The 72,089-nt window shown below is 33.0% G+C and overlaps 2 protein-coding genes across 2 annotated transcripts; one reads left to right on the top strand and one right to left on the bottom strand.

Moving 5' to 3' along the window:
* Positions 1-15,487: 15,487 nt before the first annotated feature.
* Positions 15,488-40,149, top strand: LOC148277976 (myrosinase 1-like; the record flags this gene model as incomplete). Its single annotated transcript, XM_088232083.1, has 6 exons — positions 15,488-15,603; positions 19,973-20,548; positions 21,775-21,869; positions 24,691-24,996; positions 31,602-31,843; positions 39,838-40,149. Coding segments are annotated over 6 exons (1,573 nt in total), but the record flags the coding sequence as incomplete, so codon positions are not given.
* Positions 38,846-43,366, bottom strand: LOC148277975 (facilitated trehalose transporter Tret1-like). The gene is made up of 2 exons (XM_088232082.1): positions 41,325-43,366; positions 38,846-41,223 (listed from the first exon to the last, which is right to left on the bottom strand). The coding sequence occupies exons 1-2, from the start codon at positions 41,709-41,711 to the stop codon at positions 40,237-40,239; spliced, it is 1,374 nt and encodes a 457-aa protein (XP_088088208.1). The 5' UTR covers positions 41,712-43,366; the 3' UTR covers positions 38,846-40,236.
* Positions 43,367-72,089: the final 28,723 nt, after the last annotated feature.

The raw sequence follows: 72,089 nt of genomic DNA, 5'->3' as shown, positions 1-72,089 counted from the left end.
CAGGCGTTGCCTAGTAGGTGATTTGGTTCAGCCGGACGAATCTCACCCACGCGATAAAGGTTTCAGGTCTCTTACTTCACAAAAGTCAACAGATTGAAGAGTTGAAGAAATGTGGATGTTCAAACATGGGCAGAATGGTGAATGTTACACAGTGTGTAAAGTGGCCACTTAAACCAGCCAATGACAGGTCATCAGCCCTGTAAATGCCTAGCCTTCCATATTCCGTTCTCAAAAATGTTTGCTCTCTCTGTTGAAATAAATTTAAATAATAGTTTGTCTAGTCTCCCACCAGTCTGACGATGTCGGTCACGACGAAACCCGGTCACTGGTAAAATTTTTATAAAATAATTATAAATAAAAGTGGAATAAAACTATAAAGTAGTTTTATTATTATAAATTTAAATAGGTTTATTAACATTTTGTCAATTATTGTTTCTTTGAAATTCTTAAATTAACTTATTATGGTCTTATTCTTAAAGTTAACATTACGGGCAATAATTTGAGTTATATTTTGGACGTAAGGGATAAAATTCGAATAAAAAAGTGGCTATCGTTCGTTGTCGTTTGAAATTTGCTAGTAAAGTAATGTCCAAAATGTATGATAAAATTAAACTGAATCGATGTTCCGAAATAAATAGTTATAAAAATTAAATTAAGTGAGATTGTACTAAAAGCGTAATCTGCGAGGCGAAACATGTAGGCAAAGGTGTATTTTATATATATATTTCCATTCGATAGGTCATACGAGTATTAAACAATATCCTCTCTGGGTTTACTCGTGGCGAGTATATTTTAAATTCAGTGACGTCCTGCCGCTTAAATAATTTTGTGACTACAGTATATCACTTTGTTGATCTGGAATATGAAAAAAGGTGTTTCTCACACTCACAACATTAGATTATTGTGAGATTCCTGTTTAAAAAAAAATGTGTCCCACCGACTAGATGACTAAAATGAATATGTAATTACAAATATATTATTTTAAATATTAGTAAATCGTCATCATTTTTCCCTATCCGCATCTAATGGTGCATAGGGCACTGCATTGATACACCAATCGCAGCGTATCTTGATATTTTTTTTTGTTACATGAAGGTAAGATGATCAGTCTGAAGCTTCAGGTACCAGTCCAGGGGCTATGAAATATTTTAGTGTGAAAATACCCTATTAAATAAATATTTCATATTAACCCTGTCGGGAATCGAACCCGAGATCTCTTGCAAATGCGCTGACCATTACACCACGAGGCCGACATATTAGTTAATAATTGTATAATATAATCACTGAATTTCCTGTCTCAGTAGAAACCGGTGTTTCGAGACGTATCCGTTTCTTCATCAGGTCAGTCATAAAACCAACATCCAATTACTATAAACATTCATATAACTTTAGTTTGTAGTGGGTTTTGCATGTTGGTGTAATAAGTGTCTTGACGAAGAGACGGGTACGTCTCGAAACCGGTAGACGTAGAAAAGTCAGTAAGTGGTTATTTACAATTATTTACTAACATTTAATAAAATGTTTGACCACAAAGTCAATGCTTTAAACATTAATAATATATTTCTTTTCCATATCTGCTCCTACGTAAGTAGAGCATGTGGACATCACCCTATCGCATGCCATCACTCTCGTCTCCTTCCACGTCAATCCAGCGTCCCTTAGTTCGGCCGAAAAAATCGAAAGATCGTCATCGACAGACTTCCAAGACGGCGTGAGACCGCAGGTGTAAAGAACAGGCAACTTGGGTTAAGGTTCACCCGAGGCATGCGCAGCACGCGTCCAAGCCAGGGCAACAGCCGCACCTTCAAACGCTTGCTTTAGGCGGCTGCTGTGTCCGTTTTCTTTAACTTTTAATGTCCATTATAAAATCGAACCACCTTATGCCTAATATTCTTCTCAAGCACTTACTCTCAAAAGTTTGATGTTCTGACCTTTGGTAAGGTGCCAAGAGTCGCACCCATATAGGAGTATTGGCATTATACAAGAGTTGAATAATCGGCATTTTGTTTTGACTTAGTATAGACTAGAGTTCCAGACAACATTCATCATGTTAAACGTTGCTCCAGCAATTCCTAGGCGGGTTGCGAGCTCTTTATGCATGTTCTCATCCTCAGTTATGTGAACTCCCAAGTATTTGAAGCTGTCATATTTCTTGATCCTCTGCCCATTATTATAGAGAGGCTGATCAGGGTCAGGACAGGATTTGTTGCAGGTAATCTGAGTTTTTTTTTGGTATTAATGTTAAGACCCAGAAAAGTAGAGTTTTCCTGCACTTTGTCAACAATCTCCGGAATGTCATATTATATTTAATAATAGCTGTCAGAACAGCTCCAGAGAGCACTGAAAATGTTGAAGGTTTAATCATGTCTAGGCCAAAGTATTTCAAATTTGTTGGTGGTTGGTTATAAGTAGTCATAACTAAGTGATTATCTAAGGTACAAAGCGGAAAAACACAATCCTTGTATCAGTTACCTGATGGAGATTTCTTAGACATCCATGGTCGTTGTCAATAGCTGTGTTTAGATTCAGTATCAATGTTTGGATTCTTTTTTATGTGCATTAATTATGAGATCAGGTAATAAATGTATTTATATCTCAACTTAATCTAATTATATACATTATCGCATAAGTGAGAGTAAATTCTTGATTGTTGTACCGCAAGGTAAACTGGATAAAATTATCACCAGTCCTAGTAATTTGTAAATATTATAATCGTCGGCCTCGTAGTGTAATAGTCAGCGTATTTGTCTACAATGCAAGAGGTCTCGGCTTCGATTCCCTACATGGTTGATATGAAATATTGAATAAAAAGGGTGTTTTTACCTAGAATATTAAATCTTACTTTTATGTACCAAAAATGACCCAGCTACGCTGCAATTGGTTTACGAATACAGTGCTCTATGCACCATTAGTCGCGGAAAGGGAATAATTTATTAAAGAGTTAGACCAAATACGAGCCAAACTTAAATTCATAAAGATGAATCGATAAAAGAAGATGAATTATATTAATAATTTAAAGGATTAAATTTGTGATAGAACATTTTACTGAATGGTATTAAATATTTATATGTTACCACTTACTGACTTTTCTATGTCTACCAGTTTCGAGACGCACCCTTCTCTTCGTCAGGACACCAATTAAAGCAGCGTGCAAAATCTACTGTACATCTTCACCATAGTTGTTGCACAAAAATATAAAACCAACACGACATGCATTTTAATAAGCAACCCTTACATCCACTAATTAGGTTATGAAAATATTTTATTTAGTGGAATAAATTGTTGAAAAAACAGGGAGGGGCGTGAGTTTAATAGGTATAGGGTGACCATTTTAATTTATTTTTAATTTAATTTAATTTTTATTTTTATCACAATATAACAAATTTTTATTGAGATACAAATCCCAACTCCATAGAACCAAAGTCCTGTGTTGAGTTGGGGCCTGAAACTGGTAAAAACCTGAATTATTAAATAAACTATTTTGATCATTGTTATTTAGCAATAAATGACCAATTTCATTGTTTGTATAAAAAGCAGGTTTTTCATTATTTGATAAACATTTGAATTAATTTGTGAATTTACGTAAAAAAAATATCTCCATTTATTATAATTATTAGTATTATTATAATTTTTGTTGACAGGATATAAACATTTTTTGATTGATTTTTTCTTTTGTTTTCTTTTTAAAAGTCCTGAAAAAGAGACGAGATCGTCTTGAAACCGCAGTCATAGAAAAGTCGGTAAGTGGTTATATGGAAATATTTGATGACATTAAAAAGATTAATTAGATGGATAGAAAAAATTGAGTCATTCATAAAATCTGTTGTACGAGAAAAAAATAAATAAATATATATATATAAACTTATAATTTCGACCGTATGATGTAAAATTAAAAATTGCCCGTAGTTTAGAAAGACATGAGTAAAATAAATAAAGAATAAACGAATCAAAAACAAGATAAAAAATCAGTGCATGGAAGAAAAACAATAATATGACATACGAGTGCAAGGGTATATTTTACATGTACCTACGTATCTCGATTTAAATTTTTCCGTTGACGATCATTAAGAATATCATCATAAATCAATGTTGACGGTAGGTTTTCTGTTCTGTTTACATTGCAAATTGAATGAACCTCTTGATTTAACGAATCTAAAAAACATTTGTATAATTCATGGAAAAAAACAAGATTCCCCTGTCTAATTAATAAAGTATTGACGGATAAATGATTTATTTGAATTATGCTGTACTTATCAATTTTATCGGGAGACAACACTTATGTATGGAAGTGAAATATAGAACTAGCAGAGAAAGTTTTTTTATTTATTTTAATAAGAGTTGCAGTATTATTGACTTTGCTTATAATGTACAAGGTTTATATGTATTTTTCGAAGTGGATTTTGTTTCTGGCTATTTTTATCTAAGAAGTGGCGGAAAAAGTATGGAATTTCGGCAGTGAGTCTTTATGGGAACTTTTCTGCATTTAATATATTAAAATAAAATAAAATCACTTTGTTTTTATGTACCACTTATATTTTTAAGAATTTGACAACCAACTAGTTTAGGCAATACTATGCCTTCGTCAGGGTTAATTACAAACTAAAATAACATATATACATTTTTCTCAGTGAATCTCAAATTGAAATATTATTAATAATCAAATAAATCTCAGTAATAGTCCCATTTTAAATATGTTCCCTCTCCCTAAAACCACACACAAACCCCCTCTCTCCTCTACCCCCATAGCCACGCCCACTCTACCTTCACTGTGAAAAATGTATATATATATGTTATGTTAGTTTGTAATTAACCCTGAAAAAGGCATAGTATTGCCGAAACTAGTTGGTTGTCAAATTATAAAAAATATAAGTGGTACATAAAAACAAAGTGATTTTATTTTATTTTAATACATTAAATAATAATGTTCCACAAAGTAAATGCTTCAAACTAAAAAAAATAAAAATAAAAATATTTTTTTTCTGCATTTGTTTAAATAAGATAAAACCGCGGAAAACCCATTCAAGAGATGCCGGACTATTGATCAGTAGTCCTTCCGCTTGCAGAGATCACGGCATTTTGTGTCCTGTCATTTATTTCTATTTTTGCACCGCAACAGGCCAGGAGGCCCAATAACGGTAGTGAATTACATTGCACCACAACAGGCCAGGAGGCCCAATAACAGTAGTGAATTACATGACAAAATACCCAAGCTTGAGAAAAATCACATTGAATGTTTGTGTTCTCACCGGGAATCGAACCCGGAACCCTTCGAAGTGAGTCAAGCGTCTTGACCGCTACACCACGGAGGCCGTCATTTATTGTTCTTAAACAGAATGAACGTGGTTGAAATGCGAATTCTTAGACGAATGTGTGGGAAATTAATGTATGAAAGTGTTACGAATGATGAAATCAGGCAAGAGTGAACATCTGAGACAGGTATAATTGATAAAATTAAGAATAAATAAGATTCCAGTGCATGAAGATGCTGGATGTAAGATAGTTTTACCTAAAAGAAGCATTGACACACTCCTGTCGAACAGTTAAGAGAGGTCTCAGCGAATGTTCGTCCGAGGTTTTCCCAGAATATAAATTTTGTAATATTCTAAACCTGCACGACTTCTACACAGAGGTATCGTGCCTAGAGCGAATAATATTTTGGAAAAGCGTATTAAGCTCTCAATAACAAAATCTGTTTTCAAGAGAGGGTTTAAGGACTGAGTTTGGGAGGAGGAATTTGAGTTGGCAATTCCTTGATGATTTTATAAACCAAATTTTTGTCTGTTTGATATTTTTAAATATAAAAAACACACATAGAGCATCAATAGATGCGCTATGTGTTTTTTTATGATGATCTTGTTTTGTATAATATTATTGTTGTACTTAGTCCAAACTCAACTCGAGACTTAAGTTCCACGGAGTCGGGACTTGTGTCTCAAGAAATGTAAATAAAATTATTTGTGAATGAATAAATTAAACAAATAAAATTATTATGTTTATTTTTATTACAGTTTTTTTTATTGATTTAAAGTTTTTTTTAGTCTTTACAGATTATGTGTTATGCTTCCAATGTTGGTACCTATTTTGAAACAATTTTATTTTTTTAAATATCGTATTTTTTCATTTTTTAAGTTGCTCGTCAAAATAATCCATCAACCAAACAAAATAACCATGTTTGTATTTTTGCGAAAATTTTAAGTATCTTCGTCGGTAATTTATAATTAAACATGATTAATAAAAATGTGTGCATATTATACTTTTCATACAGAAACCGAAATTATACTTTATAGATAAAATTTAAGATAAACGTTAACTTTCCATTGTAATACGGGTTCTGATGTTTATTTTTACGTAAGAAAAATTAAAAAGAAGATTCTCAAGATGTCATATCTCAATTATTTAATTATGGATTTAACAAAATATTGACTCTATTTTAAATGTACAATATAGTATTATGTATGCTAGCAAAAATAAACCCACCTAAGAATAGTTGCTTAACCCTCTCAGACCTGGGCTGCGATTATAAACGCTATCTTAATCGGTGCATATCGAGACGGTATGCAATAAAATCGATATTTATGTACAAAAAATTTGTTTATTTGTACCAAAATTTGAGATATCTTCATCGGTAACCTATAACTAAACATGTTTTAAAAAAAATTATGCGTATACCATTTTTCACACACAAAACATAATTTTACTTTGTAGATAAAATTGAAGATACATGTTTACTTCACATTGGAATACGGGCCCTAAAAATATTCCTGTGAACTTACAAAATATTTTAAATTATACATGTTAGTATGCATTGTTTGAAAATATTTTTTTATTTTTTTTATTTTTTGTTATTTAATTTATTAGGGAAAACAACGCCATTACAATATATATATTTTACAACATTATTTTTTAAAACCATAAAATAAAGCCAACAAAGTGTTCCCACAGAAATACAGTTTAAGAAATCCATCGAAGTTAGGTTAAAAAAACATAATACCAAAATTAATTAGTCGTCACAATTAAGTAAGGATGTGTGCGTGTGGGAGTGGGGTTTGGTTTTGGTGAGTGAGGGTCGGTGTATGAGTGTATGAATGTGAGGCTGAGTTTGAAAGTTGATATGAGTGATTAGATGAGATTAAATTTTTTGCAACAGAGAAGGAAAACGTTTTTGAGAAGGGGATATGGAAGTCTAGGCATTTACAGGGCTTATGACCTTTAATTGGCTGTTTTGAATGCAATTTTATACACTGTGTAACATTCAATTCAATTCCGCCCATGTTTAAGCATCCATATTTATTCAACTCTTCCATCTGTTGACTTTTGTGAAGTAAAAGAGCTGAAACCTTCATGTGGGTGAGATTCATCCAGCTGAAGCTGATAAGAAATTATTATGTTAAAACAAATTAAAGAGAAACATACTTATTGCAAATGATTGTTTGGGAACTGGGAATTCTCATTTTGAATGTAGCTTTACTACAGTTAATTTTTTAAAATTTTATTGTATTAAGAAACAAAAAAAAATCTATAATTTATTGATTGTTCATTTTAAATAAACACTGGCTCTCAAACTGATGATAAATCGACAGCGTTCATGAAGTACCCGGTTTTTTTAATCAAATTAGTTTAAATTTATTGACATATCTCTCTAAGGCTAAATATAAACAAAACAAAATATATGAATGTAGGAAACAAAATAATAGAAGTAACGCCGCCAATTGATAATGAAATACTGAATGAAGTTAGTGAAATTAAATATTTGGGTGTAATGATGGATTCCAAACCTGCATTTTATCAAAATACTAAGATGGTAACGAAAAAGATTGCAAAAAGAAAATTCAATTTTGGGAAGAAATAGAAGATTCGTTGATAAGGATTCATGCAAAATTATTTATAATACAATTAATGAACTACACAATAACTACTGTAGCAGCATATTATTTTTATCAAATCAAGAAAATTTATACAAACTAACCATATTACAAAACAAAGTTTAAAGAATCATTTTGAAGAAAAAAAAACAGATACACAAGTGTAAATTTGATGTAAAATTAATTAAAAGTACTAATATACAAGCAAAGGATATTTTACAATACATTGATGTTTGTTTATATTATTATATATTTTTTTTAAAAACACAGAATTTCGGAAAAAAATTGACCAAAATAAACAAAGTCACAATACAAGAGAAAATGAAAAAAATCAGATTCCCATTTAGAAAAAAGACAAAGTCACAAAATTCAATTTAATATAAGGCTGTTCAAAAATATTATGAAATGGGAAAAACATTTAAGAAGAAAAAAAAAACGAAATTCAAGCAAAAGGTTAACAATTATGTGTTAAATAACTTGTAAATGAAATATATGTACATTGTTATTATTAGAGCACATATAAGAATACGTTTATGAGTGTCCTATTTTAAGATTTAAAAAAATAATATTAAAAGCTTGCCTTATATATTTTAATTGCATGAGGCACTGTATGGCAAGCCCAACATTGCACAATTCATCAAAATAAGAAGATTACAATGGTTGGGCCATGTGCACAGAATGAATGATAACCGTACCCCAAAAATATATATTCTTTATACCACTCCAGAAGACAGACGAAGCAGAGGCAGACCAAAATTTAGATGGCTGGATAATGTGGAAAGTGACATTAAAGCGATTGGCCTGACGAACTGGAGAAGAGTCGCGGGGTGCAGGGACGAATGGAGACAAATTCTGGAGGAGTTTATATACAAACCAACCAGAATCCAGCTGTAACTACTAAACGAACTTTAATGTCAACTACCAGCATAAGCAGAAAATATATCGACGTTCTGAGTATTAATCTTAATATTAGATCGGGTTGTGGTCCTGTGGCTAGTGTCTTGGACTCACGGACCAAAGGTCTGTGGTTCGAATCCCACTCTACCCCAACTCGATTCCCATTTTCTCGAGTTATTTACAACTCGTAGAAAATGGCCCTCAAAATTAAATATTTGGGTAAATCATAAGAACGCGAATATTTCCCTTTTCAAAAAAAATAAAAAAATCTCCCAAAAATTTCTGTGACTTAGAGTATGCCGATGAAGTGGTTATGATTGACGATTCAGGAGGGGGTCTTCAGTTCAAGCTAAATAAGTACTCCGTATTCATGGGTTTAAAAATACTGAGTTTTAAGAAAAGGTGTCTAAGAAGAATTTTGGGTGTGCGGTAGTTTGTCTTTGTAAGAAATGAAGCAAACACCGGTGACAACCGTCATCAAGAGGAGGCGATACGGTTGGCTGGGCCATATAATGCAAATGCCTCCCGAGAGCCTTAAACCACGCTTGCCAACTTTACAAGGCATCCGATTCTCAACATCCTGGACGTCCGCTGCTGACTGTTCGTCGGTAGTTTATGTCGGAACTACAGGCACAAACCTTAATTTGGAGGAGCACAGAAGCTAGCAGCCGATAGAGACGCATGGAGGCTCTTTGTGGACACCATGTGCTCCGACAAGGAATGATGATAATCATGATAGGGATATCAGTAATTGAAAAATAATCATCATAATCATTCCCTTTGCGCACATAATAACGCATAGGGCACTGCATTGGTACACAAATAGCAGTATATCTTGATATTTTTTTTGTTGCATGAAGGTAAGATGATCAGTCTTACGCTTCAGATACCAGTTCAGGGACTATGACATATTCTAGTTAATAAATATTTCATATCAACCACGTCGGGAATCGAACTCGAGACCTATTGCATGGTAGGCAAACGCGCTGACCAATATACCACAAAGCCGACGAAATATAAAATTTACTCAAAGAATTATAAAAACATCTAGCCGCTTTTTAATTTCTGAGGGTACGCGTGTAAATCTTAAATTTCGTGTTTATTTAAACGTACACTGGGATGAAAGGGTTAAGTATCTTGTCTTAAGTGTACTATCATAGAATGTTCCCACAAGGCGTCAATATGTACATTATTTTATTTGGTAGTTACTAGGTATTTGATGGGCAGTAAAAAATATTATGGCAGACATTATGTGTGTAAACATAGTAATCCAAAGCGCCTTCCTTTGTGTACCTTTAGCAGTGCATAATCATGTTCATGTAATATAATATGTTGGCTATTAATTTGTAGGTTTGAATAGCTCAATTGAAATAATCTAATTTTCAAAGTGGCTGTCAAATGAGCGGTAGGCCCATTTCAGACGGATCATACAAATCCACACGGCACGGTAAAATACTTAGGGTTGATTGATTTTCATTGCTTTATTTTTTTATTTATCTAGTGGCAGGCAAACTAGCACACCATGAGGCTGACTAATCTGAACTTATTTTTTTTATACGATTTTTACCTAAGAATTTTTTACTAAAAAAAATAAAATAATTTGACCGTGCCGTGTGGATTTGTACGACCCGTGTAATATAAGCCTCAGAATTTTCTAGGGCTCCTATCACAATACGAAGTTGACAGAATTTTAGTAGTCGTATGTAGCGAAAACGAGAGCGAAAAACGATTTTGATAGCATAGAGTGAAAAAGTTATATGGAATATGATCGAACCCACGAAACGAAGGCATTACATGCTAAGGGGTTTGATTCGGGACAGAGTTTCTAGGGCGCAAAGGAAAGTCAACAGAGTTGTCTTTAATTTTATGTCTATAAGAAATCGATTAATTTAATACTTGAAATGAAAATTTTATCGTGTTACCGATGTCATTACAAATATACCTACACTTTACTGAACAGAAAATTAAATTTTACTTTGTACATAATAAAAAAAAAACTCTGTTACTCTGTACCTCTGTTTGTAGTCGGAGCACAGGTTTCTGGTTCTACACATAGAACTGTATTTTTAATTGTTCTTGACACGGAACAAATAAAAAATATTAATTAGATAATGTGACCTGAATCATCATCATCATCATTATCATTTTCAGCCGTTCAATCGCCATTACGGGACTCTTTTAATCCATCTAGCTAGAGTATCTAGTTCTGGCTATATGACTAATGACTAGTCCAGCTCTATTTCTGATTGGCAACCCTGTGGACCAAATTGATGACCTTTGATCTCGCTCTTACCCATGTGTTGGTTCTTCTGTCGTTGGTTTAGATAATAGTTACACCTTATGATGGATAGTCAGAATACTTGAAACTATTATTAATCCAACGTTAGATTGACTTGTGACCGCGCGTGTCTCCGTCTCGTCCCCCTCTACTAATTTAACACATTTAATCCCAATTAATCAATTGAATTAAATAAATTCAATAATTTTATTTCTATTTTAATTTTAATTGTCTACTTACAATAAAAAAAGATAGCAATTTATAAATTTAATGATGCTGATAAAAAGAATAGTTATAGGTATTAGAATATAAATATTATATGTGGCATCAGATTTATTAAATCGGTTAAGGAATTAATTCATAATTTAAAATATCATCATTGCCGTGAAAAAAAAAACTAATCTTCCTCAATTGAACCACTTAAAACATCGAAAGCCAATGAATCATCATTAATGTCCTCGAGTTCATCAACAATATGATCGACATTCCAAAATATGTCTAACGAAATTAGTCCAATGGTTTGGTATAACTGTTTAAATACCCTTTTGCATAAGTGTTCTCACATCACTTATATTGAAAGTGGTTTTGTTACTTTTGCGCGGTGTTTTACCATTGACCACACCAATTCAATTGGGTTTTATTTGCAATGAAAGGGATCCATTATTCATAACAATGCAGCACTTTTCATCCAGTGATGGCAAAATATTTTTAAACGGTTCTAAAAATGCTTCTCCGTTCATTTCGTCGTGATAGTCTTCAGACCTTTTTTTAATTCAAAAACTATAAACCATTCGGAACAAACCATGCGGTTTTCCAATATGTAAAAGTATTGACAGTTTCCCTCACCCGTTGGATTAGGAAGTCCCACAGAAAGGCCGCGTGTGAAAGCTTCTCGTCTCGATTTAACGGTATTATCAACCCACTTTTTTAATACATTTCCTGCATTTATTAAAGTCTCATTGACGTAGTGTATCGTTTGACCTTCCCTACAGTATTTATCGATAGCTCTTAAATAATCTCTACGTCAAAGAATTAGGTCTTCCCGCTCAGTCATCAATCATCGCTATTGACAGTCTGCAAAACTTCGCTTATTGTAGGATATTTTTTTTCCAAATAAAATTTTTTAACTTTCAATCTTATTGCATTTTTATCGAAATCGTCGATTGTCGAAAATATGCTCAATCGCGGTGTCTTTTAATTTGGCGATTTAACTTCACCGGTTCTTGAATATCGCAACAGAGTATATTTTACGGAATGCACCCCAATACCAGTCTGTTCCGAAATTGTGTAAATGGCACAAGTTTGCGAGATATCCGGGTTCTCATATATATTTTTTTTATAAACATTATATTAATAACCATAGTGCTTTGAAGTTTGTGTACTACCTATAAAAATTGATAACATTCAACAATGTTTTGAGTATGTCCAAATGTTTGCCGACTGGCTGGATTTCCTTTACAAAAGTCAACAGATGGAAGAGTTGAGTAAATGTGTATGTTAAAACATAGGCAGAATGGTGACGGTTAAACATGGCAAATGCCTGTAAATTACTTTACTTATTGTTGTATCTTTTAGTTTTTCTAATATTATCTTTAATTTTAACTAAATTTACATACTTATGTTTCACTGCTACAATTGAATGTAATTTCTAATATATGTAAAAGCCCGCAGGGCTTGTAAATTAATAAATAAATAAATAAATGCTTAGACTTCCATATTCCTATTTCAAAAATGTTTTTCCTCTCTGTTGCAAGAAATTTAGATCAATAAAATTAACCAACATTTTGTTTTTTATATAGTGCAGTATCTACATCATTAATTTGTAAAAATGCATCTTTTTTACGATTCGAATGTTTTCCTGTCCTCTTTTGTTCTTTACAATTGGTGATAGTGAATTTGAACATATCGGTTGAACATCCATTTTATCTCAGGATCTGAATGGGTTAATATCTTAGTAAAGCAAGCGCTACGCGAGACAGTCGACGAGTTACTGAAGTATTATAGACGCCGTAGCCATAGCACCGCGGTTAAAACTAACGTAGCGGGGAGAAAGGTATACACAGTAAGAACCTAATTTCGTACTGTGATCTTATTTTGGAACGAGAATCATCATCCTTCCCTTTCCGCACCTAATGGTGCATAGGGCACCGCATCGGTACATCAATCGCAGTGTATCTTGATCATTTTTTGTTACATAAAGGTTAGATGATCAGTCTTATGCTTCAGGTACCAGTCCAGGGACTATGAAATATTCTAGTGTAAACACACCTTTTTCAATAAATATTTTATGTCTACCATGTCGGAAATCGAACCCAAAACCTCTTGCATGGTAGGCAAACGCGCTGACCACTGCACCACGAGGCCAACGGGTCGAGAAGAGTAGTGTGATAATATTAACTATACTATATTCTGTACTTTGATTTAGTTAAAAGTGATGATCTGACGATGGGTATTTAGAATACCTGAAACTAGTTATATATGTTATAATATTAAACTCGTGTGTGGTCTATATATACGAAGGGCATTACTCATAAACTTGGTATAAAGTTACGCTTAGGCATAGTGGTAGAATACGGTTGGGAATACCATCCTTATTATAGTGGTAAAATGTCAGAAATTCAATGCTGATATTATATGTATTTAAAATAAAAACATATTTAATGTCTTAAAACGGGGAACCAATCTCTAGTAAGGCAGTTTAGTTCTTTAAAAAAAGGTTTTATTTTAAATATATTAAATTAAAAATAGCATTTATCGATTGTTTTATTAAGATGTATTCAATCATGTTTACGATTTAGTTAAAAAAATATTGTTTGTAGTTTTGTACTTTGTTTAATGGGTGTAAATTAATGAATGAAAAAACGATTAATGTTAAAAAATATAATTGAATAATACTATTTTATTAAGAAATTTCACATCAGTTGGTAACATAGATAAAAGATATACGTATGTACCTATATTATTTATAATGATCTTAATATACATTTCACAACATTTGATAATATCAATAATATTTTGAGTATTACCTATCTAAATGTTTATATCTCTAGAGATTTAATCAGAATTATTATTTTCAGGGATTGTCGTACGTAAAATAATTCAATTAAATTTCAATCACACATTTAATCACCCCTCACCTTTATTAATAATGTACCCTTTGCAGTGTGATACTGGACCTCCCTCACTCCACTTGCCACCCCCGTAGACATGGACCCGCGTCTATTACCACACTCTTAGCCAAGTGGATGTCTTTCCACACACCAAATCTTAGTTTAATTATTGTATCATCTACCTTTGAGCTAGATTTAAAGAAATAAATTTCACTTAAAATTCTTCCCCTCATTGATGATGTTTCCGTATCTGTATTTGAGACAACTATCCATAATGCCAACACCTGAGGTAAGTGGAATAACCACCCTTCTTCAGGTATCATCACTGATTAATTTATTTGTTTATGTATAGATTCTATAATGACACCGTGAACATTATTCTGTAGGTAATATATTAATTTAAATCACCCATCGATGAGAGGAGTGCTTTTCCTAAACTGTAGTAGTGTTCTTGTAAAATAATAAAATTGTGTAACACTAATAACAAACATATCACAACAGAGATGAATAACATTTAAGAGAAGGTAATATAGAAGTCTAGGCATCTACAGGGCTTATGACCTGTCAATGGCTGGTTTAAATGGCCACTTTACACACTGCGTACCATTCACCATTCTGCCCATATTTTAACATCTATATTCCTTCAAATCTTCCATCTGTTGATGTTTGTTAAGTTAAAGAGCTGCTACCTTTATTTATGCGGGTGAGATTCATCTCATTGAATTATTTCACCTACATACTAAGCAACGCCTGAAAATATTTTTTTTCAATTTCTATACTTTTTCATGGACCAGGTCGATTTATCAACAATATTTTGAGTTTGTCCAAATTTTTCTTTTTTTTTTTCAATAATTTAATTAATAATCTCCATTGATTTGAGTTTAAATTTACTTCGATTTGAGTATAGAGATACTTCTACTTTAAATCCTTAAAAAATCTCCATCTTAGATCAGGACGAGCCATGTTAGATGAAGACTATCCTAACCAGAGGACGCTCTGCATTAATGTTCTAATTTACTAGTTTTATATAGATTCCCTGGTTTTAAATGTGTCTTCTTATGTATACAATAAATAAATAAAATAAAGTAAGTAAAAAAATTGGTTGATTCGGAAGAACAAGTGACGTCATGCAAAATAGTTAGTTTTTTTTCAAATCTTCTTTTATTTATATATTTTCAAGAAACTTCGCCACTTAACTTAATGCTCTAATTATTACAGTGCTTAAGAATACATTTTTCATATCCGATTCCTCGTAGGACTGATCTTCCTCATTGATGAAAAATATGTAGCAATTTTTTATGGGAATATTTCTGGTAATAAAAGTTATGTTCTCTTTTCAGCGTCCATTCCGGTGACGGTCAAGCAACAAACCACACGCAATATGCACTTCCTGAAGGGTTCATGTTTGGAGCAGCTACTGCGGCGTATCAGATAGAGGGCGCTTGGAATATTTCAGGTTAATATAAATCTGCATGTTATGGTTCGCGTCTTTGCTAAGACAAGTTCTCAACTTAGAAAAACGGTCAAAATACAGCGCCCCCTGCGCATACAAAGTAGAAACATAAACATCTGATTTAGTTCCAAAATAAAAACATAGATGTCATTTGTCACACTTTTAAAGCTTTTGTCTTTAAAAAATGTAAATAACTGTTTATTTTGTAAATTTTTGATCGCTCAGAGAAGTCTCGAAGTAATTTTTAAAACCACACAATTATGTATCATATAATGTTCTTATAATCGAAAAAAGCGTATTAAAAAAAAAAATTACAAGATTCCATAACATATTATTTATTATGATTAACAATTAACACTCCTTGCTAACCATAATTTTAAGTATTTAAGGAATGCTTGATACATTCTGTTTTTTCACCGTTTACATTTTGTGCCATTGTATCCATTTTGTACCACTGTACTTACCTACACTTGCTAAAAATACTACTTTGCCAAACTTACTACGTTGCTCAAAGTATCTTTTTTGTATACTTTTAAAAATAATTTTTAGTTTCTAGAGCTTTATTCGTCGATCCGCTTTGTAGCTGTAAGACGTTTTGTAATACTAGCTTCCATGCTATGTAAATGAAATTTACTAAAAAAAAATCTGACTCAAACTTCAACTGTCTAGATTTTTAACCGCCCATATGCGTTCTGTATCTGCAGGACATGTTGTAATCTAGATTTAATCTGTAAATGATTATTATGTAACAATATATTACAACAGAGATGAAGAACATTTCAGAGAAGGAAATATAAAAGTCTAGACGTCTATAGGGCTTACGACCTGTCATTGGTTGGTTTCGATGGTCACTTTACATTTTGAGTAACATTCACCTTTCTGCCTATATTTGAACATCTTCATTCCTTTATTGAAGTTGCTGAAGTCAAAGAGCTGAAAGTTTTAGTTAGTTTGAAGGAATACAGATGTTCAAATATATGCAGAAAGGCGAATGTTACACAGTGGGAAGAGTGGCCACTTAGACCAGGCAATGACAGGCCATAATCAGCATAGATGCCCAGACTTCTATACTACCTTCTCTAAAACGTTCTTTATCTCTGTTGTAATATGTTAATAATAATAACTCATTAAAAAAAACTTCTAAAATGTATTCCTTAAAAAAAACTTCTAAAATGTATCCCGAAAGGAATTTCCCAGTGTAACCAAAACTAGCACCTACACAGCATAATCAAATTATATACAAATGTTAATGACCATAAAATAAATGATAAATAATTAAAGGATCGTTGAAAATAGCCCTCAAAATGAAATATTTTGGAAAATCATAAGAACGCAAATATTTATTTTTATTAAAAGAAAAGTTTTTACCCAATACATTTTTTTTCATTCCACTTTTTTTATTCGGTATGAAAAATAAGTATTCTATTTTACTTCTCACCTCTCCGGCTATCCCAAGCAATGCAAAAATATATAAACGTTATCTCCGTTGAGACGTGAAGGGAACACAAGCAAACAAACTAACACACGTTCGCATTTATAATATTAGTATGGAGTATAAATGTGGATTGGGTTGGATAATATAATTATTATGCCTGTGTTCAATTATTTCTTGATTGAAACTAATATTTGAAGTGCAAACTTTGTTACTTTCCATTTTAAATAAATACGTAGTAAAAGAAAAAAAAATCTTTTTATTGTACACGTGAAAAAAAAACAATATATATATTTTTTTAAAATTATTTGTCAAATTTGATTCCCCCAAATGCAATTATCTTAAATCTTAGATTTTAATTGATGACAACATAAATGCCTATTACATGTCGCAGGATAAAAATAATAAACAGATATCGAGATTGGATTGTCAGTACTATGGACAATGTCTAAAGGATGTTTTAACAGTGTGATTACAATTTTACAATCAATTTTTAATTTAACTTTTAAATTTTAGTTAAACGGAGAGAAAACAAAATCAAACAACTATAATTGTTCAAATTATGGGTTTTAAAAGTCTTGCCTTAGTACTAGTGTAAGTGGTAATTTATTGGTAAGCACCTTAGAATAATGTAATTTTTTATACATATGTAGATTTGATCCTTTGCTTCAAAATAAAGGCATATCCGTTTTTCTTTCCAAATTGTGTTCGCTTTTATGTTAAATATTGTGTCATGCGCACTCAACCAGGAGTACAGCAAGAAATGATTTGGTGATTCCAATAATACATACAGCAGTATTCCAAAAAACAAAAATCTAAATAACGGACCAAAAACAGTATCGAAAAAAAGAATTACGATTTGGTTGATAGACATTGGAAGTAAGGAATCAGAAAATTTGTTAAGGACAGTGATCTAAATATGCAATTCCATTGAATCATTTATAAATCTTTAAAAAAATCTAAAGTAAACTGTATTTTTTTTCTCTTTTGTGCTATGGCTGTTTTCCTATTTATTTAATATTATTTTTATTTGTGGGAAGCATATTCGATTAATATATTTGCCGAAACCGACCGGTTTCATAGAATAGGCATTTGTTTATTTAGGAACCGATTGCAACATTAGGCATACTAATATTTTTGGCTTTCCGAACCATTCATATATTGAGCCTACTACTAGGAGAAGCAAAATTTGTCAAACAAATTTTATTATTTGATTACATGCCTTCAAATTAATGTCTTGTTTGTTGTAAAAAAATTTAGGAGAATTATTGGGGTCCGTATCAAATGAGAACGCCTTTTTCAAAAACCCGCCATGAAAGATTCATTGTACGGTTGTATAAGTTGTGTCCATTTTATTACAAATGAAGAGAAAAAGACGATAAATTACAAAAAATTAGTCAATAATGTATTTTCCTTCTTTGTTTTCTCCTTTATTCCCTTGATTAAACGCCAGAAGGAAGTGTCGAAAATGCTTACTTTGGTCAACTTACCATTCATTTTGGAGGGCCGTAATCAAATAAAATTTTATGACTAACGTAAAAGCAAACACAATGTTTAGTAGATCAGATTTTTTTATTCGAATTAGGTATAATCTTTACCATTTCGTTTTTCATTTGGTGCTCATTTTTAAATCTGACAAAAAACGGACAAAACTTATGTTAACACCCAATATGATTCATGATGGGGCCTTGCTTATAAACCTGGTATAAAGTTATGCGAAGGCATAGTGGTAAAATGAGGATGGGAACACCATACGTATTCTACCACTTATAATAAGGATGATATTTCCATTCGTAGTCTACCACTATACCTAGGCGTAACTTTATGAGTAAGGCCCGAGTCATAATATAACTTCACGATTCATTCCTGTGCCATACATATTAATTATCAAGGGTATTAAAGCAACGCTCTATAAGTGATCATCGAAATTTCATTTGTGTTGCGAAAAAATGTTTATTCGGGTGGTAGAATTGAAATGAAAGTAGTAAATTTTTGTGTATCTTACAATAAAAATACTTAAATTAAACTCAATGCATTGCCAATTGCACCTTAGTTATACGATCGCAGATGCAAAATGGTGTTTCTTTTATATTATTAACATATTACAACAGAGATGAAGAACATTTTAAAGAAGGTAATATAGAAGTCAAGGCATCTAGAGGGCTTATGACCTGTCATTGGCTGGTTTAAGTGGCCACTTTACACACTGTGTAACATTCACCATTCTGCCCATATTTGAACATCTATATTACTTCAATTCTTTCATCTGTTGATGTTTGTGAAGTTAAAGAGCTGAAGCTGAAGCCCTGTAGATGCCTTGACTTCTATATTACCTTCTTTAAAATATTCTTCATCTCTGTTGTAATATGTTAATGTTAACAGCTCCCCAGGGAGTTGAATCCAGTCCTTGTCTACAAAAATTTGGACAAACTCAAAATATTGTTTCTTTTATTAATTTGTGGATACGTAATAGGGTTTTCAGACGTTTTTTTTCAATTTTTAAATAAGTAAAAACTTTCGATATTAACGGTATTATTATTTTTTCCGTACGACGTCGGATAAATTTTCTACATAACGAGACGTTTCGCGCCCTATGAGACGAACGGCACGTATTACGTTACAGCGCCATACTTGAACGCAATGTTTGTTAGAGCGCACTCGGTGAGCATGACAAGTAACGTCAAAATAACGTGACAACAACTGCGAGCCGTTTTGTATGCGCTCGTTTTTCAACCCGAAAAATTATACATAAATGAAAACCGGTTTCTTATTTTCACATTGATGGCTGTATTCGAATTTTAAAAATCCGCTCTAAATAATTACTATTTAAAGTTTATTTATATTTAGAACGTTATTCCCAATTTGTAAAATACAATAGTATCTTATTTACGCTACGTACTTCTTGGAATTTTATAAAAAGATTTTCCACATTTTTTTTAGGAAAAGGAGAAAGTGTATGGGACAGGTGGACTCACGAGCACCCAGAAGTTATAAAAGACTGTAGCAATGCGGACATGGCTGCTGGTTCCTACTACAGCTACCGCCAAGATGCGCAGATGCTTCGGGATTTAGGAGTCGACTTCTACCGCTTCTCTTTATCCTGGCCGCGGTTACTTCCGACCGGGTTCATCAACCAAGTCAATAAGGACGGCATCGCCTATTACAACAATCTGATCAACGAGCTGATCAAATACAACATCACTCCAATGGCGACCCTCTACCACTGGGATCTTCCTCAGAGGCTGCAAGACCTGGGCGGGTGGTCCAACCCTCACATCGTGGAGTACTTCGCGGACTACGCGAGGGTCGCCTACAAGCTGTTCGCTGACCGAGTGCCCATATGGACCACCTTCAACGAGCCCATGCAGACTTGCCTCGAGGGGTACGGGCTGGCCAACAGAGCCCCGGCTCTGAACCACCACGGAGTGGGGGAGTACCTCTGTACGCATTATCTGCTCAAGTCTCATGCCAAGGCGTATCATATTTATGATAAGGAGTTTAGGCCTAAATATAAAGGTGAGTATCATAAATGATCATACTTTCAAAAAAGTTGTACCACAAAAGTTTGTCAATATTGGCCGCGTACATTAATTGATACATGCAGACATATTTATGAAGCACGACTATATGTTTAGTTTTGGAGTACAGATCTTTCCATCTACAATATTGTAGTTATAAACACCGATGGAAAGATTCGTGATTTCTGAAACTATGCACGCGTATGTAGCAGTGCTCCAAAATAAATTCAGATGGTGTCTCTCAACTCAACTCTTTGTCTTTAGCTTTCACTTTAAAAGTCCTGTAAATGCGTAGATTTCTGAATTCCTCCTTGAAAATATACTCAATTTCTGTTGAAGTACTCGTATATATTTTCAAGTTGTTCAAAACATTCCTACTAAGTTCTGCGGAGCGCATTGAGTTATAAATTTATCTGCCAGCAGATAATGTTGAGGAGTCGACGAGGTGTGAAGAATACCTCGTCCTAGGAGGAGAAAAATTTAGTAAGTGGACTGTATTGTTGGGAAGGAAGGTTGCGCAACTCCACTAACCTGCTGATGATGAGGCATGACGTGTGCTGGAATCTGACTGACGCTGGTACAGCTCTTTTTCAACAAGGTTTTGATGAAAGAAAAAGTATTATACTCGAAGAATGTTATTTGTGTAGTAATAATATGATGTTTTTTCCGGCACTCACATGTAGAATTATTGTTACACGGAGTGCGCTAGGAAATGGGAAGGATGTGTAGGTAGACATAGATTTGGTTAAGAATCGGTCCAAACAGATAATGTCAATTTTTGTTTTATTTGCTCTTTATTTTTCGTAGAATTTTGTCTGCATGGTCCGGGAAACAACAATGTTAATGCCCTAAGTAATGGAATGAAAAATAAAATTTTAAAAAAATGTTTCATTTGAAGTTTCTAAATGTGCATATTGAGTAGCGATTGCCTTATGTAATCACAAAGGGGCGACATATCAAACATTTTTATTTACTTTGGCGTGCCTATGTATGCTTTTTATCTTCACCTTTGATAAAAAAATCAATATGTGATATTGAACATCGGTATTAATAAAAGCGCTTGTCTTACTAATCAAATGCTACAATGACTAATAAAAGATCACTTGGCTAGGTATATAAATAGTCCAAATCATAATGAAACAAATTGAGGAGAATAATTATTTCCATTACAGCGATCAATCTTAATTTAGACACTTTATCTAACATTTTTTTCTTTTATTTCAGGACAAGTCGGTATAACGTTAGATTCTAATTGGGCTGAGCCAAATACCGACACTCAAATGGATAAGGAGGCAGCGGAACTTTATTTGCAATCACACGTTAGTAAAGTCTTATCATTTTATAGCAAATATAATTGATGTCGATAATTTCTAATTAGCACTTGCTTGCGTCAAAATATTTATTAAGTGGGTAGTTGATGATAATATGCGGTAGATGTTGGTAGTTGAGCGACATATTATGGTACTCGCGTATTGTATAGATGTTAACAATTATAAATTATGTTTATATTTAATTTGTAAGTTAAAACAATTAAGTACACATATGTGTAGTATTAAAATATTCGGCATTTTGTAATATAACGAAATGCCGAATATTTTACTCTCGTGTAATCCCAGTAATCCGTTATAGGTGCGAATCCTGGCACCTTACTAAAACTCAAAACACAAAATTTTGAGAGTAGAGAATAGAGTTTTGAGAGTAAGTGCCTAAGGAGAATATTAGGCATAAGGTGGTTCAATTTTAAAACTAACATTGAAGTCCGAAAAAGGTTGCAGTAGCCCCCTATAACGAACGTTTTGAGGGCGCGGTGGTGGACTTGGCTCGGACTCGTGCTGCGGATGCCTCAGCAGAGCCTCAACCCGAGTTGGATCTGGATCTTTTTGCCGAGACCGTCGATGACGATCTTCCTCCTTTATTCGGCAGAACTAAGGGACACGGGATTGACGTAAGAGGAGGCGATAGTGCTGGCTAGCGATAGGGTTTCTTGGACGCGTCTGGTGATGTCCACATGTTCCACTTAGGATGTGAAAAAATAAAAACATAAAAAGGGTTTGAAGGATATAGATCACACTTTAAATTTAGTAGTTGTCTTTGTTTTTACGAGACATTCCCGCATTTCCCCGAGTCTAACAAGTTGCGTTTGCTGCGCGATGTGATTGTGGACCGAAATGGGAATTCAGCCGTACAAGGAAATGATGTACAGCAAAAGCAGTTAGAGAGATAATTTTAATATTTGACAAATCAACCAAAGGTTATGTCTAAAGTTAGAAAGAGGCTGGATGAAAATGCCGCAAAACTGGTATTCAACCAGCACCCTGAAGAAGACATTCTGATTTGAATTGGGTTTGGGAGGCATACATTAGGTTTTATTCACATAACTGTTTTTTAAAATAGGTAACATGTATATTAATATAACAATAACTTCTTTACTGTGGTACTGTGTAAAAAATAAATAAATCTGTATGAGTATCTTGTAAAAAAAGCACATATTTGTTTTTAGTCCGTGGGTGGAGCGTTGAAATCGCATCATTTTGAACATTATCAGGAGAAAAGTTCAACAAACTCACTTGTTCAAAAAAAGAACAAATTTTCGCGTGGGAGTCAGCTTGTACATACTTTCGGGTACACGGGTAGTTGTCAGTTTTGAGAATGTTGCTCAGTGTTGAAATGTTAACGTTTTTAGCGATTCATTTATAAAGTCGTTCCAAACAACAAAAGTACGGAAAATTAAAACGTTTTCAAAATATTTACTATTAAAATGCATAATAAACATCTTCACAAACATACGTATATTATTTTTTCGACTTCAAAGAAAATTCTTTCAATTTATTTAACATAAGTTGTGTCCTTTTTTTTCAAATAAAGAGAACAAGGCGACACGACAAAAAAATAATACCACAAATTAGTCAATAATGTATTCTCCTCATTCTCCATAATTGTTTTCTTCTTTATTCCCTCGATTGCTCGCGAACAGAAGGTGGCGTCGAAAATGCTCACTTTTGCCTACTTGACATTGCATTTTGAAGGCTTATAATCAAATAAAATAACATGTGTAACTTTCCAATGTTTTTTATTTTTTAAACGCAATTTCTTGAAGAGAGAAAATTTTCTTCCGAATGACGACCTTTACCATTTTGTTTGATAACTTTTAAATTTGGAAAAAAACTGTCACAACTTGTATTAACACCTAATTGATTGTGATAATTTGTGCATTTTTATAGTATTGTTAAAAACGAATTGTGCGTTTTTATATCAGCCTTCTAAAAGTTTCCGTAATAAGTGCATAATTTTGCGAAAAATTGATTTGACGATTTTTTTAAAATTATCATGAAAAAATCGGAAAGAATACCTTTTTGTTTATTGAGTTTTGCTACACAAGCAATAATCAATAAATACATTGAAATTTGTAAGCGATTGCATAATTCCTGTTATTGTAACGCAAAAAAGGAATGGCATATTTGTTCTTCTGCATATTTATAATGATTTATGTACGATACATAGTACAAAGTCCGTATTATTATTCCGTCGAGTAATTAAATTATGAAGAAACCAAAACGGCACCTGACTTCTATTTGCTTTATATTTGCATTGTAACAAAAAATAAGTTCAATTGTAACGTAGATAAAGTAAATGAAAATTCTGTAGGCATAAGTAAATGTTATTCGTTTTCATTTTTAGTTTGAAAAGTATTCAGTGTCGCGGTAAAGGTATTCATTGATTTATTCACATGAAGATATTTTTTGTAGATTCTGAAAAAGCGTTGGTTAAAAATATGCATCTTCTTCAGCCTTGTTCTCTTCTCTACTTGATAAAAGTCCTGTTCCAAACGTTTCCACCCCTTTTATCCCCTGCATTTTTCATCCATGTTCTACCAGCTATCGAAACAATGTCGTCGGCCATTTTATTTGTGGGTTACATGACACAATATTCATTGAGTCAAGTCTTCCACAAGATCTTATACCATTTTCTAATGTAATACGCACTTTACTTCTCTTTGCTTTATTTTATTTATTTATTTATTCATACTTTTTGATTACAAACTATAAATAATAATAAAAATAATGTGACCTCACTGAGGAACGCAAAATATTGATAACTCTTCAGAAAGGCTAAGCTAGTTGTTTTCATCTGCGATTACAGGCTGGTTGGTACGCTCATCCAATATTCTCCGAGAAGGGTGACTATTCCCCTCTGCTGATACAGAAAGTGGAGGAGAAGAGCAGGAAACAAGGCTACCCCCGCTCCCGGCTCCCGCGCTTCACGGACGAGGAGGTCCAGTACATCCGGGGGACGGCGGACTACTTCGGCCTCAACCACTACACGTCTTACCTGCTGCAGTGGGGCGACGGGCCCGTGGGGCAGGTGCCCTCGCACGAGAACGACCTCGGGATCACCAGGCACCAGGATCCGAGGTGGCCAGCGGGAGCGTCGTCCAACTGGTTGAGGGTAATTATCACTACTTTTATAGAAAACAAACTCGGAACAGAGATATAACAAGAAAGGTGCGCAATAGTCATTCAAATTTGACTGAGATCGTCAGAAGGATATTTATATATTTTAGTATGTCTAAATATTTGTAGACAGGCTGGATTACTCCTTAGAGAATTATTATGATCTAAATTAATATCAAAGAAGAGAAAAAACATTTTTGAAAAGGGAATATGGAAGTCTAGGTATTTACAGGGCTCGTGAGGCTCATAGGCTGTTTTAAGTGGCCACTTTACACACTGTGTAACATTCACCATTATCCCTATGTTTACACATCTATTTATTTAATTTTATCTCTTTCATGTAAAAAAAATGTTTTTTTCTCAAGCGAGTTGTTTTTTCTCATTAATTTTAAAAAGTTACAATTTAAGTTATTACCATTATTTTTTTGTTTTATTTTTTAGCTTTTATTTTGTACGTTTTATTATTTCATTTTCCTATTATGTTAGTTATTTCTACATTCTTCCATGAAAATACAATATGTCTTCTGTTGCCATTTTATGAGGTAGAATTGATTGTGCACTTTTAGCCATTTTACTAAAATAAATTATAATTTTTATTCCAGTTTTAATTATTTTTTTGTAGATGGCCAATCAAAATAATGCCAACTTTATCAAACCAGGGAGTGACGTTTTGTCCTCGGCAGAAAGGATATAATGCCACATGCCAGAACACTTTGTCTTTACAAACAGACATTTAAATTCGTTCATTTCATGCGCGCACGTATAATATTCGACTTTTGGTAATTATTTCACCATAAAAAATATTTTCGCCATGCCAAGTTTTTGATGAAAATGCGACATGCATTTTTGACAAAACTAAGAAAAGAGTGATGATTTTATTTAGGCATGTGGAGCGATTAGATAACGAAGGAACGGTTAAAAAGATTTACGATATGAATGGACGCAGAAATCTATGAAGGCCGAGAAAGATGTGGCATGACGCATGACCAAAACCAACAAATATTTCAGTTATGTCAAAAGTTGGAATAACCGGCAAGGGAGGTCTGTATCCGGTGTAAATTCTATCCTTTCTGCCAACCCCTACGAGGAAATGACGTTATGGTTTGATCAGTAGGTTTTGGTTTAAATTTTGAATCATCTACAAATGAATCAAATTGAAATGTTTGTACGAATTTTTGTCAATAACACATTTAAAAATGCATCAGGTTCATTAAAAAAATGCAAATCTCAAGCAGTTAACTTTTCAGGCAAGAAAAAAATTAATTAATTCTACGAATAAGTTTTGACTGTAAGATCTAATCAAGTCATTGTGTTTAGATTGCTTAAACAAACAATTAGCATCAGATACCTACGTGTAATATAATGGATAAATGTTAAACTTTGCAATATAACTGTGTATTGATTCATGAATTAGCTTGGATGTGCAAATCTCCTTCAATTTGCTCCATAATATGGTGAAATAGCAGATTCGCAACTTTTGTATATTCCTGACGATGAAAATAAGAAAATTAATTGAACTCAATATGTATACAATACCGACATTCTAGATAGTATTCAATATTATTGTATAGAGGAAACGCGCCCCTTTTCTTCATACGAACGCATTCCCGTATTTTCTTCCTGAATTATGGCACTAGAGCAATGATTTTTTTACCCACTGAAGATATTTACCACTGACGTGGTCCTATTGCTTTGTTATTTTTGTTGATAAATTGTTTATTACGCGAACAAGACCTATATAAAAAGCCTTCAAAGCACTTAGTTTTGTATGCTGTCTGGATTTACGGTATACAAAATGATAACTATTTTTGAAAAACGCAAAAATTACCGACACAGAAAAAAATATTTTGTTATTCTTTAAAAAAAAAAAAAACAAGAAAGTCGGTTCAGTTTTGAAGTGCGAAAATTATACAGCGAAACGTCGATTTTGTCGATTTTAGCTAGGCATAATCAGTCCGATCGGAGAAGCATTTGCGAGTGAGTTACAGAGAAACAATGTTCAAATTCCTATTTATCGAAATTGTCTGGCACCACAGGCATAAAAGGCGAGTAAGAGTATATTTTTGTAACAGCCTGTAGTACTAGTCCAATGCGTTTTGGTTAAAGGCAAAGGAATTTACTATTTTAGCTTGTTTTTAAAGTGCTCTTTTCCCTTCTCGTTGTTTTGTCTCCACTGATTACAAAATATTCTAGTTCAAATTTATATTACTTAAAAAATTACTGTCTCGCGGTTTATGGTTAATTTCATAATTTTTCGTCAACTTTAAAAAAGTAATAAAATCATTACTAATATAAGTTTAATATTTTCCTTGCTTGTAGTAAAATATTTTTAATGTTGCTAAGCTGGAAATATTTTTTATTGTTTTCCTCTCAATATAACTTTGAATAGACTGCGAGTTTCTTGATATATAAATATATTGTTGGACTAAGTCCAGAGTCGCTCTATTAATACTGCGATTCTCTTCTTCGTGTTATCGTAGACACAGTAAATTAATCATGTTACATAGTAACTTGAAATAATGGTATCGCCAGATAAAAAACTTTGTTAAAAAAATTGCAGCGTATGTAAATGTTTCGGAAATTTGAAAAATATCTAAAGGTATATGTAGGAATATGCAGAAAGTTGCTTACACAATAACGTATTAAAATTTGAGTATTTTTATTTGATAGAAAATCAATGTCAAAAAGTTAAATCTTGTCAGGGATTTATGTTTGCTGTGGCGTTATCAATAATATACGAACTCAATATCAATTTTAAATACCCTTTTTGCTATAATTAAGATACAAAATTGTATGAATAATTTTTTATAATGAGTTAAATTTTACTATCCAGATTTATTATGATGCACACAAATGCTATGTCTTAATTATATACCATACTATAATGCTATACAAATCGTATTGCGCTCTTTGTACTCTTGTACTAACTACTCATCTTAATAGCATAATTGCTAGAAAAAATTGAGTGAATCATTAATAGATGTCTTCTTCAAATGACGGATAATTATTTAAGAGAGAAAAACGTTAATGTATTTATGTGATTCGATTAATTTACTATAATGTTAGTGAGCGACATTTTTTTACTCAAAAGATTTATCGAGTCTTTTTCTGAGATAAAATAATGAAATAGCTTGTGAAAACGTAATTAAAAGATTAGGTAAGAAATTTTCTTTAAGGATTAGGTAATTAAATTAAGTGAACTTTTAAGTAGATTGCCAAGTTTTAAAGATTTTCAAAAACGGACAATTTAATGGGTCAATAGAAATTTACGTTGGACGAAGCGAGATAATGAATTAATTAAAGTTTTAAATTACAAACAGCTCGTAATATTCTTTTGTGACATTATAAAAATAGGATTTTATTATGTAGGAAATACGTAGGTACATATTCGCTAATTCTAAAATGTCAGCTGCTGTTCATTAATCTGATGTTAAAACAAATGAAAATGTGTTCAGCGGATGTGCATATTGAGCATTTTGCTTACAACGGAGTTTTGTTCCGTAGTACTTGTCGCTTAAACAATACAATTAAATAATGCTCGCTATTGTCATTTCAAGCAAAACATTCATTACGACTCAGCATAAATGATGAGTTATAATTGATTATTTGAAAACATCCATTCTCAGTTTACAGTGTATGAGTGTACATATTCAATTCAATAAAATTCATTTATTTAAAATAACAAATACATTAAAAACGAAAATTCAAGACGTACATATTATGAAAAGACAAAATTACATGAATGGACTATTGTCAAAATAGTAGGTGAATCCTGCTCCGAAAAACCCCTTCGGATACATGAAACAGATCAACATCTAGAGCGACGTTGTTCAGCATAGCGGTAGCTCTCCCAACAGGCATAACCATTGGCAGGCTGGTCCTGTATATCGGAATATGAAACAATGTATGCTGACGCAGTCTTAGGTAATTGTTATCGACCGTACCGCGAAACAATCGATAAAAATGTGTGGTCGAATAAACATTCCTTCTAGTCTCTAAACTGTTGTGGCCAAGCAAACCCTGGAAAAACTCGGTCGGGAGCCAAGTCGGGAGCCAAGCCAAGCGAGCCAAGGATAATACCCGCACTTGCTCATGTAAAGATATCTCAGAAGCTTATTTTGGATTTTCTATATCATAAGAGAGTGCTTTAGATCATGTGGACCCTAAATCATCAAGTCACTCTCGAGTCGACTTCGCATCAAGGAGTTTTAAAGAGTTGTCAGTTCGCGGGTATTTTTGAAATCCCTGGCAGTACGCAGAACGAATTCTAACATTTTCAATGTTTTATCACTGATTATCTCTTTGTGATCATAAAATGTCAGGGTGCTCACAAATTTAATGCCCATATCCTTAACATTTGATGTTCGTAGCAGATTCAGGTCATTCATTTTGTAGCGAAAAAATAGAGTTTTTTGGGCCCTAGTGAAGACCTGACTGAACACTTGGAAACATTAAACCTAAGTTTGTTTCGCATTGCCCATTTAGATATATTAGATATATCCGCTTGGAGAAGACGAAAATCGTCAGAAGTTGTCGCCTTTAAGAAAAACAACAGAAGACGCGAGTTTAAAATTATATTTTTAATATTATTAATAAAAATCGAGAACAACAATGAACCCAGGTTAGAGCCTTGCGGGACACCCGAGAAAGTAAAGAAGTACCGTAGGAGACGTATTGATTTCTATTTCGGAGATAGCTCGCCATTAATTTTATCATACCATCCGAGAAACCGATTTCATAGATTTTTTATATAAGACATCATGGTCGGCAGAATCAAAGGCCTTGGCGAAGTCATTATATGAAAAGTTTACCTGATGTCCTGCATTCAGAGCTTCCTTGACGTAGTTCGTGAAAACCATTAGGTTTGTCTCAACCGAGCGACGTTTCCTGAACCCATGTTGTTCATCAATAATAAATGTCTGTAATCGAGAAGCGACGATTCTACATATTATGATTTCAAATACCTTCGCTGCGCACTGGTGCAAAAAGAATAGCAACAGGTCTGTAATTTTCTACGGGTGACTAAGATCCACTCTATGTATAAGAGTTACTTTTGACATCTTCCATGTTTCCGGAAAGACTTCCATATAAATAGAAAGATTATTCAAGAAAAAAAGTGGTTTTTTATCAGTCCCACACAACATTTTAGGAAGAATGTCGGAATAAAATCTGGACAGAGAGAATTATTATTACTTAGTTTTTTAAAAGCGTCGGTCACATCTTTCTCATTGATATTTTAAACATCAATAAACTTACTATGCACTGGTCTGTAAACATTGCTTAGCAATATTAATATCTAGAAGTTGAGGTTCATTGCTATAAACTGTTTTAAAATGAGCTTCAAACGCTTCAGCTATGCTTGCACCCCAAACAATTTTTTCATCCCTTTGTTACGGGGTCAACTTTCCCGCCATAAGCCTTTTGTAATCTTATGTAGCCCCAAAAAGTACTCGGATCTTGGAGAATATTGTTTTCCACACTGGAAATGAATTCCCGGTACCCCAATCGAATGCTAAGTCTTACGACATAATATTTATCGCCATAATACACGAGTATAAAACAATGTAGCGCAGTTATTTACAAATTGGAGAAAAAACAAAACGTAACTGATTAGGGAAAAATATTAGAAAATGTGTAATTTATCAATATTTTACGCAACTTATTACAGTTAAATAAGTTCCTAGAACCATCACATTTGGCCCGTTGTGGGCCATGGCCTTTTATCGCCATATCTCTCTATCCTGGCATGCACTCCTCCAGTCCTTGATGCTAATACCATCCACATCTCACTGCACTCCATCCAGCCATCACAGTTTGGGTCTACCGACCTTACCTACTTCTACCTTAGGGCGCCGTGTAAAGTATCCCTTTGGGAACTCTCCGTTCATTTATTATTTCTACGTGCCCTGCCCATTGCAGCTTCCCTATTTCAATCAATTTCACTACGTTGGGTTCGCTGTAGATGTCATGGACTTCTTCGTTGAACCGTATTCTCAAAACTTTGTTTTCCTGCGTAGCTCCGAATATCTTTCTTAGTATTTTCCTCTCAAATATGAGGAGAGATGCCTCATATTTTAAAAGCAATTTCTTATATTTACTTAAATACCTAGAATACTATAGATAGTCTACTAAAGGTAAAACTAATTATTTTAAAAAATGAACCAAATTTGAACATACTCGTATCTTAAAATAAACGGTGAAAATATAACCGTCATAATGTTGAAAACCTTAAATAATAAAAAACGGTAATCTGCTTTGGACACAATTGAATAAAACAAGTTTAAATAAAGCCTACATAGAGTACTTGGTAAAGTAAAAAAAAAAACAAGAAGAAAATGATTAATTATTTTTACGTACATATCAAAATGAATTTTAGCTGGAAAAATAAACATAAAATCGTTAATAATACGTATTAGCTACCCCTATAGCTAAAACGCTTGCCTCCCTCACGGAGGTTTCGGATTTGGTTTTGGGCGAGATGATGATTAAAAAAAGTTTTCTTCAGCCTGGGAGTTATGTGCTTACTGTAATTCATTTTACTAATTGGGACTTCAAAAATAAAAACAATTTATCTTATATTGTTGGCTTTTCATTTTCTAGGTTGCTCCGTGGGGTTTCCGCAAACTCCTTAACTGGATCAAAGACCGATTCAACAATCCCAAGGTTATGGTAACGGAAAATGGCTTCTCCGATTTTGGAACTTTGGAGGACCACAGGAGGGCTGCTTACCACCAGCACTATATCCACGCCATGCTGCAGGCCATCAACCTGGACGGCTGCAACGTCATGGCATACTCCCCTTGGAGTCTCATGGACAACTTTGAGTGGGAGAGAGGATACTCGTAAGTAAAAAACCTTAATTATATAACTATATTTTTGGTAAGTATAAAGAGAAGTATCCCATTTTCCCTTCATTATAAGTGATAGTTTTAAGGTGCCGTTGACGATCTGAAAAGAGACCCGTACTTGCAAAGCCGGGTGTTGGGATCTTCGTTAAAGTTGAATGATTTTTAGGTTTTCGTCAAAATGGGAAAAATGGGTTGCATCAAAAAAGTAAGCTAAAGTATCCCGTTTTGCACCCTTTGACGAACACGTAGGTAAAAATGAATAAAGTTTAACGTGTTTTGAATGCGAATAGATTTAACACCTTAAAAAAACAAATTTAAAAAAGCGTAAAGTAGGATAATAATTGTTGTGTTTCCATCAAAAGGTAAACAATAGGCTGCATTGAAAAATGTAAGCCGAAGTATTATGTTTTGCACCTTTTGACGAAAACGTAATTACTTGTTTATTATGTTTACACATTATTTAACTTTATCTCGTTTTCAATGCAAATGGCTTTTTGAGCCAGTTGGATCATAAAAAAATAAATAGAAAAATGTTTAAAGTTGGAAAATTGTTGCGTTTTCGCGAAAATGTTCGAAATGGGTTGAGTGGTTATGCTATTCTTTTTGTCCGTTTTGACAAAAAACTAAATAATTACTTTATTTTTTTATGCAACTGGCTCAATAAAAAATTGAGAAACTAATCATTTCTGATAAATGTCATTATATTGATAATTTAAAGTAAACATTTCCGAAATAAGTAATCTGAAATTTTAACGCAATTGAGTTAATTCGTTTTAATTTGTACTTATTATGATCTGGGTGGCAATTACTACCAAAAGATACGGAATCCATACCCTCACTATGACTATGAAGATGAATTTTTCCGAGTGATTATGAAGAAACACTATCGACCCTGTATCTTTGAGTTTTGGGTAGGTACTCGATATGTACCAAGAGGACGCGTAACCCACGGTACTCATAACTACGCACTGAAATGACATACCTTGACTATGACGGTTTGAGTGAAGATAAATTCTCCCGAGTGATCTCGAAGATACACTACCGACTATAGATCTTCAAGTTTTGAGGTAAGTATACAGATATGTACCGAGATCTCAAGTGCCTTATGGTACACATATCCGCACATTAAAAATGACATGAAATATTTTTCACCAAGCATTTTTTGCTATAATTCTGATTTATATAAATTTTAAATCGTTTTGAGGAGGTGACTTTTTATCTAATACATAAGCCTATTTAAAATACGAAAGATAAATAAGTCGATTGAAATATGTCGTTTAAGGTGGATTAAATTTTGACAGTTAATTCAGCAAGTAAATTCAGGGTAATTATAGCCAATCAGCAATCACGCGACCTTTGAGATTTGGAAGAAAGAAAAAATAAATATAATTATTATGTTTTTCTCTATCTTTCTGAAAACACGTATTTACATATCTATATGTAATACAGAATTAGATAGAGGTAGACGAAAAGTTAAGCGTACCGTCTTGGGGATTGTCAAATGTCATATGAAAATCATGTTCAAGCGAGCACTTTTTACTTTGATTGCGATTTGTAAGAACATTTAATCGTTTTGAAGTGGCTGCTTTTTATCACCGAAGCTTATATAAAATACGAAAAAGGAATATTTTTTACTTCAATTTAGCATTGAAAGCGTAGTAAAGTTTCGGCGCCACTTATCCGTTGAATTTGAATACTCGAGGTAGTATAGGCACATATGTCCGATCATATGATGCGTGAGATGACACGTTTTGACACGCCGGTAGATCGAAATTTGTCATACCGAGATAGATAGAGAGAAGAGAAAAGTTAAGTATACAGTCCTAATATGTACCGATGAAGATAGCGTTTGTAATCGGAGCCCAGGAATGGTTATATTACGAGATGGAAGAATAATTACCATTTAAGTGATCTACAAAGCTAATCTACGAAATATTTTTTTAATTCTGTGATTTCAGAAAAAATGTAACATCAGTCGTCGTTATAACATACTTATAATCTTAAGTGCCATTTAACTTGATTACGGAAATTCATTTAACAGTTAAAGATAAGCAATTAAACATAAACAATGATAAAAGATACATATACTTAATGATTTGTATCATTAATGGTAGTGCTTTCACAAAAAAATATTTTAACTTTCAACAATGCATTAAAAAAAATGGTAATGAGTGTTATCATAACCATAATTATTGATTTATTTCGAGAAAATTTTGAAAGTAAAACAGATGAAATTTTAAATGCTGTGTTATTTTGCATTATTTTTTCAAAATAGAGAAAACAAAGTAATATGTAAATACTAATATTAGTTTTAAAATATTTGTATTGCAAAATTTGGTAAAAATATATTGACTAATACAAGAAAAACTTTTATAAAACTTTTTCTTTCTCTTGATTTGTACAGTGCGTTCGAATGCTTGATCCTCCCTTTCAGGTGAAGCGTAGCTTAGCACACATTGCATATAATAACTTTATATACCTACCTATACACATAATGAATACAGTGTTAAAATCAGTATTCGGTATTCCTACGTTATACATTTACATATCGGCTTAAACATTTAAAAAAAAAAAATTAATAGTTATTGGTCACAGAAAAAGCATTTAATCAGAAATCGGAGATAAATCACCAATACATTTTAGAGTTTACCGATGTGTCGCATGTCACGGCCCGGCGTATGAAGTAAAAGAGTACCAAATAATATTCAATTGTCTCAAAAACTCTTTACGTCTTACTCTCGATATTACAGGTATATTCGGGAGTGAGAGAGATAGTTTCAAGCGTCACATGCGCGAATTTCAAAGCTACTAGTACTTTAGTGCAGTACGCCAGTACAGTGTTGTGATCTTGATATATTTTCCGCCATATCTAGCGGGTTGGAGTGCCCTCAAGGTGGGATAATTTTATATTTAACGCTATTTTCAAGATGACCACAGGCGGCGGAGGCGGCGAAAAGTGAAGACGAAGAGGATTCAGTCTTACTTTAATAATTTTACTGCAGTTTAATTTCTTCGTAGTGTAGTGGTCAGCGCATTTGCCTGCCGTGCAAGAGGTCTCAAGTTTGATTCCCGACATGCTTGACAGGAAATAATGATTTAAAAAGGTGTTTTTACAATAGAATATTTCATGGTCTCTGGACTGGCACCTGAAACGCAAGACTGATCATCTTACATTCATGTAACAAAAAGGAGCAAGATAGGTACGTTGCGATTTGCATACGAATGCAGTGCTCTATGCACCATTAGGTGCGGAAATGGAATTATGATGATGATGTAAATTTAATTTTAAGAGTGAACATGAAAATTTAACTAAACATTTAAGTGTCGTGTAGTCGTTTAGGTTCATAAAAAATGTGATCCAATTCAGCGGAACATCTCGCGGAAATCCAAGTTAGTTTTGACGGGAATTTGACGGATTTTTGGAAATTTTAGCGGAAATGTAAATGACAGGTGGCAACACTACGCCAGTAGCTCCACAGTAGCACTTCGAGTTTCGTTAGGGGTGAGCCTCTCGCTCGCGCTACGAGCGTGAGTTAATGTTTTTTAAAAAACGTTTTGAGCAATTTGATTGAAAATATTATCACTTTTGACTTCATCTATAAAGTATAAATAATTGAAGCAATTGCCTATGGATATTTAATTTTTTATTTTATAAAACTCTCATTTTTGTATGTGTATTGACTACACAGCACCGTAATGCGAGGATGTTTTTTGGCTCAGAAGGGGGTTAATAAGCCTAGGTAACGTGTTAGTGCCTACCGGTGAACCAAACAAACGTACAATTTTTTATTGTGTAAGCACGCACATTTGAATGAATTATATTAAAACTTATTTTTACGCACAAATAAACCAAAGCTAATGAAATAAACCAAAGGTTATTAATGATTTAAATGGAGTACGCCTAACATAATGATTTTCTGCTTACGATATGTATTACAAATGATTTTTCAAACGTTTCGGTTGAGCACGGGTTGTGCGTTGAGCCTCATGAGCTGGAATGTACATAATTCATAAAATGCAATTAAAAACACGAAAACATGAACACGTTATTTAAAATTTTTATTTGCGATCAAAAATTAAACCGCAGTTATTGTAAATAGGTACTTAAAATTTCGAGATTTTCCATTTTGTTTTTGAAATAATTTTTCGTTAAATAATTGATTCATTATCTATTATCCCCTTTCGCACCTAATGGTGTATAAGGGCTCTGCGTTGGTACACCAACCGTAGCATATCTTGGATCATTTTTGTAACATGAAGATGACATTTTTTGGTATTAAAACATTTGGCAGACTGTCGATGACGATCTTTCGGCTTTCTTCGTTCTAACTATGGAACGCGGGATTGACGTGGGAGGAGGTGAAGGGTGATAGGGTCTCCTGGAGGCGTCTGGTGATGTCCACATACTCCACTTAGGAGCGTACGTGGAAAAGAAGAAAACGCATTTTCAAATAAATAAATCATGTCGACCCTGTCTGGAATCAAACCAGAGACCTCTTGCATGAGGTAAACGTGCCAACGATTTGTTCACGAGGCGGACAAATAACTTATTTATTAATGAATTATTGGTTAAATAACTGTTAACAATAATATAAACTTGTGGCGTCCTGTTTTCAGTAATATTGATTTAATCTATTTTTTAAATGATTATTATTTAAAAAAATAGTCGTTAAAAACAAAGTTTTTATATTTTTTTTATCATAATATTGATTTGTTTATTCATTTCAAATTAGATTTGTTACCACACTTACTAACTTATAATGGCTTTTAAGGCTGCGCCCGTAAACTGTTATAATTAACAAGGAAAAAAACATAGTAACGTAAAATATATATTTATTACATTTGATGCAATAGCAATATTAAGAAAAAATTGAACGTAGTTCAGTTCATACAAAAAGCAGCCAGCCATAGAAAAGTGAAACTGAGAAATAGCCATTTTGTGAAAAGAGTGAATTATAAAATCTACACAATAGTTTAAATATTTTTGACTTTAACAAACGATAAACAATGAATACATAAGTTTTTTTATATATTACAAACAAGAATCCTATTGTGTATTTGACCAGTTTAAAAGATTTTTAAAGTACCATAAGATTTTTCTAGTTTTGTAAGTGTTTTCTGCAAATTAAGAAATGTCGTTTTTGTGATCGACACCCTTTTCCGGAGGTGATTAATATAGTTTTTTTATATGAAAGCGGTCTGGCTGTTTTTAGCAGAACATAGAATCGATCTTACTGCACCCGATAACATCAATATATCATTTTTCCGAAATTGTGGACTGGCTGCTTTCTGCATAACTACGTTCAATTATTAACTAACTTTAAGTCAATTAACTGAATGCCTTTCCTCGTTAGGCTCTAGCAAACATTTATTATTGTCTGAAAGAAATTACAGTAATTATTTCTGAATATATCACTACCTATTTTAAGCATCACGAAAATAAGTATGTTCTTATAATTATTTCGCTATTATACAATATGATCTCATTTTCTCGAAAAATTACCATCTACGTGTCAAGTCTAGTACAAAAATATTGAAATGTTGTCACAGATGTTTTAGGATTCAGTCGAGTGATACGTTGTAGGCTTTGTATACACAATCATGTTTGTTTAATATAAATATACGGCGTTTAAATAATCACTCTGCTTTCTTACAACGTTCAGATTCTTCAGCAGCGTGCCGACGCGAATAATAATGTCGGCAGAGGAATAGGTCATTCGCTTCGGTATTTCACCACGGATTGGGATTTGTATCTTTGCTCCATGATTTAGCCCATCCCTTTATTCTATCATCTATGATCGCTTCTATTTTATAAATTTGAACGAATCGCACGTAGACCATACTATGATTAATGATCAAAATATTTTTAACAAGAAATGAACTCAAATCAATTGTGGTATGAATAGATTATTATTAATAACGAAAGCAGGATTGTTAAGCTTAAAAGTTCTAAAAAAAGTGCTTTAACGAAAAATAAGAAGTTACATGTTTGCCTCCAACTCCGCCTGTCCTCAGCAGCCATTTTCCAATTTGCAACATGTAGAAGCTGTGCTGCATCTTTTCCAGTCAGATTACTTAGCTAAAATCAATTTAATTGTTATGTTTAGAGCTCTATGTCGGTGCAGCTCTTTTTTTTTTTTTTCATCGTTCCTCAGATCTGAGGGTCATGATCATTGGTACTTTTCTCAACCATTCCATTTTCTCTATGTCTTCATCCTTTACGGGTCTGCGCCCTCTCCACAGCTCCATGCAGTGTTCACCTGTGACGTTGTTTTCACCTGGTCGATCCAGCGAGCTGCAGTTCTGCATCTGATTCTTCGTCCTAGCATACTGCTCGTGATAATTTTTTTCTCCAGATTTGGTCACGTCTGGCTTTGTGTCCGAAGATCTGTAGAATAAGTTGGCTGCACACGGTCGTTGGACATGGGCGATAGGCAAACTTTCATGATAAGTTTCTTCAGTATGGAGACGATAACGTTCGTTCTTCTAGCTGTCCATGAGATCCTCAACATTCTACGCAAGCACCACATCTCGAGGGCAACTATTTTGTTCAGCTCAAGTGCTTTAATTGTTCACGTTTTCGAGCAATATGAAAATATTGGAAACACAGGCAAACATTTTTGTCTCCTTTGAGGTGCTCCGATTTTGTCAAATTTTGGTCAGTCATATCACTTTCCAATTTTTTTCCTCACTGATCCACTTATTTAAACAACTACAGTATATTTAGTAATTTATATTTACAAGTGGAAATTGAAGAGTTAAAAAAAGTTGAATGGTTAGTTTAAACTGTACCCGGATAGCAAAGCGAAAAAAGAAGGTGGGTAGCATCGCTGCAATCGATTTTATTATTGTTATGAGAGACTTCGTTTTTTGAATTACTTGTTCATTTTTTATTTTTTCAATTCTCATACTAACCAAAAAAGATATGTGGGGAATTCCTTCTTAAAATATGACGTATCTTCGAAAGATTATAATGGAAAAATGAAACAAAAGTTGTGATTTATCAAAGTAGTTTCTATTAGAAACAGTTTCGAGTTTTACAGTAAACAATATATTATAGGTATGCGTATGCATATAATAAAGGCAAGTCATATATACAAGTGTTGAGTATTAATTTAGTTTTACAATATTTTTTATTTCAAATTTTAATTCGAGCAAGGTTTTATAAATAAGTTCGAGTATACAACTTAAGTACATCATTTTACACACAAGAAATGTATGGTTTTATATATAAATGTCCAGATGAAAAAAAAAAGATAATTATCCAGAAATTTCATTAATTTAAATATTGTAATTGGAAGACATTGTACTTGATAGCAAACTTTCACATCTTAGATCTAAGATCAAATATTTATGATAAATATTTGAGTCAATCAAAAATAATAAAGTACATTTTGCAAGGTTTAAAATTAGACGAACTCTCCATGATCGTTTTCATACTAGAGAATTTTTGAATAAATTAACAAAAAAATAAACCCATTTTAATATTTAAGTATATGCCTACAAATATTGTGAGCGATTTTTGCTAGTTTTAATAATACGTATTTAGTTGTAAACGACATTACAAAATATGGTTTTCCAAAACGGGCGGAATTTTTACAATAATTTGGTGATAAAAACCAAATAACATACAAAAAGTCATTATAATTTCTGTAGTTCAAAACAATAATTTTTCGCTTAAAATAGTTTCTTTGGTGCGGTAACGACTGGTTACTTTCTGGAATGTAATTTGGCGAGTGCGCAGTAATTAGTTTTGTTACTCTTATTTTGAGCTTATTTCCAGATGGACGAGTGAGCGAAAACTGAATCCATCGAGTTATTTAATTAAATAAATAAAAAATTACCAGCGACACACGCAGTTGGGATCATTAATTGAGCTAACTGTTTAATTTGAGATCACAATATTTAACATATCGGCGATGACGCAACACTTTAGCATTCACTTCCGTCGTAATCGTTTCTCACTATCACGTCACTTGTGTTTTCAGAGAGCGGTTCGGCCTGTACCACGTGGACTACACGAGCCCCAACAGGACCCGCACCCCCAAGCGCTCCGCCCGCCTGTACAGGGACATCATCAGGAGCAGGCGGCTTCCCGCGGAGTTCGACCCCGCGGACTTCCGGGTGTTCAGCGCGGCTGCCGGGGTCCTCGCGTCCGCTTCCGCCGGCCTCGTCACTCTCGCGGTTTCCCTTCTTCTCTTCCTTTCTTCTGTTATCCGCTGCTGAGATTTGTCGTCAATGGCGTATATAATTCTGTCGAGTTGTATTATAAAATTCAGTATTTATTTTAATATTAATTATTATTAATAGGAAAAGTATTTATACACGGCAGACACGCGTCTCGAGTAGTTGCGAGAGAGCTCGAGGTTTAATTCTCCGAAGTAAATTTAGACTTTCGTCGGCTCCATCGCCATGTCTTCGTTCTGCGAAACATCACTCTCGCTGTGTGCAACCGTGAGACTAGTATTGAACCGGAGGTGATGTTGAATATCGACGAACGATCTTCCTTTCGTTTCCGGAAGATTAAAATAAATATACACTAAACCTACAGAGGAGCACGCGCTGAAACTCCAAAATGCCGTATAAGTTCCAAATCCATCCGCAATGACTTGGTACAGCTTCGTTACTGCAAATGTGGAGAATCCCACGAAAAGTTGAAGGACGCTCGTCGCATACGACTTAATATTCGTAGGAAACATCTCTGAAGTAACAGCCATCGGGACTGTGGATAAACCTATCGTATACGCGACAATATACGTCACAATAGCTAATATCGGCAACAGGCCGAAGTTGCCCATATCCACATTTTGATAGTCTTTAAAGAAGAAATAGGCTCCGATAGTGGCATTCAGAATACAAACACCGAAAGATGATATGATCAGCAGCGGCCTCCTTCCGAGCCTGTCCACCAAGAAGAAGGACGAGGCGGCTACGGACAGCTGGACACAACCGAGGATAATGGAGGCGTCACTAGCGGCGATCTTTCCCTCCGCTTGACCGAATATTGTCTGGGCGTATGAAATAACAGCGGCACTTCCGCATACTTGTTGCGTAGCAAACAGAACCAAAGTGATTTTTAAAGCTTTTCGATTACCCAAGTCTAGAATTAGATCTTTCCATTTTCCAACTTCTTTCATGTCTTCTTGGACGGTAATATCTATTTTCTTCATTTCGTGACTTATGTCTGTTTTAGTTCTGAGTCTTCTCAGAGCGTCCTCGGCTTCGGAAAACCTTTTCTTCTTAACGTAGTAATACGGAGATTCCGGTAGCCATAAGAAGGTGAAGAAAAACACCACTGGAATACTGAGATTAAACGCCGCCAGGGCAGTCATGCTGACGTAGGGGCCGATACAATACTGTAGAAGTATGCCAAGCTGGAAAAAAAAACCTGTTGTAAATTCATTCAATTATCTAAATTATTGATTCTGCTTTTGAAAATTCATTTTATAAGATTGTAAATGCACAAAATAGTCACCTTGTTCATGACAGTTATAAGAATGGCCAACGACCCTCTAACCGCGTCGGAGGAGATTTCCCCGAGGTACATGGGCCCGACGGTGTAGATAATCCCGTAGCCTATCCCAGCCAGGAGCCTAGAGATGTAGAGCTGCACTACGGAGTTGGCGGTGATGACCAGGATCCAGCTTATCATGTAGGGGACGGCGGCCACCAGCATGGTGACCTTGCGCCCCCAGATCTCCGTGAGGTAGGCGGCGGGGAGGGCGCTGAGCGTGGAGAACAGGATCATGAGAGACGCCAGCCAGGAGCCCTGGTCGGCCGTGATGGGGATGGGGGAGTCCTCCGCCATGAGCGCGGGGAGGGTGGGAGACGTCCAGCCGATGGCCGTGCCAGCGGACGCCATGATCAGAGTAGCTAGAAATAAAAAAACCCCTCAGTATTTGATACTTATGTTTATGTTATACCTAAATGAAGCAGAAGTCGGAAGGGAACGGAAGTGTATTTTAAAAAAATTCATTCAAAATAAATTCAGAACAGATCTATTTGAAAAGAACATAGCTTTATTACGATCATTTATGATGCCAACATCGTACATAAACTAATATATGTACATTTTAAAATAACTGTTTCATAAATTTATAAAGTATAATTTTATTTGTGAAACAATTGAAAATTGTTCACGTCTTCATGATTTTTTATCTGTAAATCACTGATATGTTTATACCTCATTTCTGTTAATATCAATATATTTTTAAAATATGTTTCTTTTAATTAAATTAAAAATACATTTATTTCTAAATTATTTTATTTATTGGTCGAGCATCTAAGTCGTCGCAGGAAAAAGATTCCTTAAAATTATTTTTATATTAGCGTCAACATCTCCACTAAACCAATAATATTATACCTGTTGAGATGTGTTAGAGCTAGTTGAGATGTGTTAGAGCTAGTTGCGAAAAAATGTTAGGTTAAATAAAAGCTACATTTCCGTTTATCGGTTGCATGAAAAAAAGTTAGCTTCGGCAACCCTTATTAAATTTGAACCTAATTTAATTCAAATAAAACTGGTCTTGAATCAGTAAAACTGATACTACATAGAACCTGCCCGATATAAAGCTACCTTATTTTATTTATGTATCTTATTTATATTAATTTTGATGGAGATGCAGCGATAGCTGTCTACAATCAGACGATCGCCCCCCTTTCCTCTTCCGCATTTTACACTGAGACCTTTTACTTTTAACTTTGATAAAATCAAAAAATATATTTGAACACTGATTTAACAATGCGTAATAGTGATTTTTAGAGTTCTAGACATCGCATCTCTCTGTTACTTACTAGGCTGAGAGAGGTTTGCGGAAGGGAAGGGTAATGGTCAATAATCAAAATTTTTAAAGTATTTTGTTATCATGTTGTATTTTTTTAAAAGTAAACAATTTCATCTATTTAATCCCTTAATGATTTTCATTCAGGGATATTATTTTACACAGCAATGCGTGGAACGTTAAAAGTATATTCCGTGTAAAGCTATGTTTATATTTATAAATAATATATATTCAAGTGCGTAATAACGATTACAAGCTACTACTAAATCCCTGTATCATATATGATGGATAGTTAGTTTATCCACTTAGCAACACTAAAATTATAAAAAGTACTTTAATTAGCTTTATTTAGATTCAATGTAAATAATTTATGTGATACAATAACTTATAATTTGTTTAGTTGACGATAATATTATTTTATTGACTTAATAAAATGGTTACTACTAAGAAAATAATCTGAATTGTTTTTATTATTTTTTATATAATCCCAATTCAACATAAATTAATTTTAACTTACAGGCGTGAAAAATGTTTTTAAAAATAAATATTTGAAACAATACAAAATTTTGTTGGGTTCCTAAAACAATCGAAATGTTTGCGCTCTATGATTTTATAGTACCAAGATAAATATTTATAAGGATATAACACTTCATTAAAAAAATGTTTGAACCACGTTTGATTGTATCAAACTCGATGTAGCTGTGCAGCAATTGCGTGATTGGGTGCGATCTACCTAATTTAACCTAACCTAACTATTGGGTATTATTTTGGTTTAAATACCGATTGTTTAATAATAATTGCTAGTTTTTTTTTATTAGTGGTTATTGAGTCTAATCAGTATAAATATTTAGGATGCTGGCTGAATGATGAAATGGGATCACTCACAAGATATCAAAGTCTGAATAGAGATGGCACGAGACTCCTTTTTAGGATGAAAGGAGTCTCGTGACATTGACGTGGCAGAGGAAGAATGAAAGCCGAGTGAACGCTGTTGAAATGCGATATTTTCGGCGAATGTGTAGAAAATCAACGTATGAGTGGGTTACGAAAGATGAAATCAGGCAAGAGTGTAAATCTGAGTCAAATATAATTGACAAGATTAAAAAAGGGTTGATATGGTTTGGTCATGTAAAACAAATGGACGACAAATGAATGGAAAAACAAGCATGTATGGTGAAAATGAACGGTAAAGTGAGACGAATACGTGACATGATCAGATTAACCAAAATCTTAAGTCTGGTCATGTCAAAAGCAGACCGAACCGAAGGACATGTATGACAAGATGTATGAATGTGGAAGAAGCTAGTAATGTATGCCAGGATAGACGTGTGTAGCGGTCCATTCTCTCTGCTTACCCCTACGGTGAAATGGCGTGATGGTAGTAGTAGTAGTGACGTCCTTCGCTGTAGAGATTTTAATTTAAACCTTTGAATGCGTATTGTAAGATTTGAGTCTTTTTTTTTAGTACATTTATGTGTTGTCGAAACGTGGACGCTCTCCCAAGCCACTTCAAAAAAGATCAAAGTCTTTCAAATGTGGTGCTAAAGGAGGATATTAAAAATTTCCTGGGTGGATAGAGTTCGAAACGATGACGTTCTCCGACGGACGAAAAAAGATAAAGAGGTACCAAAGACCATAAAGAAAAGGAAACTTGAGAACTTTAGGCGTGTGAAGAGAGGCGAAAAGTATAACATTTTACAAGTCATTTTACAGGGAAGGATCCACCGGAAGGAAGACAGCTGTAAATCGGTCCAGTAGTTATTCCGTCATTCATCGAGAACACACACATACGAAAATTAAACATATATATGTGTCCAGTGTGCAGTGTGCATTTTTTTTTTTTTTTTTTAAATATTTTTTTTATTTTTTTAATTTTTTATACTCGTTTGCGAGTGATTTTGGCTCTTAGAAACAAGAATAAGAAATTTAAAGAATATACGCTTCAGTGAACGACAAAAAAAAACCCATACCCACGAAAAAATATAATATAATGTGAGGTAGTTCAAATCAGTATGAAAGAGTTATGTGACAATAAAATATTATTACCGTCTAAATTAAACGTAAACATAAAATGAAATTTTGGGCCAAAAGTAAAGAGGGACATTCAATTAGACTTATTATTTAAATTTTGCAAATAATATTTGACAAATTCAAATATTTTTATTATTTGTCCTTAAGAATTTAGCCAGAAGTAAATAAGTATCCAAATCATTCTGGGCGAGTAAAAATTTTACGTTAAGAGGGAACGTATTATATTCTTCACAAATATTTTGAAGGAATTCGCTTCTTTCGTAGAGGGGACAGTCAAAAAACAGATGATCTAATGTCTCATCATCATTTTCACAAAGACACATTACCGAAGTAAAGACACCTATTCTTGATAAATACGAGGCAACGAGACAATGTCCTATTCTCATTCTTGATATTAAAGATATGTTCAATTTTGATTGCTTTTCAATTTCAAACCATGGTGTAATGGGGATGGAGCATTGAATACTTTTATAAAACAACCTAGTCGAGGAATTCTGCCAGAAAATTGTCCACTCAGATCTGATTTTATTAATTATAGTTGGTACACAATCATCAGTAGGACGACTAAAGGAGTGAGGGATGCTTCCATGAAGGCATGCTTCCTTTGCTAGGTGATCAACTCTTTCATTTCCAGAAATTCCGATATGCGAAGGGATCCAACATAAGGTCACCTTGAAATTTCTCTCGTACGCAAAAAATATAAGATATTTCTTTTCACAAATTAGTCCATCATTACTACCATAAATTCCAGATTTCAACTTTTTGGCAGGATTGGACGCCTGTCCATTCCGATAAGAGAGAAGTGATTCATGTTCCTTTGAATTCCATGCCTGAACATGTCTTGAATTTACAGCAGTAGACTTTATAGGAGTCGAAACCATTGTGATGGGAGTTGAAACGCGTTTAATATTTTTGGAAGTTTTTTCCGCATAGCTAATGACAGATGTGGGATGTAAATTGGAAGCTTCCTTGTACGTCACATTACCAGCGGCCATTGTATGCTTTATATTCTTTTGTTGAGTCAGTTCTGGGCATGAAAAACTAGAGGCACTGTGCGAGCCATTGCAATTTACGCATTTAATGTTTTCAGTCTGGCATACTTCTCCGAGGTGAGATTCTTCACATTTGTAACACCCAGGGATCGATCGGCATTGTGTTTTCGTGTGGCCAAAGCGGCAACATTGAAAACATAAAATAGTTGGAAAAATGTATTGCTCCACTTTTAAAGAATTATGAAACAAATAAACGTTATTGGGTGATGTTTGCCCCTCGAAAGTCAAAACTATCGACTGAGATGGTTTCCATGTCACAGTTTCACAAGATTTATCTTTATAATTAAGACGTCGAGCCTTAATTACCTTACCACATCCATAAGGGACCTCGATTGTCTCAATAATTTCTTCAATTGTAAGATCTGTAGACACACTTTTTACAATTCCTAATTTGGTTACTTTAAATGACGGTACATAGGCTTTCAGGGAGTTAGTAACGACAAAATTTGATGTTAAAAAATTGTTTGCTGCAACGGCAGTCTTAAATGTCAAGAAAATTTTAAATTTGTTTTCCACTCTCACACCTCCTTATATAATGTTACTAATTTTGTTGGTATATAAAAGTTTACCAAAAGTAATAGAATGAAGGGGTTTTGAAGATTCTTGGTATTGAACGAACACCAAGAATGGGCCAGAAGCATTATCCGAATAGGTAAATGACGGAGAGGAAAGGTCGGGAGCAGGGAAAGGAAGTTTGCATGGTTGCGAATCAGGGGAACTAGGTGCCCTGGGTCTTTTTCTATGCTCAAGATTAGGAGGATCCCCAGGATCCTCCATACTTAAGCTTAAAACAACGAAAATGTGAAAAAGAACACAGTAACAGAAATTAAATAATTAAAAAAAATCGAAAACTTATCGAACGCTCCTCCCTCGATGTCGAGTTATAACTTGACTAATCCAGTACAATGCACCGAAGAAATATTATAATTCACACAAAATTGTACGCGCTGACAACAAAACACACAACCGTCCACTGTCGATGCTACGAGACCGTGCACTATTTTTAGAATGTGTGAATAAAATATTTCCAAGAAATGTTTTATGTTTTATGAAACAACGAAAAACGGGTTATGGTCCTGTGGTTAGTGCCACGGACTCACGGATCAGAGGTCCAAGGGACGACCCCGATAAACCATAACTTGATTCTTTTTTTCAAATAGTAAGTTATTTACAACTTAACATAAATGCCATTAGAATATTTGCGTTAATCATAAATAAAAAAATAAAATTAGGAAAACATATAACGCGGTTCTAAGGTCTATTAACGCTTTATGTGTTACTCAAGTAATTTTCGGATTGAAAAATAATTTTAACTATTTAAATTAAATAAGGTACAAGAGTAACCTAAAAAAAAAGTAAAAATAGAAAATAAAACGATTAATAAAAAACAGCATTTATCCATATTTTTCCTGGCCGATTACCTTTGTTTGCCATCCTTCCCTTAACCCATTCTTATAGAATTTGCATAGTATCAAGATAGATGATTTATAAAAATAGAAAATTTGGATTTGGATCAAAATAAAAAAAATGGACATTACGTCACATTGCATAAGAATACTAGAAGCGTTGCGCATCACTGCGAAAATTGTTATTTTAAATTGTTCAATAATTCATAGTGAACTTTATCATGCAGTGCACAAATATTTAAAAAATCATCTTAGCATCAAAGGTAGGTTCATTTTTGTGCTCCTTTCCTTTATTTAAATACTCAAACTTTTCACAAAATTGAATGTTATTTGTTGTAACATTATACAGTCCGCTTTTCGTTAACACTAAAGATACTCATATTAATAAGATAACATCATATAGATATGGTAATTACTAAGTAAATAAAAAATATTACACAAATAATCGGAAATACCGCCCCACTCCACTATCCTCACCCAAACATTATTGGAATTCGTTATGTTGTGTCATCGTATGTGAGGTCACCAATAACAATTTTAGAAGTATATTTTTAGTTTGTTAATTACAAGAGTTTATCGTTTCTGCAGAGAATTTGGTATATTTAATAATTTATATATATCTATATGCTAGATGCAGCACTTAGTTCAAGTTCCACTCAACTTAAGTTCCGGAACTTAACTTGTATTCAGTAAATGTGAAGCGGAATAAAAAGGCGCTACTTACAGCTTTGAATTCACAGTAAACTGGCAAAGACAGGTTTTCTTTTTACTTTACTACGCGTTTTGGACGGCAATGTTGACGCGACAACGCTTATTTTTAAATTTTTTATTTAATTTCAAACTATCGTTCTTTATTGAATTGTAATTTAGTGTATTCAATCTGATTATTAGTTAAAAATATTATTAATAATTTGCTTGGAACTTAGACATAATAATACATAGACATGCCCTATATAGTTAAATATTTTTTAAAGCAGTGACATGAAAACGTACCCACAGTTACCGAGTTAATTTATGATTTACCAGGGCAGCATTCAACGAGCATGCATATACTACCAAAAATTGGAGGATGCTCATTTTTGGAATAAATGAAAGTTTGTATTTTAATGTTAAACATTTATGAATTTTTAGTGGATCCCAATCAGATTCTTTCCTTAAAATTTCAACCTTCATTTTATTTATTTACAATGTGTTTCTTCTCACTGGATTTTGGGGAATGCAAAAATAATATTAAATCACGTTAATTATATTTCAAAAATGTTTTTTATCAGTGCACCCCTGTAACTAAGAAGAGCTTTGCAATTGCACCGCTAGCCGTAGTTTGACGTTTACAAAAAATAGTATTTATATTTCAATAATTATTTTTTTAAGCTTTGTTAATCACTCATGAACAAATATTAACCAATGAAAAATTGCACTTTTATTTTTACAATGTTAATCTGAAATATTTTGACACAAGCTAGCAATTTAGTTTCTATTCTAAGCGTCACGCCAAACGTCAGGTCGAAAAACGACTAAATACGCGTAGGGCATGACTGAGCGTTTGGGCATGAGTAAAGTGTCATACTTTTTGAGGGCTCAGGGCATGTCTACGTGTAACGGAGAACATAAAACAAATAAGAGCATTTAAATTCTACAGGATAACGTAATGAGGATAGTACTCAAAACTTACATATCGGTAGGGATGGCAAAAGATACATAAAATATGCTAAAATCTGATTATCTTTCATATGACGAATATATATATATCTCCAGAGCTTCTTTCAAAATGGCTGTATTTAAACATGGGTTCATCTTTTCTTTTCACAATCTCATATATGTGATAAAACAAATTATTTGCGAGTCTTGTACAGTTTAAACAAATGACATATTATACCATTTTGTCATTCCACTATATTCAAAATCAGAAAAAATGCATAAAAAAAATTGCTCTCTCAGTAAAGCAATAAATAAAGTGTAATGTTGCAAATCATTAAGGGCTCAAATAAAATAAATAAAAAAATAGCAATGCCATAAAATGACAAGATGACCAATGGGGAGCAAAACGAGAAAGTCTCATGAAAAATCAAAATGAGTTACCGGAAGAAATAGAAAACCTTAATATGTAATGAAATGTTTATTTTAGTCAATATATCACATGCTACATAATGATCAAATGAACAAAGCATAAATAAATAAAACAAATGTATTTCGTACGATATAAATTTTCGCCCTAAAATTGGTTGACAATAATAACTTAAAGACGGGTGGTCTACGTTCAAGGCGCACGGAAGGAATGCGGTAAATTGATTTGACGCTGCCCGGTTGAGTAATGATAAAAATTGGCTACTCGATATTCAAGAATATGATATATTTGTCCATATTGACCAGCTATTTTTTATCTTAACGCAACCGGACAGCGTAAAAAAACAGTTATTCTCCCGAAACAGCTAAACCAGTTTTACAAAAAGTTAAACTGTTACTATAAACATGAACTAGTCAGGATATTATTAATTCACAAATTGAAACTGCTTCGCGAAAATGTTTCTAAAAATCGCGCCTCCTCAGCGAAACAAAAAAGTGTTCTCCCCAGGGGATTGGGTGTGGCCACGGGTTTTGCCTATACTTCTTTAGAGAAGGTATGTATTTTTAGAAAGTTTAGACTTTTATTCAAGAAACAGTTTCATATCCTAATAGTTTTTCGTTAAAAGTATTAGTTTAATTTATTTTTATGGTTAACTTGTTCAGCAGTTGCTTGCACCAGATCTTTGTCTACGCTGCTGAAAACTGAATTTAGAAACGTTTGGTAAATCAATATAATTTTTAAAACGGTTGCAGTTACTGCTAATTTTTTTAAATAACCAAAACACCCATCTCTAGACAATAAATAATTATATTTTCGTAGTATTACCAATACCTGCTTATTATCAAAATAGTACGTAGATACCGGTTCAACACGTTGCTTGCTCCCTTTAGAAAATAATAATTGGCGGCCTCCGTGGTGTAATTGGCTATGACACATGATTCACGCACGGAAGGTTCCAGGTTCGATTCCCGGTGAGAACATAAAAGTTAAATATGATTTTCCTTAAGCCTGAGTATCCTGTGCTGTAATTCAGAGCTGTAATTGTAATTGGGGCTCCTGATCGGTTGTGGTACAAAATATACAAATAAATATTAATGAAATATATTATCATCTAACGCTCCAACATGTATTGAAATATTGTACCTAACGGTGCGTACGCCTATGGTCTAGTAGATAGCGCGTTTGACTACCATGCATGAAGTTCCGTATTTGAATTCCGACAACCTTGACATAAAAAATAATTAATAAATTATTGACATAAATACATATTGTGTTTTTTCATTCGTCCTGGACTGATGCATACGACTGATCATTTGGCCTTTATGGAAAATATAATTGGGATACGCTTCAATCAACCATGATAGTACCAATTAATAAACAGTCATAAATTTATGTTTATATATGGAATATATAGATTTAAAAAATGCATTAACCTCTTGTAAAATTTATAATTCATATTTAATATATCAAACACTAATTTCATTCACTTATTAGAAACTGCTTTAATTCTAGGGCAAAATTTGACTTTTGTTTTTTAGTTTAAGTCCCTGATATATATATTTTTTTGTTTTTTTTTGTTGTTGTATGCATAATAGGTATATACAAATATTGATTTAATAATATAATAAAGTATTACTTTTTTTAAAGCCTTGACAGTGAGAGACGGCTCTTACCTTACCTACGAAGGTTGTATTTTTAGTTTTGCATACAGGGACATAGAGGGCGCCATGAATCAAATCTTACTGTTCAAAATAAACTGTCATCTTTAGTTAACTTAAATCCAAAGTTTCAGCGCGATACGTGTGTATATTTAGTGTTGTAGTCAAAGGTCAGGAGGGGTAATTTAATATTTTATCACTTAAGAATCTAGTTAATGTACATATTTTTAAACGTAAATATATATGTTTGAATAGTCTCTCATTATATTAGTCACTTTTTGTAACTATTTAAGGGGAAAAACTAAAAATTCTGTCTTATTTTTACCCCCAAGATAAGGCAAAAAAAGACACTGGAGTGCAAAAACAAGACAACTGTGGCAGCATTGCTATGCTATACGTACGAGAAAAAGGATAATAAGGCTTTAATATAAGAGAGTTTGCTAAGGAAATCCCACTCTACCCCAACTTGATTCCTATTTTCAAATAGTGAGTTATTTAGAACTCGTTGAAAATGGCCCTCAAAATTAAATATTTGCGTAAATTATATATTTATTTTTTATTAAAAAAATAAATGCATTTATTTTAAATAATACTTCTATGATTACAAGGGTTTGAACAATTTTTGAGTGAATATTAAATATAATTCTAATCTGTCTCATTTTTAACCTTTTTTAAATGTGAAGATGAGAAAACCTTATAGTTTTTATCAAAAATAAGTTTTTTTTTTTTAATGCAAACACGAATAAAAATTGTAAAATTAACATTAAATCAACGTAACAACTTATTGGTTCTTTTAAATACAAAATATAAGACGGCAAAAAGTATCACAGGTAACACGCGAGTAACAAAAAATCGAAAAGTGTAATTATTTTCTTGTATGTATGTTTGAACGGTACATTTAATTTCTTCGGCTGTCAATGCACATCCCCATTTAGCCATAATCTTATTTTTTTATGAAAAGTCTGCTTCTTGTTCGCCGTTCAGTGTTGTTTTTCTCCCCTGGTTAGACAGAGGTTTACCAGAAAATCGCCTACTTAAGAGTAATTTATCAACTTTAAATCGTTCAGCTGCTTTACGAAGTGACAATTCTCCAGTTCTGACGAGCCGCTTGGATGTACAAAGGTCATTTTCAGAAAATTGTGTAAGTTTTTAAATGTACTTTTGTGGAATTTAGGAGTTAAGATTGATACTTGTAATCTCGTTTGTACCCGCACACTGTCTTGAAATTACCCCGTACAGCGTTGCAATTTTATCCCACACAAAAAACACGCTCTTTCCAGTCAAAGCTTAAAGCAACACTGATTTATGTTTGTGTAGGTAGACAAAAAGTCTGCTAGCATCGATCGAAAACCATTATTTCACTGTGACAGTATAGTAGAAGATAAATTTTCCCGAGCAACAACAACAACAACAAACCATCACGCCGTAGGCAGAGAGGATAGAACGCCCTATCAATCTGTCTTTGCATGCAGACCTCGCTTCCTCTACATTTATACATCTTCTGATGCACGCGCGCTGATTATTTCTACTCTTGACATGTCCATCTTCAAGTATTCGTTTCCTTTTCGGTCTTCCTTCTTTCTCCTGAGCGATTACGAAGATTCACTATCGACCCTGTATCTTCGAGTACCTCACGGTACACATATATCTACGCACGCGAGGACTATTTGCTTTAATTGCGAGTTATTTAAATTTTTAGTCTTTTTCAGTTGGCTCACATCACAAAAAACTATTTAAAATACAAAAATAATGATTCGACGCTGAGACGCTCTATCGAAGTGAAGTTAGACAGACAGCGAAGACAGCGACAGAACTATCTACGGTTATATTGGAAGAATTGATGTAGTCACAGCATTTGACGTTTGAGATGAGATATAATACGCGTAGGCCGTAAGGGACAAAGGCAACACTTCGAATGAAATATTGCCACTATGAGATATAAACATTAAATTTATTTATTTTTCATCAATAGCCATTAATGTCGCATTGAAAACATGTATCGACATGTTGGTTTAGCCGGCTTCGTAATACCGAGGTGGAATTAATATTGCAGAAAGGTTTTTTTTATACGCTCCCATTTTTTTACGTTTTGTAGAAAGGTTAATAAATACCGATATAGATAGCGTTTATCTTTTTTTCATTCTGGACAAAGGCGACTAAATTTTATGGTTTTTTTCTGCAACCAAATAATCAAGTTAATTAAATAATCAGGTCCAATTTCCAATAGGTGATTTAAAAAATGTTCATTGTAACAATAATTTCAATAATTAATTTTTGGATTTTATAAAATAAAACGGATTAAAACTTTTATTAAAAATAGTTTATGAGATATTTTCTGTCGTTTTCCAAAGCAAGTAATGTCCTTAAGATTACAATTAATCATAACTTTAAATCGATAAACAAATTAAGGTGAATCGCTTTTGGCGCGACCACACCTTTCTCCGTTGAAAATAAGTTTTTAATTGATTAATAAAATGAGATAATACTTATTACTAATGAATTTTGGATTTCCGATTTATCAATTTGACCATTTAACAATTTTAAAATTATTTTTGACAGCGCTTAATTGATAAGCTCATAATTTATTATTATTTTTTGCCATGCTATATGTATTAATATTTTGCACGTAGATAATGTCATTTCCCTAATTGGTAATGCTAGTGATACGAGTAAAGTGTAGATATTCACGTGATAACATTATGGGAGTGCATTAATAAGGTTTAAAATATTAATAATAGGAGTGGTTTATAACGGTTTTAGGGCCGCTTGAATGATAGGTAGGTATTTTTTTCGTTATTTAAAATTTTATGGCCGACCTTTAATTTCACAATATTAGATTTTGGTATAATTATATCTTTTACACATACCTACTAATTACAAAATTGATTTATACGAAATTGATGTTTATTTTTTTAATTTAACTTTTGTGCGGGTACGATGTCACATGAGTCCGCATAGAATACGTGACTTTTATGTTATACGAGTTGAACCCAGTAATGCTTTGCTATTGCTAGATTTGAGTACAAACTTGTATAAAGATTAAATGAACATAATTGAATGTTTGATATCAATTATTGCAATTACTATAAATTAATTAGATATGTACGTGCACTATTATTTTTGTGTTTCGGTTTACATAAATTGTGAGAACAGAGAATTTTGATGAATAGGTATTCGAAAATTGTTTTCCTGTCACTGTCTTGCATTGGCGGCATCCGTGGTGTAGTGGTCAAGACGCTTGACTCACGCACGGAAGGTTCCGGGTTCGATTCCCGGTGAGAACACAAAAATAAAAAAATGTGATTTTTCTCAAGCCTGGTTGTTCTGTAATGTAGTTTACTACTGTAATTGGGCCTCCTGGCCTGTTGTGATGCAAAAAAAAAAATGTATTTGTATACCGTGCGCCCAAAGACAGCAGAAAAAACTGTGCCCTTTTACGGGATTAGATGGTTCTAATTCCCATAATAAACTATTTTTATAAAAACGAAACAATAGGGACACGCCATTGGTAAATATCTATAGTGTGTAAAAAATCACTGCTATGGTGCTATAATCCTGAGAGAAAATATGGGAATACGTTTGTATGAAGAAAAGTCAGACCGCATTTCCTCTTAAGATTAAACATTATTAAGCATACATATTTAAAAAACCTTACTAAAAAAATCTTAAGTAAAAACCGTTTGGATAAACGTAAAAAAATGTAACTTTTCATTAGTAAGTAGGTACCTAGGTAGGTACTTGTTTATGATTGAAATCCAGAACTTAAAATAATTCATTTTTAAATATTGAATTTAAGTAGGTACCCTGGTACTTGTTTATGGTTTCATTAAAAAACTTTGAACAGTTAATTTTCAAATATATGTAGAATTCTTCATGTCAAATGTCAAACTTTGCTCTTTTCACCAACATTGGTGTAATTTATTTAGAAATGCAATTCTCTAAAATTTATTGAATGTCAGTTAATATTATTTTATTACACATAAATGAATGGGTAAAAATTATTGGGAATTTATGGAAATAATCTGGGATCCTTTATTTTTTATTTTATTTTTTTATTTTAACATTTTTACTAATGTTGTTTGTAAACATTAAAATAAAATAATTAAAAGCAAAAAAATATAATCTTTCCATTTTTTTTGGAAATGCATTCTCGGTGAATGCAGCCCTGGTAAACTAACTAAGTCAGCGCGTTTGCCTATCATGCGAGAGATCTCGGGTTCGATTCCCGACAAGGTTGATATGAAATATTTATTCAAAGGGTGTTTTCACACCTGAATATTTCATAGTCCCTGGACTGGTGCCTAAAGCGTAAGACTGATCATCTTACCTACATGTAACAAAAATAATCACGATACGCTGCGATTGGTGTACCAATGCAGTGCCCTATGCACTATTGGGTGAGGAAAGGGAATGATAATGATGATGTTTTTTTTTTTAAACTTTTGTTGTAGGCCGCATATATATATTATTATAAATAAATAAATAACAATGCAGTTCTGTATGTGATATAGAACTAAAATTTGGACAAGTGTTTTGGACTTAGTGGCTGCAATCAGGTAAAAATCTTAAAAAGGGAATTTGAGTGGAGATAACCCTTAGAGTCTAGTGGGTGACGCATTCACCTACTATGCTCGAGGTTTGACTCTCGGTAGGGTCGACGTAAAATATTTTATTTAAAGGTGATTTTACACTGCAATGTTTACTAGGCTTCAGATTCGCACCTTAAGCACAAGATCGATCATCTTACATTCATGTAACAGAAGACCAAGCTAGGCCTATTTCACAGGTATCATCCTAATCCACACGGCAAGGTAAAATTAAGAAGTATTGGTTAGTGCGTTTATCTGTCATTAAACAAATCAAATAATAAAAAAATATAATGTGATAAAAATTAATCGACCCTTTGTTAATTTATCGTGCTGGGTGGATTTTTACTGTGAGGTGAAAGCGGCAATACGCCACATTCGGTAAGATTGCATGTCAACCGCGTTAATTTTTCATGTTTTACTTTCATTTATTATAAGTGTCGGGACTAAAATTCTGTTGTGCACTGAAAGTCTAGCTTTGATTGGCATATCAACGATCTACTCTACTTAGTGAATCGTTCGTTTTATTACCAGAATCATGTCTCTTTTTTTTTATTTATCCCCGTTTATCATACTGTTTTTAAATTACTCGTTTACACACACGTTCTGAAAAGGTTCTCCGTTGTATGCATATGACTTCATTGCTAAGATATTGGCGTGTTAATTTCAGCATTAAAAAGTTTTGCCCGGTTAACTAGCTGTTTCCAATTAAACTGGCCCCGTTAAATCGAGAGTTTGGCTATATTGTATAATTTATATCTTTTTGAACATATCTATGTACCTAATATGAAAAGGCAGCTCTACACGTTGGCCAATACGTTCACCAATACGCTGGTGCGCGTATTGGTGACGAAATCGCTACACTGCCCACTCGTTCGTGAGTCGTTCTGTGTCTCTCGATGGGTTCAATTTGCAAACGTGTTTAATCTCTGGTAGCTCAGGTGCCGAGATGGACATGGAAACTGTTGCAGCCGCTGTGTTTTTTAAAATTCTTGCTTTTTTCAAGTAAAAAAATATATGCACCTAGGTGGATTTACTGCTAAAATAAATAACTTCTAGCTATCCAAAAACCAGACTGATTAAAAATTGATCAAAATTTCTACTTTAATAAAATGAATAATATTATGTATCACTCAAATTTGGGTGCTTTGCCGAGAAAAGAAGAAAACGAATAAACATTATTTATTCAAAGGAAATAACAACCCTTACAACAAAAATATCAATAAACCAAAATTATTTTATGAGTGGGCCGGTACAGTTTGTATACATAAATTGATTTGTAGAAATACTTTCATCAAAAATTATTTGTTTTTAATATTGTTGACTCCCCTTCGCGCTGCTGCGGATATCCTAACCAATCTTCTGAACACGTCCTGTGGTTTTGTCCCTTTCCCCTTCTCAATGATTACCGAATGGAGTTTCTCGCTACTATCCGTGGCCCTGTTTTAGGTCCTGTCGGATATACAGACCTGGTGGCTTCTAAAAAGAATTTCAAGGCTTTTAAAAAGTTTTGTAATCATTTCGGCGAATTGATCATGTCCAATCAATTTAATCCCAGTCAGTGAAGAATTCACTTCCCTCTCTTCTCAATCCAATGAAGTACATATTATGTACTTCTGGATTACTTTCTTTCAGCACAAAGATGCCAAGACTACCAGATTTCAGAGAGCTCCTTCGGGCAGCTTTTCTCGTTTGACAACGAGCAAATTTTCCGTGTATGTGGGCACCGCCAAGGAGACTTATGTCCTCAGATGCGGTGTTCGGTATGTGGTGGGCAAGCTGTAAAAATACTTTCGTTACCTACAATCAAATAACGAAGGATGCGAAATAGAGGGGAAAAAAATACATAAAAATATTTTGGTACCTTATTTGTAAAATACTTATATGGCGCTCGTAAGTATACACATTAAAAAAAAAGGATTTAGTATTTTTTTATATTTGACTTGGATTTTTATAAAGAGTTTTCTGACTCGATAAATTGAAAAAATTCTTCGTTGCTCATATTCAGACCGTCATCTTGTCGAACACCTGAGAAAAATTGGTGAAAAATGTCATAAAAACGCGTGCACCCTCTCCGGTAGTTCGTTGCGTACGTGCGTTTGAAAATTCGTTCAGCGAGCGCCCTTTGATCTGTGTTGAAAAACTGACAATATTCCGGTCGGCCGGGAGCGCATGTACCAACACGTGTACCAGCTCTGTCAGCCACAAATATCCCCCTCTACACATTTGCCGATATGTATTTGCCAGCGTACTGGTGAACGTATTGGCGAACGTGTAGCTGTCTTAATATGTAGACGTACGTGTTAATATTAAACAAAACATGCTGAAAACTAGTACGTGCAGGCGTGAATACAATCGCAATACATAAAATTAACTATTGTGAAATTCATGCACTAACCGATTATATTAAGCAGGTCATTGTTTTAAGTTTCTAAATAAAATAGTAATAAAATATTATGTACGGTTATAAATGTATAAAAAATTAATTAATTTTCAGAAAAACCGTTGGAATATATATTACCATTCGCATTACAGTACCTAATCTTTCATTATGTAGTACGTGCTAATAAAATAAGATAAATAAATAAAATGCAAATATATTTCAACAGAGATTGATGGAGGCCTACGGGCTTATTCTTATGAAAGCAACTTATATTACGAAAATGGTATTTATACCAATAATAATTACCTAGCCAATGATGTGTTATATAATATAAGATACTTACGTATTATGTAACCTACATACACAGTCTTAATTATCATAATCGTTTCCCTATCCGTACTTAGGTGGTGCATAGGGAAATACATTTGCATTGATACATTAATAAAACATGCTTTGAGTTACATTAACGTGATATTTATATTTAATTTTAAAATAAAGACAGTTTTTAAGTGGGGATTGATAATTAAAGAAATAAAAAACGCATGATTTTTTAATTGAAAAAGTATTGTTTGCTATTTCACCGTTTAAGTTTTTCCTTTCCTTTAACTCGCACAACGCCGCAAATTTATCATCATCCATCCCCGTTTTTTATCATCCGCCGCCTCTAGGCAAAATTGTGTGCCTGCAGTATTCCTGTTCACCAATTTCCCTGACAGCGTGAGCTGATCGCCGACAAAGAACAGGACTCAACACCAGGTTAGTCAGTGTTATTACATGTTGATTTTCTCTGGTCTGAGTACATTTCTAATAGATAGTTGGCTGCATCCACTTGCTCATATTGTCAGTTTGGAGAATTAATTTTCTGTTTGCTGTCACAAATTTATTTTAAACCGTAAAGGTGAATCTATTTACACAATTCACCGTAATATGGTCCTTTGTCACTAAAAGAAACGCTAAATTTGAAATGACGATATTATTATTTATTTTGTGAAAATGTTGTGAAAATTAAGAGTTTACTCATTCATGGTAGCTTGAGTGTCCTGATGTCAGTGTTAATATAAACAGTGAGCTGGAAGAGAGAGAGCAGATACGGTACGGCCACATAAGACGGAGACCACCAGACCATACAGTAAATAAGGCAATGTCTGTGGATCTCCCTCGACAGTTATTCAGAGGAAGACCAAATAACTTCTGAATGACAAATGCTTTGCACTCTTGCAGAGGAACGGCCTAAATAAAACTGTCATCCAGAACCGAAGAATATACACGCCTAAGAACGAGAAGAGCCGACTCCAGCAGACTACCAAGGCAATGAGTTGGGACCCCAGATAATATAAGATCCCCATCTTTTCAGTGGTTGGAATAGTGCCAGAAAGATGAATTTATCAGTTTCTGTTGTAATAAGTACTAACCTATGGTTTTATTTGATTTTGATTTAGTGAGTTTTCCTTATAATAGTGTTTTTTACTTTCCTTTTAACCAGAATAATTCTTTTTTTTCATGGTGAAATATTTATAATAATAAAAATGAAACTATAGAAGTGTTCTTGTAAAATAATAAAAATTTCTGTAGCACTAATAACAAAGTTTTATTTTCATAATAATTTATAATGAAGTGTAACAAAGTGAATGGCGACTCAATTAATAATAAGAATTATGAAATAATTGCTAATGCTAATTGCTTATTATACTTTTAATACTGACCATTATAATTATAAATAAAATACATGATTAGAGAAGTAAGTGTAACGTGCACTTATATTGTTTGTATGTACAATAATTAGAGAAGTAAGTGAACCAGTTTCAATTTATTTTAGATATTCAGATACCACAATATTTCCGGTTGTTTTTTTAACCTTTCCGAGCCTGAAAGAAAAAAAACGCGAGTTTCCTTAGTATCAGAAATACCCTGCCTAAAGTGCTAAAAATAAGATTAAAAAAAATAAATGTATATTGATTGTTGTGTTAGTAAATTATAAAACTGGTTCATAAAAATCTCTAGTTTTCTGCGAAAGTCGTATATTTTTTCATCAAATACTGTTGCGAGAGGATCCTGTATTACATCGCGCTGTGACACGTCAAACAACACTGATCTAATGTCGCGTCACCCGTTAGCGTGAAGGTACAGCGGGGAGCCAGGAGGGGGAATGCTTGTAAAATGTAAAGCACGAAATCCAGATATTTGTGGTTTTGGCTAAAAATATACGCCCAAATGGTAAAAAGCACACGTGCGAAGTTAGTCAGTACCAACATATCAAGGATAATTAAAATGTAATGCGATGAATTATCATGCTTACTGTTTGCACGGGAGGTAAGGAATGACTATTGTGAGTTATTGAAAGAATTCGGCAAAAAAATATTTTAATACATTCTTAACATTATGCGGTAGGATTATGCACATATAAATGAAATCAATATGATGATTAACAAAAAGGTTATTTCGTATATAGAGCCGACATTACTAGTTTGATTATTAAATTGATTTATTTATACACCCCGTGGGCTTTTACATTTATTAGCAATACGTTCAAGTGGAGAAGTGTAACATCAGTATATAAATAAAGTTAAAAGTAATAATAACATAAGACAGACTAAAAGAAACAATAACAAGTAAAAATAAGGAAATGTACCCACACAGGTATACATTAAAGTAATAAATATATTTACATGTATAAAAAAACTTATTATTTTATTATAATTAATTCTCAAATAATATACTATTATTAAAACAATCTCAAATAATAACAAAAAATAATTATTTTATTTGAGATTTAATGTTTTAATATCAAATGCCTATCACGTTTTTATTCAAGTGAAATTTTCAAAGTAGGTTAAGCTCTTTTTTATCAAATTTTTTTTTTCAGGACCTACTTGTCATTAATTCTAATCCCATCATCTTTAGAGCTTTACATATTATCTTAGCGTATTAGGCTTTATTTTAAGTCGGAGATTCTGTTATCAATATCTACATTTTTAATCTCTAAGCCAGAATTAAGAATTAGTTAGTAAGGTATTGATTGTAGAATATTTAGAAAAGGTACAAGAAGAATCGATTTTTCAAAATTACTTTTTTCTATAATATGAGTAACAGAGTAACTTAAGAAAATAGGCGTCGGAGTTAAAACTTATAACAATTATAGCGGCCCGCTATGAATAGTTTTTTTATATTAAAAATTAATGATTGTTTTTATTTATAAATCATTAAATAGAAAAAATAAATGTAATTTATTTTTATTTTCGGAGCATCCTGAAATAATTGCTTTTAAGTAAGCATACCATTTAATGGTTAATTTTACTAATTTAGTAAGTTTAAATTAGCACAGTAGTATCGAATATATTTATTTCACCATGTAGTAATTAAATACTACTTCCACTGTCCATCAAAACAATTAGTAACAAGAAAATGTTCAAAAAGGATATAAAAAATTGATAGTGGAGCTGGGTAGAAGTAAAATGGATTATCTCATTCGCCCAAACCAATATTGAATCAACTTTTCCTTCTTTATTATCTTATGTTTCTGTTCTTTTATTGTGCGTTTTAAAATGAAAATAATAAAAGTATACATGAATGAAATATAAACATACAAATGTAGTGTTTAAAACTGTCATAACATTTTGTTTATTGTCTCTTCTTTGTATATTCTCACATGTAAAAATATAAAAATACAAAATATAAAGTTTATTGTTAAGTATCCTTGACACAGGTAACCAGTGAGGTTGCATTATTTTTATTATTATTCATTGTATATAATGGGAAAAAAATGAATAAATAAATAAATAAAAATACTCATCGCGATAAAAACAGGGACATATCAAATAAAAACGGCCGGGTGCGCAAAGTAGCATATTGTTGTTAGTAGCTAATATTTAATAGTTTCTAGTTACTAATGGTTGCATTTTGTTAAAAAAAAAGATGATAAGGAAGTTAGTATCAACAGACAAAGGAATATCAACGTCCTCTTCCTCAAAAAATTTCCATGGCTTAGAATATGCCGTTGACTCAGTCATTATTGACGACTCGGTCAGGAGCCTGTAAGTCATTGTTGATATACTTAATCAGGTTATACGCGTACATCGGTTTGAAAATTAATGTTAGAAAAACCAATGTAATGTGAAACAAGTCGTGCCTAGGTTCCCGAATTCCTCTAATTTTGTCAGGCCAAGTCATTGGTCGAGAGTTTTAAGTACCCGGGAGTGTATGTAATGGTAAATGACAGATTTTAAAAAGAGCTCGAATTTCGGACTAGCAGGTACTGCATTCAGTAATATAAAGGCTGTCAGATGTTTACTCTGCAAAAACCAAATGACACCCATGCGATGCTTGTATAGCATATATTTTCCTCTACGAATTTGACTTGCGGCACCTCAATAGGGATCCAAACAGCAAAATATTGAATGTTGAGAATATAATATGTCTCAGAGCAATACTGTGTATGCGTTGGTCTGACTTTGTAATCAATCTTGAAATAAGACAACATACACAATCTCCGGTGACACCTATCTTCAAACGGATGAGATACGGCTGGTTGGGACATAAACTACGGATGCCTTCCGATAGCCTAACGGTGCGCGTCTAAGCAGACCTGACTTAGAAGGACACACTGGAGATTTTGTAAATACCACAATGTTCCCCCTAGGAAGCGGATATGAATGAAGTAAAGTAAGTAAACTGTATGCTTTCTAATCACTACAGTATGCATATCACTCTTCATTTCCCGATAGTAATTTTCGTTTCTTTGATTACATTTAGCCGCATGTCGAATGTTGTGATAGATCTTGGTGAGGTTACACAATCTATCACGCGAGGTTACCTTGAGGTCATGACATGAGATATGAAACTGTGTGTGGACAAGTGCTCAACGAATGATGATACATGTTACACGCTGTCTTCAAGACAGATTTTGGGCGTTGAGTCAAATTGATCAAACAAAAAAGTGATATCATTTGACGATCCCCCAGCATAAAATGTAATCTTTAAGAATTGACTGGTAGAGACTAAAATTGAAAGTGATACTGAAACGAATAATTGCTTTGGATAAAAACAAGGTTCAATGCCAGCTACGCCAAGAAGCAACTGTTCTCAGAATTTTTTAAATTGTTTTATTTCCATATTACTTGCTGAATACAATTATTGATACCGGGGTACTGTTTGCTTTTACCATCGGAACTTATCAGCATCAGCTTCCAACTGCCATAATACATTAATATTAGACGTATTATATAAATCAAAACAGTAGATAGCAAAAATATTTTGATTACTTAAATTACAACAGAGATATGCAGGCTAGGTATTTACAAGGCTTATGGTCCGTCATTGGCTTGTTTAAGTGGCCACTTTACACAACATATAACAATGACCATTCTGCATAATATGTAGGTTTCATCATCCATCAGTCTTCAATTTTTCTATCTCTTGTGAGGTTAAAGAGCTGAAACCTTTATTGGCGCGGGCGGGATTAATTTGACTGAATTAATCTGCCTATATACATTGTCCATACTAGGCAACGCCTCGAAATATTTTTCAATTTTCATATTTCTTCTTAGAACAATATTGATTTAATCAACAATATTTTGAGTTTACTCAATTTTTTGTATACAAGAAGTGGATTTTACAACTGAGATGGGGAGAATTTTAGAGAAGGTAGCTTTCCTTATATTTTTATGCAGTGTAATATTATTTTTATAATATTTTTTATTATCTACTGACTCGTAGCTTTTTACATAGATAAGACTGCATTACGGGTTACGTTATTTATGAGAATGCTTATAAATATGAGTAGATGGAAATAAACGACGTTAAATGGTGATAGTGAACATGTGATAGTGAGTTATGTTTATTTATAGGGTACACGAGGGCTACTTAATAAAGACAGTTTGTAAAAAAGGTGTGGAAAAAAAAAATGTCTTAAGTGTTGATGTATTGCTTGTTGGAGGTTTTCTTAATATTTAGAAATAAAATTTCTATGCCATAATAAAAATCATTACTATCATCTTTTCCCTTTCCGCACCCAGTGGTGCAAAGGGCACTGCGTTTGTAAAACCAAATGCAGCGTATTTCGATCATCTGTTACATCAATGTATGGTAAACACAGGCCCGTAGTTAGGCTTTGTAATCAGGGCAGGCTCAAAAAATTTCATGGCAGGCTGAGTTTTTTTACATTTTATACTCATTCATATATACATAAAAATGACATTACCATCATCCATCCGCAACTAATGGTGCATACACTAAATGCAACTTGTATCGACCACCTGTTACATATAGATAAGGCGATCAGTCTTACGCTTCGGGTGCCAGTCCTGGGAACATGAAATATTGCAATGAAGAATCGCGTTTTTAATCAACATTTGAATGATATTTCCGGGGATAAATACGTAGCAGTAGCTTGTATGGACGAGGGTCAGTCAAAAATTAATGCCTTCAATTTTTTTCTCATATAAAGTATCAATAAATTAAAATACAATTGTATAGGTTAAAAAGCATGCTATTCATGATTAATTTGTCACTTTTCAATATAATCTCCGTCCATTTCTACTGTTTTGGTCCATCTTTTAACAAGGGCATGTATTCCATAAAGATGTCAAATGTGCCATCATGCTGCCTTTACTGAGAGAGAGAAAGCGACACAATTCATCTCTAGTTATCCGACGGTCACCACGCATGATGTCATCGACTCGCTGAATGTTGGGTGGAAGGTGGAGTTGCTGCAGTTAACGGCCTGCCGCTCTGTTTTTTGTTAGCCAACGGAGTTTATATATTTGGATAATTTATATAGCGCCATTTATGTGAAAATCATCTCGAATGCTCTGTACAATAAATTAATATCCTATCATGTCTTTCAGCTACAGAGCGCATGGATGTATGGGATTCTAGTTCCTCGTCTGCAACAGTGTTTGTCCTTCAGCTTCGTTTTACAGTGCTGATATTCACTGTTGCCTCACCGTACACTTTTTTTAGCCTTTCATGAACGCGAAAGGGCGTTTCACCTTCTGTATACAATAATAAAATCACATAACGCCAGCAATTACAGTGCTGTCAGTGTTGACACAGAAAGTTACTACAGCAGTAGAGTGAAGAAGAAGGTTTGAGGAATAACGCCAAATTCAAATTGTGCTACCGACTTTTTGTAATATATTTAATGTTTAAGAACATTGTCGTTAACAACTCAATTGGTAATTTTATATTTTCATCTCTAATTCTAACAAATGTACATAAAATTAATATTTGTCAAGAAAATTTCGAGGACGGGTAAGTTACTAGCGGCTAAGGCAGGCAGAAAATCCTTCATGGAAGGCAAAGCCTGCCCTGGCGCACTCCTAGCTGCGGTCCTGAGTAAACAGTCCTACGCGTCGGGTGCCAGTCCAGGAACAATGAAATATTGCAGTTTAAACAACTTTTTCAATCAATATATTTTATGTCTTTCGTGCCAGGAATCAAACCCAGGACCTCAAGTATAGTAGGCGAATGCACCAACCACTACACAACGAGGCGGGTTTATCTCCACTCGATTTTCTTATCCAGGATTATTAATGTGTCCAGGCGGATGAAGAATACAGTTCTGGGTGGGAAATAGAACCAGAACCCTGGTCAAGTGTTTCCGACTCAATTGCTGCTCTCAAGTAAAGATCCTGGATAAGATAATATTAAAGAAAGTTAACATACACTATTCAAAAATCCCCCTAGCACTAAGTTGCATAAGAACTCTTGGAATTGTCACGCGTCGTTGTGAAAGTTATTATAATTCATAACGAACTTTCATCATCCAGTGCCCGAAATAGAAGAACATCCTAATAGATGCAAAGATATAATATCAAAGGGATGTATATTTCCGTGCTCCTTCTCACGATTCAAATATTTCCAATATTTTACAAAACTGAATAAAATTTGTTTTTTTGCTACAGTTCAGTTTTCTTTAACATTTAGTTAATTGAAGATATGTATTTAATAATTAAAAAAATATTTATAATTAATGAAGTTATTAGTTTTCTGTTTTACTTACTATTAAAAAAACTTACCCCTTTCTAATAATAATAATATTTGTTATTTGTGATAGATTATCAGCATTTATATATGTAATTTGGAATCTAAGTTAACTGATTTTTTTCGAAAATATTTATCCTGACGATGAGGTGAAGTGGTTTAAATGTATAAAGAAGAAAGTGTTATTTTTTTAAATAGGATTATAGGATTTAATTTCCAACCATAATTTATTTAGTTTTGTTGATAAAAAAAAACCTTATCCGGAATTACGAAGCTCGACGAGATACCAATTTATGGAGATAAACAAGATAAAATAAATATCAAAAATCTAAAACTTTTTAAAAAGAAGAAAAAACAAAAAATAAATGCAAAATAATCTTATGTTATTTTCATCTCTAATTAGAACAAATGTTTATCATAATAAAAATTGGCAAGAATATTTTATATGTATATTTATACATATAACAAAAATATACAATAATAACGGATCCCAAACTCTATGAGGTCAAGGGCCCTGTGTTGGATACAACATAATGAAAAGTGGAAGCGCGTAAATAATTAAATAATAGCAAAAATGAAAATAAAATATTATTACATAAATTAGCAAAGTGGCGACATTATCGAGTCTTTTTTTAAAAATCAAAAACTTTGTTCCAAAAACGGAAAAAATTCTAATGTATGAAGCCTATGTAAAAACTAAAATATGTTATACGCAACTATTATGGGGAGCAGGATATCAAAATGACATAAACAGACTACAAAGACAACAAAATAAAATATTAAAGTTAGTATATGACCTTCCCTATTTAACTGCAACTAGAGAACTTTTTAAACAAACTAAGCAATTAAATATAACTGAACTCTTTCAACTAGAATCATTAAAATTTATCCATAAATTAGCCACTAATGTAATTGTAGACGAAGAACTAAAACTAATAAAAAATTGTAGTCAACATAGACATAATACGAGAATATCAGACAAATACCATATACAACTTTCTAAAACAAGACAAGGACAATCAAGACTAATGAACCAGGGACTGAAATTATACAATAAACTACCAGACAAAACTAAACAAAAGACTCAGACAAACTTTTCAAAAGATGTAAAAAATATTATTTTGAACAGAGTATAAATGAAAAATGTATATATTATTTTATGTAAAATGAATGTTATAATCCGTAAGGGTTTATAAATAAATTTTCAAATAAAAAATAAAAACCAACATATATTTCAAAGGGCATCTGGACAACACGCTTAATAGTAAGTATATAAATCTATGCAATATCTCGCAGCAGTCTCCTGCAATTGGAATTTAAAAAACTATAACTGAAGTAATGGTAGAAAGTAATAACGATATTTGCAAAAAAGTAATAACTATTTGATCTAAAACAATCTTTATTTGTGGTTTTATAACAAAAAAATGCTTATTTTATTTTAACCGTCTTGCCCAGCCTCTGCCCCTGTGTCTACTAGCCCCGCCCGCGCTGTGGGGCATGTTGATACAACTTGCCGACCTTCAATTAACATCTGTTTAAAACAACTGCATGTTAAATGTGAATAGTGTATTTAATTAAAGTAAAAAATACAACCAATAAAATTAATGCAATCGGTTCGAACCTAATGAAATGACATACATTTTATTAACTAGCCCCGGTTTTGTTCAAATTGCATGTTAGTAAAAACGTAAGCGCAAGTTGGTGTAGGAACCTATAGAAACATTAATTTCAAGTTGATGAGGTCACGGTCATTAACGTTCAATGTTCATATACATGTATGTACAAAGTACAGAAGAGTTATAAAAATAGACGATGTATTCACAGTGAAGCACATGTCATGACGAATTATGTACTCTAATTATACATAATATCATTATACATGGTTGAACCGGGTGGTGAAACCGTGGCTAGTGTCGCGGACTCACGGATCAGAGGTCCGAGGTTCGCACCCCGCTCCATTACAACATGGTTCCCGTTTTCTAACAGTAAGTTATTTACAATTAGTTGAAAATGGTAATTCATAAGAATGCAAATTTTTATTTTAAAAAAATAAAAAAATGTACCTACATCGTATAATGTATGAAAAATTTGGTACGACCCGACAAACATAATTTTTTTCGTATATTTATGTTATTTTAAATATAACCAAAATTAAATTTAAAAAAAATTCTCGTTATTACTCATTGCCATTAAAATAACACTAGTGATAGATAGATATACATACACAGGTACTTTTGATATTATTTATGTGAATTTGCATATGAAGGTTTTGTTGTTTTTATTTTTTCCATAGTATATTTTTTTGTTATATCGTATCGTTATATGCATCGTAGACGATCTTCTGATTGCAATTAATTGTCTTTGCGCAATGGTATTAAAAGCACTTCACTGGTGAATTATTTCGCACCTCGAGTGTAAAACCGCAGTATCCGCAGCCCGTATCTCTACACTACACTGAATAATAAAAAAAGTTTTTCTATGCGTTGATGTTTTTTTATTGTATTTAAAACTAAAAAATGAGAAATTCTGCTTACTTTAGTTTTACACTCGCGGATGGTGCGATTTGCTGGGTGTGTTTTAATCATTTGTTACAAGATCATCAGTCTTACACTTAGTTGCCTTACACCTGTCTGAGTACCGACAAAAAATATATTGTACGTAGCAGCAACTCAGTAAAATTAATTGGTGTACCGCGCGGTTCTCATCTAGGACCAGTTCTTTTTATAATGTTTTCTAGTGGTATTTGTGATCTCCGAATTCTGTTTTTTATGCATGCCTTTATCAAAAGATCATTTGCAACCAACACTGGATTGATTGAGTTTATTCCAAAAAAAAATATGAAAAAGTGTCAGCTTGTAGTTGACGTAAAAAAATATATCTAAATTCTAAAAAAAGATGACGAACATTTCCGTTCTTTAAATTTTTTCTGTAGTACGCCAGTTTATACATTTATAGAGTTACACCGTTCCTACTAAACTGTCAATATTCTTTTCTGTTAGCGCCTGACTTTGATATTAGTTTTTAGTACGGCAACATTCGATAATGTAGTAACTACACATACCTATAAGTGGTACTAAAAATATTGTTCATACACAGATAAGAGGGCTAAGTAATTCCAGAAGTGTTAGTTGGGAGTTGGGAGTACATGTAATATAATATTTTTATCAGTGTTTGAATCCCTTTTCCCACATGCAAGATAATGGTACCAGTGGCGAGTGGCGACTAGCTTATTTTTTGGTATATTTTTTTAATAATAAGAACTTTGGCTTGAAGACCTATCATGGAATTGTTGATTTCACTTCAATCTATTAGCTAAATGACTCGGGCCGTGGGAAAGTCAACACTAATGTCTTCTTTACATATTTATTTTATTTTGAATCTTAAACTATTTATATTCTTATGTGTATTTATGAGAATATGTTTATGTGTGCTCAATAGAGCATTATTAAATAACAATGTACGTATATTGAATTTATAAGCTGCTAACACACATTTCTTAACCTAACCCCTCTTATATTATGAAAAGATTGGTGTCATCGGTGATAACTTGACTAATAGTACATTTATTTTTTACTAAATAATATATATCGCACTTACGTATATGTTCTTGACTGTCGAAACTAATCGTGACATATTTGCAATCTTTTTCACATTCGAGTAACTCAAGAAAACTTCAAACATCCTATACCTTATCGATATGATAAAAATAAATGAAAGAAGACCAAAATTACAAAGTGTTCACAAACAAAATATTAATATACCTTTTGCTAAAAAATTCCACTACACGTTTGTTGTTAAACCAAACTAAAAATTTGGGAGGCGATTGTTCTATGCAATAGAGCGAAATGGCATTTAAGGGAAAGGGAGGTAATAACCCATTAAACATTTAATTACGTTTTGAAAAAATTAATAAACATGAAGTTTTGTTGAAATTGAATTGTTTTTTTCGATACTTGCTTTTAAAGACACGTCACAGACATACAGAGCAAAACATTAGATATCGGTACAGTAATTCTGTCTCTAGCATGCAAGTTACAAAAATTATAAGAAAGAGATAAGTAAATCGGCACATAAATTTAAATCATAAATATTGAAGGTAAATAATGAAAAAATATATATATATATAGGTACGCAAATATTTTAAAAATTATTAACAGCTATATTTGGAATTCGTTAAGATCGTTTAGTGGAGCAAAGGTACCGCTGAAGTGTTTGATTGTTAAAAAACCGGGTATAAAAAATGAAAAAGGGAAGAAACAACAAGCACCGAAGAATGTGTTGGAATTCAGGTAGGTTATTTAATGTATCCCGGGAAGGATCAAAGATCTTGGACTTGTCCTTTGTAAAGCAAAAAGTCTTAAAATATTTTACCTTTCTCGGAAAAGGTGGATAGGTAATAAATTATTGTATTTGCCCGCCTGTCAAAAGATACGGTTGGTAATAGTAATAAAAACATAACGATAATAATATCTGTTAAGCGCCACTATTCAGCGAAATTGGCGGAAGGGTTGGTACTGTACAGATTATATTTAAATAGTTTCTACCAAACAATCAAACAAAACATCAAATTGGCAATGTAATAAGCAAAGCATGCGTACGTACGAATAATTGTAGAATAATAATAGAAGAGACCATTGCAGGAGACTACCGCGATATCCTGCATATTATATTTATATACTGTTAAGCGTGTTGTCCAGATTTTTATTGATGTCTATTTTTATGCAGTAATTTTCAATTTTCATTTTTGCTATTGTTTAATGATGTGTATTCTTCTACTTTCCACTTTCTATTACCCAACTCCCCAATTGTATCCCAACTCAACACAGGGTTCTTTGCCCTTATATAGTTAGGGAAACGCTATTATTTATTTGTAATACGTGTATACGTATTTGTATGAATAAATAAATGTATTTTTAAATGAGACGATTCTATGCATAGGAAAGAAATGTTGGTATTGTTATTTTTTAATTCTTAAATTTAGATAATATATTTATTGGGTTGGTATTTATTTTGTAGAACTTCGTATTTTGGTATTTTTTTCCATTTATTATGGCTTTTACCATTTTTGGTAATACTAGCCAGAAGAATATTAAAATCAAACACTGATTTGAGTCTACTAATTTAATTAATTTTTTAAACCAAAAAAAACAATTGTCGATTTCAGTTTTTTTTATTAAAAAATTAAATATATTAAATTGCTAGACTCAAATCAACGCTTGATTTTATTATTAAAATGATATAAATTTTTATTCGATTTTTATTGTTTACTGATAATTGAATTGTGCCCACGAATAAGGACATGTAAATTTGTTTTTTAAAGTAATTAAAAAAAACTTTTAGGTAAAGCTCTTGATGTGATTTTCACAAAAATGGCGCTTTAAAAAATATTCTGATTGAATATTTCATTATTAATGCCTTCTCTAGAAAGGCGCATCTATGTGTGGACTTTAGGAGATGTATAGATAAAGTAAAATTGTACAAAAATGTATACAGTACCTATATTAAATAAAAAGAATCCAGCGTTAAATAGGGTAAATCATTTCAACTGTAAAGGTTTACTTTTAAGAAATAATCCTTAACAATAGTTAAGTTAATCAATAGATAAGGTTTGTTGTTTGTTCTTATTTCTGATTTCTAGAGCATTGGATTGTCTGAATGGATGCGTTACAATGATTTTAATAATATATTATAATCAATGCCATTTATGTGGTCTGAAAAATTTGTTACTTTCAGTAAATTGAGATCAAGTTATCAAGGATTTTTACGTTGTTGAATAATTTACCGGTGTTTTTTGGTAAATGAACTACAAAAGTAATCAAATAGGTAAATAGGCTAGTGTTTTTATTAGTTATGTTATGATAACTCATTGATATATTTTTGCTAATGAGTTTTTTTAAAAAAGACATTTATTTTGACAATATTATTTGTTAGATGGTAGCAAGTGTGAAATAACAGAGGAAGAGTTGATTATTTAAAACACTTCACGGTCAATAAAAAAAAAACATGTAAATGGGAGCAATTCTGCTTGTACAATTTGTAGCTGCAAGACGTTTTTCCATCCAGTTTCATAATTGGAAACGGGGAACTGGAATCCTAATAATTTATTTGCTTTGTAGGTGTACATGTAATGGGATATTGTTGACTGTTTAGTGTTTATTCGTCCTTGAGGTGATTTTCATCAAACAAGTGGCTATATACATAAATTATCCATTTTAATAACAATACGTCATAGGCATTATTATTTTATTAATGCTCCCCTCCATAGACTTCCGAAGACAAAACGTATCAAGCATCAGGA

Source organism: Micrasema longulum, unplaced genomic scaffold, assembly GCF_059751315.1.
Source record: "Micrasema longulum isolate JH-2025_06_02 unplaced genomic scaffold, ASM5975131v1 h1tg000947l, whole genome shotgun sequence".
Classification (NCBI taxonomy): Eukaryota; Metazoa; Arthropoda; class Insecta; order Trichoptera; family Brachycentridae; genus Micrasema; species Micrasema longulum.
The sequence above is the reverse complement of the archived record's forward strand: the minus strand, read 5'-3'. Positions and strand labels throughout refer to the sequence as shown.

Excerpts from the sequence above, each read along its gene's own strand:
- LOC148277975 (XM_088232082.1), bottom strand. The coding sequence starts at position 41,711 with ATGGCGTCCGCTGGCACGGCCATCGGCTGGACGTCTCCCACCCTCCCC. Across the intron at positions 41,224-41,324 it reads TTATAACTGTCATGAACAAG|CTTGGCATACTTCTACAGTA; the intron begins GTGACTATTTTG and ends TTTTTTTTCCAG.